Source organism: Macaca nemestrina, chromosome 3 (genome assembly GCF_043159975.1).
Source record: "Macaca nemestrina isolate mMacNem1 chromosome 3, mMacNem.hap1, whole genome shotgun sequence".
Taxonomy (NCBI): domain Eukaryota; kingdom Metazoa; phylum Chordata; class Mammalia; order Primates; family Cercopithecidae; genus Macaca; species Macaca nemestrina.
The window spans coordinates 23,210,756-23,282,844 of record NC_092127.1 but is presented as its reverse complement, the minus strand read 5'-3'; the positions used below and the strand labels follow the sequence as shown (position 1 = coordinate 23,282,844).

At 35.3% G+C, this 72,089-nt stretch overlaps 1 long non-coding RNA gene and 1 other non-coding gene across 3 annotated transcripts; both read right to left on the bottom strand.

The window, feature by feature from the left end:
* Positions 1 to 37,684: 37,684 nt before the first annotated feature.
* LOC139362150 (uncharacterized) lies at positions 37,685 to 64,184 on the bottom strand. 2 transcript variants are annotated; one of them, XR_011620488.1, is made up of 4 exons: positions 64,098 to 64,184; positions 63,376 to 63,514; positions 42,987 to 43,079; positions 37,706 to 37,823 (listed from the first exon to the last, which is right to left on the bottom strand). It is a non-coding gene; the product is annotated as an uncharacterized lncRNA (long non-coding RNA). The 2 variants fall into 2 exon arrangements; XR_011620489.1 differs by lacking the exon at positions 42,987 to 43,079 and having other exon boundaries at positions 37,685 to 37,823.
* A 5,392-nt stretch (positions 64,185 to 69,576) lies between these two features.
* Positions 69,577 to 69,639, bottom strand: LOC139362469 (small nucleolar RNA SNORD109A). Its single transcript, XR_011621582.1, has one exon. It is a non-coding gene; the product is annotated as a small nucleolar RNA SNORD109A (small nucleolar RNA).
* Positions 69,640 to 72,089: the final 2,450 nt, after the last annotated feature.

Sequence of the window (72,089 nt, the reverse complement as noted above, 5' to 3'; positions counted from 1 at the left end):
CAAAGTCCTCCCACTCTTCCCTCCCCTTTCCACTAGCAGAGGGGTCGCTTCCATGGCTACCACTGTCCCAGACCTTCAGCAAGCACCGCCAAGGTACCTTCAATACTCAAGGCTGAAAGGCTCTCCTGTCAGCTTGTGGTAAATGCTGCCAGGTATGGGATTCACCATTCAGGGCAGTGGACTCTGCTCTGGTTCAGGGTGAATCCAAAAATGCTATCTAAAACCCAGACCTAAAATTGGGGACTCCCAGAGTCCATTTGGTGCTATACCCCACTTTGGTCAAACTGGTACCTAAGCTGCAAGAAGGAGTCTCTCCCCACAGCCACTGCAGCTGAGAATGTGCTGGACCACACCTGAAGCCAGCACATCTCTAAGTTTTACCTAAGGCAGACGTAAGTACTACCTGGTTATTCTGGTTGAATACCCAGGTATTCAGGGTCCAAGAACCCCTTTGTCAGCAGGTGATAAATCCTGCCTGGACTGGGTTCTTCCCTTCAAAGCAGCTGGTTCCTTTTTGGCTCCGAGTGTGTGTAGAAATGTCTTCTGGGTCTAGAATGCGGGTCTCAGGACTATGCCTGGTGCCCTATCATACTGTGGCTGAGCTGGTATCCGAGATGCATGACAAAGTCATGCTTACTCATCCCTCTTCTTTTCTAAAGTAGAAAGAAGCCTCTTTTGGAGCTGCAAGCCAGACTGCCTGGGGTTTGGGGAGAGGTGATGCAAGCACTCCCTTAGCTGCCTGGCTGGTTTCTCACTAAGTCATGTGCCCCCTATGCCCACTGGCTTCAAGCCCAGCAGAGCACCAGGTCTTGCCCAAGAATTGCATCCTTTAAAACCTAGACTGCCTTTTAAGTCTATTTTGGACCCTAGAGCTCTTTAACCTCTGGTGGCAGCAAGGATTGCCAGAACTCTGGTTCCAGCCACTGGGATGGATGATTCCCCTCCAGCTAGGGCTCTTCTAAATGCTCCCTCCATGGGTACCCGCTGATTTCTGCCTGGTATTGCTTTTCATTGTCACAGGGCAGCACTGAGTTCCAATGCAAAGCCTCACAATCACTGTGCTCTCCCTCCCCTAAGTACACAGATTCTCTGCCATATGGTCACTACCAGGGGAGTGGGGAGGGGTGGTGTCAGCAATTCAAGACTGTCTTCCTACTCTTTTCAGTGATTCTTTCTGTGATATAAAGTTAAAACCAGATATTTTGATCACTCACCTTTTTGATGGTTCCTATGAAGGTGCTCTTTTAGTGTATATAGTTTTGCTCAATTTGGTGTTACTGTGGGGAGAATGATCAGGGGAAGCTTCTATTTGGATAACTTGCTCTGCTCTCTTCCCCAGTGTAGTCACTCTTATTTAAAAGTTTCCCATTTGTTTATTTAATTAATTGATATGCAATTCGTAAATAAAGTTAACTAAACTGGATGAAAAGCAACTAAATGTTGCAATCAAAATTTTTTAGTTCAAAGTTGATAAAATCATGCGTGTAGTTTGCCCACCCTCCACAAATACACACACACAATTATGTAATCAATTAAATTATACTTAATTTTACCTGGGATGCTAAAAATTTCTCCAGTATTAATGCTAAACATTTTTCCAATATGGCTGAACTTATTTCACCTGGGTAGTTCCCTCTCTGTGAACCCATGAGACTAAAGGACAGGAAATTCTTGCCGAAATGGTTAGTCAGTAACTAACTATAGAAATCAAAACAGTTGGTCAGACTTTTCTAAACCATGACATTAACGAGTCATTTTGTCTGACCTTATCTGACAGCTGTTAACTGTTAATTGCCCATATGTAACTGAATAAAGTTTGAATCTGTAAGTTGCTTAAAAATAGAACAAAAATTGTTTTTAGAAATCTGTTACTGATGCAGTCAGCAACAGACATATATATATATAATTTATTATATAAAAATTATTTTATAATCTTGCATTACTTACAAGATAGAGTTCTGTTTCAGATAAAGGAAACTACAAATTGAACATTGTGAATAATCTGTTGTTAATAATGGACCCATTAGTTAGGCATGTGTGCATTAGTATCAGCTGAATGTGCTCAGTTCCTATCTTATACTTTGCAGAGTAACAGATAAAGGCCAATTGAGAAAAAATAAAGAGGTTATATTCAGTAGAATTTTTTTGTAATCTAAATTCAACTTGAGATAGGGGCTACAGCAAGAACAGGAGTTGACAAACTTTTTCTGTAAAGGGTCAAAGGCAATTATTTTAGGTTTTGTATACCTAAAATATTCTATCAAAACTACTCATTTGTGCTCTGGGTCAAAAAGCCATAGAAAATGCAAAAAGGAATGAGCATAGAAGAATTACAATTAAACTTTATTTTCACAACAGGTGGTCATTTAGATTTAAACTGATACCTTAGTTTGCTGATTCCTCTTCTGGAGAAACAGAAAGGTTGAATTTAGATGTGTTTAGGGTCAAGGGACTGGAGATTTGCGATAGGACAAATCTGTAGAAACACAGTAGGCCATTGTTAAAGAACAAGAATGAGTTTTAATCCAGCATAGTGTCTGCCATTCCAAAGAATTCAAAAACTGGAGAAATGAAATACAGATTCTTCAAAACTGTTCTACACACTGACCATGTTCTTTGGAAATTGCCAGATAGGAGAGAAAAGACATCCATATGCCACTATTTATAATAAAAGGCAGCTGTAATCCCTATACTAAAGTACAGAAGAATCTTTAGAGGTATGGATTTCCTGAGAGATTCTGGATGCTCTGTTTAAAAGCCCACATGCAAGAGAGTATTGAATGAAATTATACATTGCACGTGCTCACCAGAGCAGCCATTTTTGACCTTTCCCTTGGCTTTTGCATTCCTTGAATTCTGGCCTTAGACCGTCCACTATGCTCATACTTGATTCTCTCACAGTTTTGTTCATTTGTTCATAGACCTGATTTCTACTCTTTATATATATATACATTAACTTGATTCATCCTTGTAAAACCATACCCTCCTCAGAATCCCAAAACCCAGGGTTGTAATTTATACCTGATAGAAGGAAGTGACCATCCTGAAATTAACCACCCAGAACCAGAAACCGAAGAATCAAAAGAATGCAGTTTCCTCATAGTACCATGCCAAATGATTCACCAAGAGGAACTACTCAAGAGAAACTGTCAATTCCTAGCAGAGTTTATATGTTTATAATAATATACAAATTTATTTTCTAAATATATTGTTATATATCTATAAACAAATGACAATGTATTTTAAAATATATATTGTTAGCTGTGTAGATTGCTCATCTAATGTTCAGAATTAGTTTCAGTATATATTTTGATTGGCTTGTAAAATATCAAGAAAAAGATATGGCTGGGGAAAAAGAAATGTTGAACCAAGGAGATATCATCTAAAAAAAAAAACTAGCTGTTATTTCCAAAAAGAATATTGCCTCTTTCTGAATGTTTCCTTAGGCATAAATTAGTAAGTTTCTATACCATATACAAACTTTCCTGGCAAATAAGCAACAGGAGTACAAAAAGAACATATGTGTTTCTTAGTTCATTTGTGCTGCTATAACATATCATGCACTGAATAATTTATAAAGAAACAGAAAATTATTTCTCATAGTTATGGAGGCTGGGGAAGTTCAAGATCAAGGTGCTAGCAGGTTTAGTAAGCACCAAATGTTCAAGGCACCATCTTAGAAGTAGCCACTGATTCTAAGATGGTGCCTTGAACATTGCTTCTTCTGAAAGAGAGACACACTATTCTTCACAATAGCAGAACAACAAAAAAGAGCAAATCCACTCCCACAAGCCCTTTTAATAGCAGCATTAATTCATTTGTGAGGGTGGAACCCTCATTACCTAAATATCTGTCATCAGGTCCCACCACCCAACACTGTTGCTTTGGAGGTTAAATATCCAACAGAAGAATTTGAGATTCATTTGTACCATAGCAGTATATTTCTTTTAGCTGCCTAGCCAGCATCATGCATTGTTTGTTTATATGTAAATCCAATAACACTTAGAGCAGGTAATATGCATCAATCACATACTTGGTGCTGGGAATGCAACATGTTGTGGGTGAGGCAAACAATTGTTAATAAATAAGCCAGTATAATATAGCAAAGATAACATAAACTCTTCTAACCCACATAATTCATTTATTCCATTTCCTTAAATGAATACAAATCATTATAAATCCCTTCGAGTGATCTCTTCAAAAAAAATTGAATATCGTAATACCAGGTTGAGTGCTTCATTTATGTTGAGTATCTTAAGTGTCTAGGAGTTAACTTGAGTTTGTAGTTTAGTGGGTGCTATAGACAGAGAAACAGGAAAGTGTAAGCCAGTATGATATTTACTGGGGGATGTGGGAACATAAATTAAGTATGTAACCCAATTTTGGAGCCCAGGAAAGCTGCAAGAGAAGGAAGTAATATCTAAGCTGAGATTTGAATACCAATATATTTGTTCAGGAGAGCAGGGAAAAGGATGGTGAGAAAGAGTAAGTACTAATCAAGGAACTGAATAAACCTTAATATGTATTCCAATCAGAATAAAAGTAGGTCTATTCTCTCTGGTTCCTAATTCAGGCTGTGCTAATATGATTGATGAGCCAACGTTAAATCACTGGGTCTTACGGAGACTGTGCAGAGCTGCACTGCTTACAACACATTTAACTGGATTTCTTGAGGCTGGAGAGTTATTTTTACCATCACAGGCATACTGTTACTCAATTCTCTGCTAGGACAAACAATAACAACAAAAACAACAGAAACGAAACTTCTAAAGGTCACTCTTATGGACAATGTTTACTCTTTGGCAAAAAAAAAAATCGTTTAAGTAAAAGAAACTCATTCACTTATTAGAGAGTTGCTCATAATTATGTGGTGCATCTTTATTTTCTATAAAATATATAAGAGCAACATTATTCTATCTTCATCATCCAACCCTCATCCCTCTCTAACACCCCCCTCAAAAATGGGAACATCCAGAAAAATAATCTACTTTAAAACTGAAATATCTGTGCATGCAATAGAGGTTTTAAGGGCAAGTTCTCAAAAGAACGTATGTTCCACAGTTCATTCGGAGGCAGTTTTTGCTATTTACAAGTAGATGCTGCTCAGTTACTAATGCAAAGAACTATTCTCAGACAAAATCTAAAACATCCTGGGGTTTAATATATTGCAAATACTGTACGGAAATAAACAATTTTGGTGGTCCCCAAATGTTTCTAGAATGCGTTGCCTTATTTCTGCAATTCTCCAGACTAAAACTAGACTTTAATTTTTCTTACTCTAAAGTTTATTATTTGTTCTTATTTAACAGTGAATAGTTAATGCTTATTTGCTGTGAAAACACCCATGGATGTTTCTGAAGCTTTTCCCCAAAGGAGAGTTAGCTTAAAGTTCTTGCATCAGAGTATTTTGTCCTTTATAATGGTTCTGAAACATTGCTTTTATACTGACCTATGGTATTAATTTTAACTGACTTCAGCTCTTTAGGGCATTTCTAAACAATGTTGCTGTTTGAAAGGAAAAGTTGTGTTCTTGAAATTACGTTTTCCACAGGGCCACTGCATATGCATTGGGATATAATAAAGCCATAAACTCATTTATTATTGCAAAGTGCACATTGAATATGTCAGCTATGGTTCTAAACAATTGATTTGTTAAATGGAACAAATCCATTTACACTTTAATAGTTGCTAATTTGTTACATTTTAGACATTTGGAGAATTAATGGAGGCTTTATAATCCACTGACAAATTATCACCAGAGTAGTCATATGCCATAAATAATGTTTCTTTAATATGTGACATAGAATGGGCTCAGAAGAAAGAACTGCATGTAGGTGTGACATATGACTTCTTTTAGAATCAATTCCAGGAATTGTTTATTGAATATAAATTTTATTGATTTTAGTTATTTATTATGAATATATATGAAATCATACTTTCATAAAATGCCATTTGTGAAAATAGTAATGAAAAGTTAGGAGTGTAAGTTCTGTAAATTATTAATTAACATTATTTAGGCTGAAAAATTTGATTATTTTTAAGGGTACTTTGTGGCCTGTTTGCTTATTATATAATTGTTAAATTCTTACTTTTAGAGAAGGAAGTATTTTTCTTAAATTTTCTATTTCTTAGCATATAAAAAGAACTATTTTGTTATACAAGCTGTATGTTTCATGCTTAATCTGATACATCTAACTATTTTGGGGTTTCCATCTAGCTTTCCCCATCAAACTTCAGTTTTGTTTGAAATGGTTTACAAGTATTAAGCTATTTTACAAAAAAGATAACCTAAGGAAATATGTGAAGTATTAAGTTAAGGTTTACCTCAATAAAATAAACACATTTTTTTCCCTTTATTTCTCCAAACCCAGCAGTAAGTAGGATACTTTAATTCTCACCGAACATTATATACTTTACATAACTTAAATGTGAAGAGCCTCCTGTGGGCAGCCTCTGGTAGCAAATGTAAAACTGAGGCTGCACCCTAAAGCAGGATTCAATCTTTTCCTTATTACCACAAGCAAATCTATACCAAAAGAGCATGAAAGAAAAATGTACTGAATATTCTTTAGGATAGACCGGAGGATGATTTACCCACAAAACATACTACATTTTAAATTTTAAATATGAATCTGTAGATGTGTCTTTCCAAGCTTCTCTCAGCTGAAGGATTGCTTTTCTGTGCTATTCAGAATTTCTTTTGAGAAGACATTGCCCCAAAGAAAAATCTTTCTGCAGGTCCGATTGATTCATTTCTCTCAGAACAAGGATACCCACTCAAGAGACTAAAGCTCTGAGTGTGACTAGTCCTACGTTCTCCAGAATTTAGTTTAGAAATTACATGATTTTACTTGAAAGCATGCCTCCTAGAGAATCTCACCTCCCATCCTATGAGCCTTTTGAAAATATGTACCCCCAAAAGTGGAGAAAAAGTTTTTAAGAATAATTCATTTAGTAAATAAGTAATAAAAATATTGAGCGAAGAATGGAGAGAAAAAAAAAACTGTTGTAATTAGTAATTTTTCCATATTTTGATAAAAAATATATGTAGTGGTATATTTTTATTCATTCAGTTTGCAAATGCCATATGGTATCTGATACTATTTCCTTCAGTGTCTGTGTGGGACTTGATATATTGTATCTAAATAATTCTTCCATTGAACTATCAGCTTATTTCTTTGTATTTCAAGAATGTTTTTCAGGGCAGTGTTGAAGAGTGCAAATTTTCAGATAATCAAAAATGTAAAATTGTCAAGTATCTGCTATGTTGCCCTGCTGAAAATGGTAGGAAGAAGATAGTCTGAGTTTACTTTGCTCAATCTGTGGAGAAGGCCATATTCTGTCCTCCTTGTCAAATATTCCAGATAATGTAGACCAAAAAAGGAGAGAGCGTTGTGTCATGATACCAAACAATAACAAACAAACAAAAAAAAGACTTCTGACCAAGTAGACTCAATTATCCAAGAAATTTTTCAACATACATACAACCATTTTACTAGCAGCTTTTGCTAGATATTTTAACATTTAGTTAAATCCCATGTTTCACAAGCAGAGTTTTTAGTCAGATGTATGGTAGGTTTTTTTCAACTTTTGGGTTTGGGGTACATGTGCAAGTTTGTTACAAGGGTAAATTTTGTGTCACTGAGGTCTGATATATGAATGATCCCATCACCCAGGTAGCAAGTACAGTACCTAATAGATTGCTTTACCCTTCCCCTCTCTCCCTCTTCCCCCACTCCACCTTCAAGTAATATGGTAGTTTTCTTTCCCTTCTCTATGGCATACAGCATTTGTATACTCTCATTAAGCAGTCATTATTCTACTGTATTTATTTCCTTTTTTTGCAATGTCTGCACAAAATGCAATTGCATGAATGAACTTCTTGCAGTCTGGGGCCATCATTTTATACTTCTTATTCCAACCACAGTGTACTATTTAAATGTAAAGAGTGCTGATTGACAAAATCATCGCATAAATCACTTCCACTATAATTCAGTATCACCTGATATCTTTGCGTTAAGATAGAAAGTTACTGTCAACAACAACAAGGAAAGTTGAGAGCTTTCCTGGGTGTCACCCTGGATCAGCTCATTATGCAGAACATAGAATGTTTTAGCTATGCCATATATAGAGGCAAATAATTAGCGTTCTATCTATAAACTGTAACTAAAAGGTACATGATGCCCATGACTCTGGAATAGAACTGTCCCAGCCCACACATTATAAACTTCCCAAATCCCAAGGGAATGATAGGAATGGGGAACGTTACAGCACAGTTGAGTTATAGTGACGGGCCTTTAAAGAGGAAAAGATAAGTACAAGAAAAGATGGCAAGAGAAGCTATCCCTATCTATTGAAGCCAGATTACTGCTATTTTTTATGATATATAGTTTATAACTGGAGTAATTTGTCTTTGTAGCTATATCTAACATATAGCTTTTTACACCATACAAATTTTTTTAAAGTGTAATGGTTTTCCACTAAATTGTACATAGTCCTCACACCGAGACAGTTCTCTCAGTGCATGAATGATTCTCCCTGAAACATCTTACTCTACCCGGAAGAACTGCTCAAATTGATAAATAATTTTAGAAAAAGCAAAGCAACATGCATTAACAGTGTACAAATGAACAGGAAATTTTATACAAGCAGTGGAGATTTGTAAAATGATAGAGCATATCTAGCTTTTAAGGTAAGTAACTACGCTTCTGGAATTGGAAAGCATAAAGAAGGTGGGCTACACGACAAACAACCAAAGTGGGAGGGCAGGTATATGGCTGCATTCTCTTTGTTTAAGCCCAGATGTGACACCAGCTAACTCTGGTCTCAAGGCTCCAGCTTTGTCGTTAGTGTTTGTAAGACCCTGTAAAAGTTTGTGAAAGGTAAATAATAACTATAACTCTCATTAGATTATTGCAAAAATTGCATTTTAAAATGTATATTAAACTCTTTGTAATGAACTAAATGTGCAGTAAATGTTAATTAATATTAGTTATGGTTGCATGAAATACAGTAACTTTATTTCCTATACTGTATTTTACATGTTCTTCTCAGTAGTTTGACCTCTTGTGAGAATTGTAAATCTAGTTATCTTTGTGTGGAAATAAAAAAATAAAAAAGTTAAATACCGGATATCTTACCCATATTATCAGAACAATAACACTAAGAGCAATAAGAGGCCCTTAATTGGGCATTATGACAGAACCTGATTAATATTTGAATTCTTCAACCCATCCAATAATATAAGTTCCATAATTACTAAGTGTATGTTTTCCCTGTCTCTACTGTAAAGTTTTCCTCTGTTCTATAGTAAATACTATGAAAGAAATTATAAATGTAATTTATTTTAAAAATAAACTTTAGACACAAATTAAACTCATCACACAGAAAGCCAAGACTGTCAAATGGAACACTACATAACACACAGCAATAATTTTAGACTAGATGTATAATTTTGCAAAATAATTAGCTTATGTAGATGCCTGAACATTTCTATTCCTCCTTTCTTTCATAAGTTGCTAAAATTTTATGGGATTTTCTATAATAGCCTAATCAATAATAAGTGATATAACTAGTGTAGTCCAATATACTTTCATATAAATGTATGGAGGCAAGATAATTTGTTTACACAAAATAAAATATAGCACATATATCAATACAACAGTATGCCAATTTTGAATAAGGGCTTCACAAATGCCATAGGAAAAAAATAATTACAACACTTTAAACTTATCTGGCTTTCAAACTCTTCCCAGTTCATGACTGAAGTTATTATCTTTACATCATAACTTTTACTGTTATGATTCCTCTCTAATTTGGTCTTAAAATCTCTCTCTTGAGAATGGCCATTAAGTCAACATAGCCATACTCTAGGAGAGCCCTGAAGAGGGGAAAGTTATGTTTGTGTGTGTGTCAGGTGAAACACAATGAGGAGATGAAACTAAAATGCATGAAACAGAAGACACTTATTAAGCACAAGCCCCAGAGAGGTTAGGGATGCTGATGGGTGCAGCATCACTACCAGCTGGAAGGGAAAGAGAAAGGGAGTGAGAGCGTGAGAACAAAAGAGAGAGAAAGAGGGACAGTGTGGGATAACGCCTTTAAGTTCATGGGGGTTACCCCTTAGGCTTTCCCAAGGGAGACTGTGGATGGGCTATTTTAAAGAAAACACAAGAGAAGATGGAACTTATTTGCAAGATTCTACCATAGTTAGCAGCTCTGAGATGTGTTAGGTTTGGGGTTAGTAGATAAACAGGTGGGCTATATCACAACCAACCAAACTGGGAGGGCAAGTTTTAACTCAGCCAAAGGTGATGGGGTGCTACTGGGTCTCAGACCACTTATATCAGGCCTAAAAAGAGATCCCAAGGCAGTAGCTACTGTATTCTACAAATTTTGGACACCTTCTTAATCCTCACATAAGCTCTGCAATTTGGCTATTGTTATGGCATTGCTATGAGGTTACCGAGACTCAAAGAGTTAAGTAGTTTCCCAAATTCATACAGCAAGTAAAAGGCAAAGTTCAAATTTCAATCAGTGTCTGTCCGAATCCAAATCCCATGTACCTTTTACTATGTAGGAACTTACTCTGTTTCAAGAGGAATGAACACTTCATGCTTTTTCCTTGATTATCTATAAAGGAAAACTCTGTACTTCTGTGCTTCCTAATTCCACAGAAGTATGGGTAAGAATATGGATAGTATTGATGCATTTATCTTTGATTAAAACTGACTTTTGATTATCTGGATCTGTTTGATCACTTCACTTTTGTTTCACATTAAGTGAAAGCCTTAGAGTGTCGATTACAGGGGCTTTACTATGCCAAAAAGACAGGGATGCTTCATATGTTAAAAAATAGAAATTAAACATTGAGGGAGAATTAAGGAAATTAACAAGTGGTGGGTACAAAACAAAAGAAGTCAGGCATTCCTTAGACAAAATAGAGATACCTGCTCTGTTTTGTTTTGATTTAATACAGTTTTCATAAAGGCTTTAAATGGTTACAACAAAAGGGACACGAAGCCTCTATCAGAATTGCCAGAAATCTTTACTCCCCACTCCAAAGCCAAAGTCAGCTTTAGGTAAAACCCTAGGCTCCTCACCCATCTCTTAAGCATGGAATAATAAGGCAATAGTTTCACGTCACCACTGTGTAGCCTTAACTCTAGAAAATATGGACTATGGGCTAAATTTACCTACATTTTGCTGATTATGTTTTGTTTCTGTTACTTCTTGACACTTCACATCTTTTCACTTGCACTTCTTACTGTTGTCAATCTTGTTAAAACCAATGCAAGGAGTGATAATATAAAAAGGGGAAAACTCTAGTCTCCTAAGGGAACTCAATAATTGCCAGTTTTCCCCTACTCATTTTGAAATTTCTGTTTCCAAATGCCATGACTAATATATAGAAAAACGATTGACTTTTTTTGTAGGATGACATCATATCCTATAACCTTGATAAACTCATTCATTAGAGTTTTTTAATTATTGTTTTCTGTTTGTTTTGTGTTTTTTTTGGTCAATTTATTGGGATTTTCTACACAAACAATTATGTTGGCCACAGATAGGGGTAATTTTATTTCTTCCTTTCAAACCTTTTCAGAGATAAATGCCTTTTATTTTTTTTTAATTTAATGTATTTTATTTTATTTAAGTTAAATGTATTTCATTTCTTTTTAAATTGTATTATATTTTAACTTATTACACAGACTAGGACTCAGTAAGATGTCCAGTTGCAATGATGATAGTGGACATATTTGCTTTGCTCCTAATCCTATGTAGAACTATTCAGTCTTTCTAAAGTATGATGTCAACTGCAGCCTTTTGTAGATGCCCTTTATCAAGTTGAGCAATTTCTTTCTCTATCTAGTATGCCTGGGATTTTTATCACAAGTGAGTGTTGGATTTTGTCAAATACTTTTGTGCCTAAATTGAACAATAATGTGGTTTATTTCTTTAGATCAAGGGTTAGCAATCTTTTCTAGTAAAGAACCAAGTATTTTAGATTTTGTGGGCCATATGGTTTCTGTTGCATCTGACTTTTTTCTTTTAGACAATGTTTAAAAGGTAAACATTATTTTCAGAATGTGATCCACATAAAAATAGTCCACTGGCTACATTTTACCCTGGGACCAGACTTGGACAACTTCTGCTTTAGAGTAGTAGTTGATAGAGGCGTTACATTGATTTTTGAATGTTGAGTCAGCTTTGCCATCCTGTGACTAACCTCATTTGGTTGTAGTGGAGTTTTATTTGTATATATCCCCAGATTTTATTTGCTAATATTTTGTTGAAATTCACTTTTTCACCTCTTTCCATGAAAGATATCAGGTTGTAGTCTTTTTGTTTTACTCTGTTAATTTCAGGTAATTCTGACCTCATAAAATGAGTTTGAATATATTATCTCCTTTATTTTCTGGAGGAGATTCTGGATAATTGGTGTTATGGCTTATTTAAATGTTTCAAAGATTTTCTCAGAGATTTCTTTTACAGTATGTTTTGACCTATGACATAGATTTCTTTAATAGATATAAAGAAGTTTAGCTATTTATTTTACCATGTGTAAGTTTTGGTAGTTTGCAGTTTTCAAGAAAATGGCACATTTCATCTAGGCTTTCATAGTTGTGTGTTTATAATTTTTCATTATATTACTTTACTATCCTTTTCATATCTGCAGGGGATAAAATTATATCTTCATTTGTCCCCAATGCTGGTAATATATATTTTCTTTCCGTCTTTGTAAATATTGCTTGAGGTATATCAATTTTATCATCCTTTTCAAGGAGATTACTTTTGGTTTCCTTGATTGTTCTCTATTGTTTTCCTGTTTTCAATGTCACTGATTTTTTTATTTTACCTTATTGTTTCTTTCTTATCCTTGGTTTGAGTTTATATTGTACTTTCTAGTTTGACTAAGATAAATTTGTATCGTTCATGTGTGGCTTTTTTTTTTTCCTACTTTTTATTTCTTTTAAGTACTGCTTTAGCTGTGTCCCACAAATTTTGTTATACTTCCCTTTTTGTTTAATTCCTAATGTTTCCTAATTTATCTTGAGACTTCTGGTTTGACAATGAATTATTCAAAAGTATGTAGTTTAATTTTCATATTTTGGAGATTTTCTTATCTTTCTTTCTTTGGTTACGAGTTTTATTCCATTATGATCAGAGAATATATTTTTGTAAGATTTAATTATTTTATACTTGTTAAGATTTGTCTTATGAAGGACAAGTTGTTGTAACTATTTTCCCTCACAACCATAAAAGAAGCACAGTATCCTAGTGGGCCTCTTTGGGTTGTGGAGGTATCATATTCTTTATTTGGATGTCACTCTCACCTATTTACTAAGTGATTCAAAAGCCGTTTGCTTTGAGTCAGGGCACAGAACAAATAAAGGTTCTGAAACAAGTTCAGGCTGCTGTGTACACTGGTCTGCAACTTGGGGAATATGATCCAGCAGATCCAATATTTATTGACATGTCAACAGCAGATAGGGATGTTGTTTAAAGCCTTTGGCAGTCTCCTGTAAATGAATACAGTGTAGGCCTTTAGGATTTTGAAGCAAAGCCCTGTCATTCTCTGCAGATAACTTCTCTCATTTTGAGAAACAGGAATGGCTTCCTACTATGGCTTACAGACCATGGTCCACTAAGTTACCATGTGACCTGAGCAGCCCAGCATGCTGGGCTTTATCTGACCCACAAAGCCATAAAATCGCACATACACAGCAAGACTTCATCATCAAATGAACATGGAAAATATGTAATCTGTCCTGAGCAAGTCCTAAATAAATTACGTGAAACAGTCCAAATATCCATAGTCCCCACTCTTGCTATACAGCCCTCTTTCCTCTGTCCTGCACCTCATGGGAGTTTTCTATGGTCATTTGCCAGAGCAAGAGAAGACAAACATGGATTACAGATGGTTCTGTGCTATATGCAGAGATTACCTGCCAGACTACGTGACAACTTTCTGGGATATTTCTACTGCCCCTTTCTGGGATATTTCTATAGGACAGTGGTGAAGGAAATTCTCCCAAGTAGGCAGAATTTAGAACAGGTTTTATTTGCTTGGAAGAATAAATGGTCAGATGTGTGATTATATACTGATTCATGGACTGTGGCCAATGATTTAACTATATGGTCAAATACTTGGAAAGAACATAATTGGAAAATGTGTGACAAGGAAATCTTGGGAAGAGATGTATAGATAAACCTCTATGAATGGACCAAAAAAACCTATGAGAATATTTGTGTCCCATGTGAATGTTCACCTCTAACCAGAGGAGGATTTTACTAATCAAATGTACACGTTGACCCATTCTATGGATATCCATTGGTATCTTTCCTCAGCCACTCCTATTAAGACTCAGTTGGATTGTGAACAAGGTGACCATAGTCACTAGGATGAAGTTATATGTTGAATAAGCAAGTAGATTTCCACTCGCCAAGACTAACCTAGCTATGGCCACCTCTGAATGTCCAATCTGCCAGCATCAGAAACCAATTCTGAGTTTCCAATCTGGCACCATTTCCTGAAGTTATCAGACAGCTACGTGGTTGAAGGTTGATGACAATCGACCACCTCTATCTTATAAGAATAGGATGTTGCTCTTACTGGAAAAGGCACTAACTCCAGATATGGATTCGCTTTCCCTGTATGATGCCATGCTTCTGCCAAGACTACCATCTGTGGACTGACAGAATGCCTTTTCTAATGTCAGGACATTCCACACATAGCATCCGTTCAAGTAGCTCACTTCATAGCAAAAGAAGTGCAGTAATCAGCCCATGCTCATGGAATTTACTGGTCTTATCATGTTCCCCACATCCTAAAGAGGAAATAAGTCATTATTTACAGTGCCAGCTAGGGAGTAATACCTTATAGGACTGGTACAAAATTACCCAGAAGGCTATATATGCTCTGAATCAGCATGCAATGCACAGTGCTGTTCCTCCCACAACCAGGATTCATGAGTCTAGAAACTAAGAATTGGATATGGGAGTAGGACCACTCATTGTTATGCCCAGTGTCTTACTGGCAACATTTTTGATTTCTGCTCCCAAAACTTTTATGTTCTGCTGACCTAGAAGTCACAGTTCCAAAGAGAGAAATCCATCCACCGGGAGACACAACAGCAATTGCATTAAATTTGAAATTAAAACTCTTGCTTAGCCACTTTGAACTCTTTATGTCTCTTACTCAACAGGCAAACAAAGAGTTACTATGGTGACTGGGGTGATTGTTCCTGATTACTGAGTGGAAATTGGGCAACTACTTCACAAGGGAGGTAAAGAAGAGTGTGTTTGGAATATGGGATCTCCCTTAGAGAGTTTCTTTGTGCCACTATGTCCTGTTATTAGGGTCATTGGAAAATGACAACAACCCAATCCAGCAGGACCATGCATGACCCAGATCCTTTAGGAATAAACTTTTGCATCACCCCACTTGGTAGAAACCATGATCAGCTCAGATACCTGCTGAAGGTAAAGAGAATACAGAATGGATAGTGAAAAAAGATAATTATAAATACCAATTACAGGATGTAACCAGTTGCAGAAATGAAGAATGTAACTGACATGAGTGTTCCTCCTTATTTTGTTATGAATATGTTTGTGTGTTTGCATATATATCAAATATCTTTGTATCTCCTATCTCTTATTCCCTTATCATGTAACATAGAATGTATATGGACTTTATATAATAGTATATATAAAAATATATATAATATTAAGTATTGCTTATTTTATATTGTAGTATCTAAGTTACAGCATATCAAGTAGAATAGTAAACATCACTCAAAGTCCCTGTGTTTTGAGGAAGGTGTTAGTGCATTTTCAGTTCTATACAAGATGTTTGCATCATGTTAGGCAGTATTATAACCTTGTTAATGTTTTTCATTTGGAAAGGGCAGTGAATATGGATCTTAAGTTGGAGGATGGGCTTCTGATGCTTAATGCTAATTATGACAGTAAAAGCCCTGTTTCTGGGATACACACAGGAAATTTATATATGTTCTCGGTCAGCTCAGAATGTCTTTTTGAGTAATGAAAGGTCTATTATATGTATCCATGGGTAGTGCCACAGTATGTAAACACTTTTGTTTAGAGTTCTGGAATGTGAAGAATATGTCCTCTCTGGAAAAATGATGGATGTTTTCTCCAAATAATAAATATTGGCTTAATTTTACGAAGTTATTTTGTTTCATTATACTGTGCACATGGGGAGAAAAACAGTTTTATGTTTAAATCAGGCTTCCAGACAACTTAAGATAATGAGTAAAAAGGACACCCAGAAGCCATTTTGACGCTTAAATGAATCCTATATTGAATTTCTAGTCTCAGAATATCAGTGCTTATTCAACTAGCAACAATTACCTTGGTGGATGTTTAAGGACTTTTGGCAAAATCATTTCATAATCAGAGTGGAGTAATGTATTTTTAATGCTTTCTTACGAAAGTAAAAAAAAAAGTAATAGCAATAAAACGAGATGGATAGATAATGAGAAATAAGCAGAAAGACAATTGACAAAGAATAAAAGAAGCAGGTGATGTAACCAGGCTTCTCTTTGGCTGAAATATAGAGACTTAACGATTATTGCTTATTCACCAATCTTTATAGCCACTCTTTGCCATGGTTCAGAGCTCTTTCCGTGATCCTATAACTCCCCACCTGCCCTTTTTTTAGCTCAATACCAGAGATTCTCAACCTTCTCTCTCTACCCTCAGAATCCCAGTTCACCTTCCTTCACTCCAGGACTTGGTATATCAGTTACACATCAGGCGTTAATGATGGATTATTGAATTTACTTTCCCCTGTAGGACTATTTACATTTCAAATGTGAACATGTCCCACATAAATTTTCTTTTTCTTTAGCTTTTCTAAGGTATAACTGGCCAGTAAACATTGTACATATTTGTAGCATATAATGTGATGTTTTGATACATTGTGATGTGATTAAATCACCATAATTCAAATATCATCACTTCACATATTTATCTATTTTGTGGGTTTATTGAGAACATTTAAGATTACTCTCTTAATTTTCATATATACAACACATTCTTATTAACTATAGTCACCATGCTATACATTACATCTCCAAAATTTATCCAGCCTGCCTAACTGAAATTTAACAATCGTCTCTGTATCCTCCAAATGCCCCAGGCTCTACAATCATGGCTGTGACAATCATCATTTTACTTTCTGGTTCTATGAATTTAAATTTTTAGGTTCCACATACAATTGAGGTCACATAATATTTGTCATTCTGTGTCTGGCATATTTCACTTAGCATAATGTCCTCCAGGTTCATCTCTGTAGCTGCAAACGATAAAATTTACTTATTTCTTTAGGGCTGAATAGTATTCCATTGATATATATATATATATATATATATATATATATATATATATATAATCTCACACTCTATCCATTCATCTGTTGATGAGTGTGTGTTGATTCCATAGCTTGCTATCGTGAATAATGTGGCTATTGTGAATAATGCTCAAAAGAACATGAGAGTGCAGATGTATCTTTGCCATACTGACTTCTTTCTTTTTTCTTATAATTTGAACTTTTATTTTAGATTCAAGTGTATATGTGTGGGCTTGTTACCTGGGTATCTTGTGTGATGCTGAGGTTTGGAGTATGATTGATCCTGTCACCCAGGTACAGAACATAATACTCAATAGTTAATTTCTCAACCCTTCCTCCCTTCTTCTTTCCTCTCCTCTAGTAGTTCCCAGTGTCTATTGTTGCTACCTTTATGTCCATTTGTATCCAATGTTTAGCTCTCACTTATAAGTGAGAACATGTGGTATTTGGTTTTCTGTTCCTGTGTTAAATCACTTAGGACAATGTCCTTCAGCTGCAATCATGTTGCTGCAAAGGACATGATTTCATTCCTATTTATGGCTGCATAGTATTTCATGGTGTCTATGTACCACATTTTCTTTATCCAATCCACCATTGATGAGTTCTTTAGCTGAGTTCATGTTTATGCTGTTGTGAATACTGCTGTGATGAACACACTGAACACACAAGTAGAAGTGTCTTTTTGGTAAAATAACCTTTTTTTTTTTTTTTTTTTTTTTTTTTTGCTATATACCCAGTAATGGGATTGGGATTGCTGGCTCAAATGGGGTAGTGCTGTTTTAAGTTCTTTGAAAAATCTCCAAACTGGTTTTGCAGTGGCTTAACTAGTTTACATTCCCTCAGGTAAAAGAGAACACAGTATGTGAGTGTTCTCTTTTATCCACGACCTTGGCAACTGGTGTTTTTTTTTACCTTTTAATAATAGTTCTGACTGGTGCAAGATGGTATCCTATTGTGGTTTTGATTTGCATCTAATGATTAGTGATGTTAATAATTCTTTAATGTTCATTGGCTGCTTGTATGTCTTCCTTTGCAGAATGTCTTTTCATGTTGTTTGTCCTTTTTTTTTTTTTTTTTTGAGACGGAGTGTTGCTCTGTCACCCAGGCTGGAGTGCAGTGGCCAGATCTCAGCTCACTGCAAGCTCCGCCTCCCGGGTTTATGCCATTCTCCTGCCTCAGCCTCCCGAGTAGCTGGGACTACAGGCGCCCACCACCATGCCTGGCTAGTTTTTTGTATTTTTTTTTTTAGTAGAGACGGGATTTCACCGTGTTAGCCAGGATGGTCTCGATCTCCTGACCTCGTGATCCGCCCATTTCGGTCTCCCAAAGTGCTGGGATTGTCCATTTTTAATGGAGTTATTTGCTTTTTACTTGTTGAAAAATTTAAATTCCTTTTAGATTCTGGATATTAGACTTTTGTTGGTTGCACAGTTTGCAAATATTTTCTCCCATTCTGTAGGTTGTGTGTTTACTCTGTGTAGAGTTTATTTGCTGTGCAGAGCTCTTTAATTTAGTTAGGTCCTACTTCTTAGTTTTTGTTTTTGTTGCAATTGTTTTTGAGGGCTTAGTCATACATTCTTTCCCAAGGCAGATGTCCAGAATGTTGTTTCCTAGGTTTTCTTGAAGGACTGTTACAGTTCAAGGTCTTACATTCAAGGCTTTAATTCATCTTGAGTTAATTTTTGTATATAAGTGAAGGTAGGAGTCCAGTTTCATTCTTCTGAATATGGATAGCCAGCTATTCCAGAAACATTTATTGAATAGGGAGTCCTTTCCCCATTGCTTCCTTTTGTTGACTTTGTCAAAGATCAGATGGATGTAGGTGTGCTGCTTTATTTCCTGGGTATTCTGTTCTGTTCCATTGGTCTATATGTCTGTTTTGTACCAGTATCATACTGTCTTGGTTACTGTAGCCTTATAGTATTGTTTGAAGTCAAGTAATGCAATGCATCTAGCTTTGTTCTTTTTGTTTAGGGATCATTTTGGCTATTCAGGTTCTTTGTGGTTTCAATATGAATATTAGAGTATATTTTTCTAACTGTGAAAAATGACATTGGTAACTTGATAGGAATAACATTGAATATGTAGATTGTTTGGGGCAGTAGGGCCATTTTAATGATATTGATTCTTCCAATCCATGAGCATAGAATGTTTTCCCATTTGTTTGTGTCATCTCTGATTTCTTTCAATATCTGATTTCTCAAGATAATTAAAAATATCTTGAGACAAGCAGAAATGGAAACACAACATACTAAAACCTATGAGATGCATCAAAAGCCAAAAGCAGTTCTAAAAGGAAATTTTATAGTGATAGATTCCTACATTTTAAAAAAGAAATATCTCAAATTAACAACCTGACATTATTTTTCAACAGTTTTGTAGCTCTTCTTCTAGAGATCTTTCACCTCCGTGGTTAGAGGTAATCCTTGATATTTTATTTTGTTTTCAAAGCTACTGTAAATGGGGTTACTTTCTTGATTTAGGTCTCAGCTTGAATATTACTGGTGTATAGAAAAGGCTAATAATTTTTGTATATTGATTTTATATTCTGAAACTTTACTGAAATCATTCAGCAGTTCTAGGAGCATTTTGGCAGAGTCTTTAGGATTTTCTCTGTGTAGAATCATATTGTCAGCGAAGATAGATATTTTTTCTTCTTATCCTATTTGGTTGCCCTTTATTTCTTTATCTTGCCTGATTGCATTGGCAAGGACTTCTCAATAATGTTTTGAATAGGAGTGAAGAGAGTGGACACCCTTGTCTTATTCCAGGTTTCAAGATAAATGCTTTCTGGTTTTTCTCATTCAGTATGATGTGGGCTGTGGCTTTGTCATAGATGGTTGTTATTATTTTGAGGTATGTTCCTTTGATACCTAGTTTCTTGAGCATTATTATTATGAAGGATGTTGGACTTTATGAAAAGCTTTTTCTTTCACATACTGATTTTATTCTCTTTGAATATATACCCATCAGTGGGATTGCTGAATCATATACTAGTTCTTTTTTTAATTTTTGAGGAACCTCCATACTGTATTCCATAATGGCTACACTAACTTACATTCCTACAAACAGTGTACAAGTGTTCACTTATCACCACATTCTCACCAACACTTGTTATCTTTTTCTTTTTGATAAAATGTCACTATTACCGAGGTGAAATAACATCACATTGTGGCTCTAGTTTGCATTTTCCTGATGGTTAGCGATGTTAAGTTCCTTTTTATATACCTGTTAGCATTTTGTATGTACTCTTCAGAAATATCTATTCAGGTTCTTTGCCCATATGTTAGTTGGATTGTTGTCTTGGTATTAAGTTGTTTGAGTTCCTTATATATTTTAGATATTAACCTTTTATTAGATGCATGGCTTACAAATATTTTCTTCCAATCTGAGGCACATTCTCCAAAAATGTAGTTCTTCACTCTGTTGATTGATTCCTTGGCTGTGCAGAAGTATTTTAGTTTGATGTAATCCCATTTGTCTATTTTTGTTGCCTGTCCTTTTGGAGCCGTATCAAAAATATCATTGCCTAGACAAATGTCAAGAAGTTTTTAACTCTATATTTTCTTCTAGTACCTTTAAAGTTTCTTACTTATTTAAGTTTTTATTATATTTTGGGTTCATTTATCTCTATGGTGCTAGTAAGGGTCTAATTTCATTCTTCTGCATGTGAATATCCAGTTTTCCGACCACCACTTATTGAAGAGACTGTACCTAAAAGAGATAACTAAAAATGTCTTGAGACAAACAAAAATGGAAATACAGCATACTAAAACCTATGAGATGCACCAAAAACCAAGAGCAGTTCTAAGAGGAAATTTTATAGTGATAGATTTCTACACTAAAAAAAGAAATATCTCAAATAAACAACCTGAAATTATTTTTCGAAGAACTAAAAAAAAAGAAATTCAAAGCCCAAAATTAGCAGAAGAAAGAAAATAACAAAAATTAGAGTGGAAATAAATAAAATAGAGACTAAATAAACAACAGAAAAAAATAAGAGGTTTCTTTGAAATTATAAGCAGCACTGACAAATATTTGGTTTCACTAAGAAAAAAAGAAGGCACAAATAATAAAAGAAGAACTGAAATAAGAAACACTGCGACTGATACCAGAGAAGTAAAAGGATCATAAGAGACTACTATGAGCAATTATATTCTAACATATTGAATAACCTAGAATAAACGGGTAAATTCCTAGTAAGATACAACCTTCCAAGGCTGAATCACAAAGAAATTGTAAAAATCTGAACAACCCAATAACAAGCAAGTAGATTAATTAAGAAAAATATTCCCATCAAAAGGAAAGTGCAAGTTCTGATGGATTTATGCCTGAATTTCACCATCACTGAAAGAACTAATATCAATTCTTCCTCAACTCATCCAAAAAAATTGAACAGTAAGAACACTTCCAAATTCATTTTTTGAGACCAAAATTACCTTGATACCAAAGCTAGCCAAACGCACTATCAGAAAAGAAAATTTGAAGCTAATATCCTTGTTGAACATAGCCACAAAAGCCTCAACAAAATACTAGCAAACCCAAATCCAACACACATTACAAAGATCATTCACCATGGTGAAGTAAGATTTATTCCTGGGATGCAAGGATGATTCAATTTAGGTCAATGAATGAATGAGATATATCACATTAGCAAAGTAAAGAACAAAAAACCTATGATCATACCAATAGATGCAGTAAAAACATTTGACAAAATTCAAAATTCTTTCTTGATAAGACTCTCTGCAAATTAGGTATACAAGGAATTTGCCTCAACAATAATAACCATATATCACAAGCCCACAGCTAATATCCATGACATTCAGTAGTACAAATTTACAAACTTCTAAGATCAGGAACAAAAAGACAAAAGTCACTTGCATTCAATATAGTACTGAAAGTCTTAGTGAGTACAATTAAGCAAGAGAAAGAAATAAAAGACTTCTAAATAATAAAATAAGTTAAAGCAAGCTAACATGGCATGATCTTATAAATAGAAAATTCTAAATGCTCCACCAAAAGACTATTGGAATAAACAAATTTGCTAAAGTAACAGAAGAAAAAATCAATATACAAAAATCAGTAGCATTATTGTACACTAACAAAGAACTATACAAAAAATCAAGAAAATAATCCTACTTATAATAGCATTAAAAAGCAAAATACTTAGGAATAAATTTAATGAATGAGGTAAAAGATCTGTATACTAAAGACTATAAAACATTGATGAAGCCAGGCACAGTGACTCACGCCTGTAATCCCAGAACTTTGAGAGACCAAGGTGGGCGGATCATTTGAGGTCAGGAGTTCCAGACTAGCCTGCCCAACATGGCGAAACCCCATCTCTACTAAAATAAACACAAAAATTATTGGGCATGGTGGTGCATGCCTGTAGTCCCAGCTACTCGGGAGGCTGAGGCAGGAGTATTGTTTGAACCCAGGAGGTTGAGGTTGTAGTGAGCCAAGATTGTGCCACTCCACTCTGGCCTGGGTGACAGAGTGAGACTCCATCTCAAAAGCAAACAAACAAACAAACAAAGCAAACATTGATGAAAGAAATTGGAAAAGAGCCAAATAAATGGAAAGACTTTCCATGTTCTTGGATTGGAAGAATAAATAATGTGAAAATGTCTCAAGGTAATCAGTAGATTCAGTGTAATCTCAATCAAATTCTGCTGATAATTTTCACAGAAATAGAATAAGCAATCTAAAAATTCAACAGAAAAGACCCCAAATAACCAAAGGAATTTTGAGCAAAATGAAGAAAAAAAAGCTGGTGACATTATACTACCTGATTTCAAAATATATTACAGACCTATAGTAATAAAACCTGCATGTTACCACCATAAAAACAGACATATGGACCAATGGAACAGAACCAAGAGCCTATAAATCTATCCACTCATTTATGGTCAGTTTTCTACAATGGTTCCAAAAACACAAATTTTCATCTATGAGATCTACCTATGTAAACAACTGAGAATACTGCCCATATGCTGTATAACAGTCATTCACTTATTGATGAAAATCTCACACAAAGCATTCACCTAGATTGTTTTTTTTCCTCACATAATTTAGTTATCAGCTCAGATAAACCTTCCGTAAAGAGATCCCTCCTTCTAGTTCCTAAAGAGGCTTCAAATCTCTATCATAATATCCCTATGTGCTGTATCATGGCACTTTTGGCAGTCTGAAATTATCTTATTAATTTACTTTTTATTATTAGTTTCATGCCACAGTAATGTAAACTTCATAATACCCTAGATTGTTCTTTGGTGTGTGGTGTGTGTGTTTTATGAGTATGTGGTCACTTAGGAAAGTGGTTAGCACATAGCATTTGTTCTATAAACATATTGAATATAAATATAATTCAACAGCTAAGAAATTTGGCAAAGAATTTTGAGCATACTAATATCTGTCTCAATAATTTCTTTTCTATTTGTTTGTGTAAATAACCTAAAAATTTAGAAAAATGTTTTACAATTATTTGTCCATTTTAATGTTCTTTATGACTTGAAAATATGAAACCTAAATGCTTCAAAATAGCAAAATTGTAACAAATTATTAGGGTGCATGACTTCACTCGAATATTATTCACTTATTACATATTTTATTAACATGAAATTAGAACATACACAGAATATGTTTATTTTTATTTTATTACATTTATTTATACTTCAGTCAATATTTTTTTAATATCAAAAGCTTGTTTCTCATAAAGACCCAAAGATCAGACCCAAAGATCTTTGTCATGTAGTAATAAAACAGAAATAATTTTCCGCAGGTAAGTCTAAGAAATCATTCCATGCTCACCATATGCTCTGCGTGATTAACTTGATGGAATTTGACAGGCCACCTGCTACACAGTCTCCATGAGAACAGAATATAATACTGATTGGACATATCCAAAATTGAATTTTGTATATTCATGACTGAAATATAAAGAAAACATAGTTTCTGCCCATATACTGTGAGGTAGTCAGTCCTACACTTCACAGTCCACTTTTGGGTGCATAGGGTTACATGGCCATTTCTTCACAATGAGTTGTAAATGGGTATGATAGTGATCTGAGAAGAGCATTTAGTTGAGAGTTCCCAGCATTTATTTATCTTCTCTCTGACAGAGCAACAGGCAGTGTTTAACATAGTGATTATTAAACTAGACTGGTGCTTCAAACTACCATACTATCCATTATGCTTCAGCAACTTGCACTGGACAAATTATGTGAGAAAAAAGAAAGAATATTTACTATTTGAAGGCACTTAGATTCAGGGATTTCTTGTTGCTGTGGCATAATCTGGTTTATCCTTATTAATATATTAAGCCTCAAAAACTTGCAGCTTCCTTTACTACATCCATTAGTACAAATTTCTGGAATGGCAAAACAATTGTGTGATATATATTATTTATATTAAACTTCTAAGGAATCTGGATTAATGAGTATGGCTAGCATAATCATTATACACCATTGTGACAACTTTGCTTCTCACATGTGATCCATGCTTCGTATCTATTTAATGCGTCCACAGACTCAAGCTGTAAAATCTTTGACATCCTGCAGCAACCTCCTCCTGAGAAAAATCAAAGAACTTAGAATGATTAGATAATTAATATGTAGAGCATGCGAGAAGCCATCAAGGATTCTAAAAAATCATTAGTATCTATTTATACCTGTGCTTTAGTGAAATACAAAAATTAGCCCATCCATCAAGAGAACCCCTACTTTTACAGTGATTCTGACCTGAAAAGATATAGGGCAGGTCCTCTGAAACCTTTAAATGTGATTCAGCTTTAAATGAGGACTTTTAAAATAGGTCAACATGTAATTTGTCAACATTGTCTACTCAGAGTTTAAGAGAGGTACATGTCTTCTAACAAATTACAGGCTCTTTATTTTTTGGCCTGTGAAAAAGGCTGAAGTCAGTGACAGCTAAAGCATAGAGGTAGGACATTTCCTATAAATCTACCATGTAGGCACATTGTGTTGTAAAGGCTGATGGTAATCATTATTTCAGGATGATACTTCAAGATCCTAAATTAATCTTTCATCCCTTCCAATGAAAAATGGGAATCTGGTAAGGTGCATCCTGGTTGAGAAAGAATTGTTCACATTTCCTTTAGATTCTATAAATGCCACCCATTCAAGAGGAAGCATGACTAAAGTCTCCAATGCATGATTTTCCTCCTAAGTTTCCATTATTTTAAGTAGAAATGAATTATGCAAACAAGTGTGATTGGGAAAGTCAAGATAAAAGAAATATAGAAAAATAGTACATCTTATAAACATACTCAGAAGGAAAATATAATGAAAAAAATATACTTTGGTCATATCATAATTGTTTTTAAAACTGAAGAAAACTATCAGCTGCATAATAAATGTAAAAGCAAGGTATATATGTCATACATTAAATGTATATGTACTAAAAAACTCCCGTTAAAACGCAAAGCTTGACAACATTGCTAAGCAACAAAAACACTTAAAAGGAAAAAAAAATTGAAAAAATATTTAGCACAGAGATTATACACAGACATCAGCTAAAGTCAATAAACATAATACCAACAGATATTAGGTAATAATAAAAGGTATGATAAAACAATAAGTAACCATTATAAATCTACATGTATAAAACACAGCAGCCAAGTACATAAAGTAAAAAACTACTTGATCATAAAGAAACTTGATAAAAGAATTCACATATAGTGGGAGACTTAATATGCCTCTTTAGGAATTGAACATATAAAAATAAACAAAAGATAAAAAGGACACAAGAAAAACTAAATGCTAATCAAGCTGAATTAATAATTTGTTTGTAGAACCAGCCTCATATATCTAAGTAGAACATATATATGTATATATATACACACATACATATATATGTATATATACACATATACTTGGGGCATTAACCAAAAATATGTACCAGGCCATAATTTTTAAAATTAACTAATTCAAAAGTAAACAGCAAGATAAATTATCAGATCAACATATGATAAAATGAAAATATGTAATAACAAATTCACGGAAAAAATAATCGCTTGACAAGAAATTCACACTAGATAAATCTTTGATCAAAGACTTAAAAAGACACTAAGTGCTACTGTCTAGATACTAGAAAGGCAACAATAAGATAGAATGTACTAATACCAAAGTGGTTGTCACCATAAAACTTCTCCAAAGAATACTTACAATTGAAAATATTTTTAAGAAGAAATATAATAAATGATTAAAGTGCTTAGATTAAGAAATAGGAATAAAAATATAAAACACAAAACAAAGGAGAAGTTATTAATAAAGATAAAAGTGATATTATTTAATAAAAAGCAAATAGTAAGAAGCATTAATACATCTAAAACGTTTTAACACCGATAAATGTCACGAAAGCCTGAGTAATTTTTTAAGAGTGAAGAAAAAGCAGACAATATAGGAAAGAGATTAGACTTCGAACCAGAGATTAGAGAAGGTTGAAAATAACTGTAAAAGAATATACCACGGAAAGGTGAACCTTGATAACACATATTTAAACACCCAGAAGAAATACATGATTCCTTACCAAAATAGCAACGCTCAAATTGACTATTTACCTACTAAGAAAGACGAGATTAATGCTTGCTCCACAATGATGCGCTTCACTTTGTCTTCGTGCCTATTTTCCTTACCGCATGCCATACAAATAAGCAGACATTCAAAATAATTTTATAATAATTCCTTTATATTTTCCCCTTCATTTCACTGTCCTTCCACTTTAGATAAGTCCCCTGGCCTGTCTTTATCTCTTCTTCTTATTGTGTCACGCTCCTAGGTTTTACTAATATAGTCGTTACTTAAATTTTGGAGTATTGCTGCAATTACTATTAAATTACTATTAAAGGCCGGGCGCGGTGGCTCACGCCTGTAATCTCAGCACTTTGGGAGGCTGAGGCGGGCGAATCACAAGGTCAGGAGATCCAGACCATCCTGGCTAACACGGTGAAACCCCGTCTCTACTAAACATGCAAAAAAATTAGCCGGGCGTGGTGGCGGGCGCCTGTAGTCCCAGTCACTGGGGAGGCTGAGACAGGAGAATGACGTGAACCCGGGAGGTGGAGCTTGCAGTCAGCCGAGATCTTGCCACTACACTCCAGCCTGAGCAACAGAGCGAGAGTCCTCAAAAAAAAAAAAAAAAAAAAAAATACTATTAAGTTGTTTAATATATTTATTTTTTACTTTTATTACAACTACGTGTTCCCTGCTTCTCTGCTTTATCATCCCCCATTGTGAAAACTCTCCTGGATCAGGAAGTGTTTCAGTGTTCCTCCACACCCACTCCCAGTTATTTTTCTTCTATGATATATGCTGGGATGACATACTCTACATATTTGCTTGTGTATCTATATATTTTTAACCACAACATCTGAATACTGTACAGCAAAATTATAATTTTCTTGGATTTCTTATTTTTGTCTCAATAGTTTGTGTTATTCTTCTGACTTTTAGCTTTCATTGGCATAGATACAAAGATCATTGCCAATCTAGCTTCAAGGATAACTTGATTTTCTTGTTTCAAAATTTATATTAATTTATCTTTATCCATGGAGTTTAATTATCTTATCTAAATACACATTAAGTTTGCATCATAACAATTCATTCTATAATTTATCTTTATTATTTACAGCACTATATGTTTTTTTATGGAAATTCTCTGAACTCATTTTAAAACTTCTAATATTCGTGTGTTAAATATTCTGAATTTAGCAACAGTGTCTTTCTAGGCTTATAATTTCTAAATCCATGTATTTTTATTCTAGTTTTTGTGATAGTTCTGTTATTTTATCTTCCAGAATTAATCTATGTCTCTCCATTTAAGGAATACATTTACCAAAGGTACTAATTTATATATCTTATTTTAGCATTTATGTGATTTTCTTAAATGTCCAAGCTTCTATTGTTATCTTTTTCTGTTTAGGTTCTTTATTGATGATTCCTCGGCTCAGTTATCTTTGATTCACTTCTAGCAGCCTAATCCTTCCAACAAAGTATAACAGCTGGACAAACAACATACGGAAATCATTTGAAGGCATTTGAAAGTGACCACCATTCATAGTTCTTTAAGGGTTATAATCCCCGAGAGATTAAAGGAATCAATAGAATGCATATTTATGACAACATTTCTCCTTTAGGGTATTTTCAGCTTACTGTGTGGGATAGATTCAGAGAAGAAAGCCAAAGTCTCCCTGGGCTGAGGAAACATTGGATTTAAGTACAGTCACAGCAGTTGTGATTTGAGGGGACAAAAATCTCAAGGAATGCATATAACTGAACCCCAAAATCTGTACTCCATTTTTATTTTAGACTTTTTCATCTCTCAAGGTGTACAGGGAAAGCTCTAAGAAGCCCAACCAAAAGTGGGAGTTTAGACTGTGTAAAAGCACTGAACAAGTATTTCAATAGTTAACCGAATTAGTAGGCTTGGTAAATATTCCATGCTCTCAGCTGATACCTGGGACTATATCATAGAAGTATGATACTTACCCTTGAAGTAAGAGAAAAACGGAAAAAACAACAAGAACCAATTTGAATTGAAAGTATTTCAGAAAAAAATTGCATCTGTGCTTAACACGTACAGAGCATTTTTGGGGTCATTATTCCATAAACAATACAGTGCAACAACTATTATATAGCACACACGTTTTATTAGGTATAATAGGCAATCTATACACATATATGCCCTGGAATCTACTTTTTCTAATGCTAGTATAGTCACTCAAGCTACCTTAAGATTAACTTTAGAATGGTACATTCTTTTTCATCCTTTGATTTTTTTAACATACAGTTGTCCCTCCAGTATCCATGGATTATTGGTTTCAGGGTGTGTGTATATATACATATATATACTATGTATTGTCAGGGATAATATGGGTCATTTCATAGGATAGATCAATCCATCAATGTTTAATTGCCTGATAGAACTCCAAAATAAATGAAGCAAAAACTAATAGAATTGCAAGAAGATGTAGACAAATCAACAATATATTCACAGAGTTCAGCACCACTCTTAATAGTTGATAAAACAAGTAGACACAAATTAGTAATTATGCAGAAGACATGAACAATATAGTCTACCAACTTGATCTAAATAACATTCATCGAACACTCCACTGAGGGCAGAGAGTACAAATTCTTTTAAGGTACACACACAAAGAAATCATCAAGATGAAACACATTCTGGGACAAACAAACAAACAAATAAACAAACAATAAAACTCATCCATTTTTTGAGAGTCCAAAACAGGAGGTTTTCTTGAGGCCAGAGGTTTGAGACCAGCCTGGACAACATTGCAAGACCTTGTCTCTACAAAAAAATTAAAAGAAAAAAATTTTCCAGGTGTGGTGGTGTGTGCCTATAGTCCTAGCTACATGGGAAGCTCAATCAGGTGTAGTTTGAGCCCCGGAGTTAAAGATTGCAGTGAGCTATTATCATGCCACAGCATCCAAGCCTGAATGACAGAGCAAGAACCTGTCTTTAAAAACAAAACAAAACAAAACAAAAATCAATGAATTTAAATGCATATCAGTCCTCCAATACTTTGTTAATCTTCTCTTATCACAGTGAAACTAAATTAGAAATAAAAAATAGAATGTTCTCGTGAAAAAAAAAACTTAAAAAAAGAAGAAAAAATATTTTCTTATTTTCTGATATTGAAGAGTTCTTTCAGCACTATAGAATTGAAAGTAATAAATTAAGGTTGAGTATGTCAATTTGATCACTTTTTACAACATTGTATTTTGTACATATCATTTTGTAACCAAGTTACTCAATAAAGAAATGAGCAAGGTAGTTAAGTTCATCACAGTGTGTGAACTCCAAAAGTGTCCAATAAAAATGTCTTAATTTTTATTTGGAAATGGTTTTTCTCCTGTAATACTGGAGACTATTTTATCTCCTCTTAAGTCTAAGCTGATTTAGTGACTTGTTTGCCCAATAGAAGGGGAAAGAATCATACAATGCCATTTTCCAGATCAAGCTTGAAGAAGTCTGACAGTTACCTTATTATACTCTCAGAGCCCTGAGCCACCATGCTCTGATGAAGTCCAACCTAAAGCCATGTAGAGATGCTATGTAGAAGGCAATCAAGGCAACTTGGTCAAAAACCCCAGACAAACACTAGCTCAGTACAGATGCAAGTGACCCAGATGAGATGAGACCAGCTGAAGAACTGTCCAGTCAATCCACTATATTATAAGAAACAAATTGTTAAGTCTTTAAATTTTGGACTGTTTTGATATACAACAACAGTAAATGATGCATTATAATTTCAATTATAGTTCAGGGAAACAATCTATGGAAAATACATGATTGAGTGAGAAATTGTTTTATGGACATCTTATTTTAATGTTACAACAAAATTCTAGAAAATAATAACATGCTCAATATATACAACAATACAGATATTAATATGATATATGTATTGTTTATTATATGTAATATAGATTGAGGATTATATGTTTTATTGTTCTAATTAAGTCACTTATCTGTGAAATTGAAAACTCCATTATTTTCATAATGTTGTATTTGATAAATTTTATTTCTTTTAGAAAACTTGTACTCTTCTTCGTTGATGTTGTTTGGCTGTGTCCCCACCCAAATCTCATCCTGAATTCTCATGTGCTGTGGGAGTGACCTGGTGGGAGGTAATTGAATCATAGAGACGAGTCTTTCTTATGCTGTTCTTGTGATAGTGAATAAGTCTCATGAGATCTGATGGCTTTAAAAATGAGAGTTTCCTGCACAAGTCCACTCTCTTTACCTGCTTCCATCCATGTAAGACATGAAGTGCTCCTCCTTGCCTACTGCCATGATTGTGAGGCCTCCCCAGCCACATGGAACTGTAAGTCCATTAGACCTCTTTCTTTTGTAAGTTGCCCGGTCTTGGGTATGTCTTTATCAGCAGCATGAAAACAGACTAATACAGTAAATGGGTACCAGTAGAGTAGGGCACTGCTGAAGAGATATCTGAGAATGTGGAAGTGACTTTGAAACTAGGTAACAGGCAGAGGTTGGAACAGTTTGGAGGGCTCAGAAAAAGAAAAGAAAATGTGGGAAAGTTTGGAACTTCCTAGAGACTTGTTGAATGTCTTTGCTCAAAATGCTGATAGTGATATGGACAATGAAATCCCCGTTGAGGTGATCTCAGATGGAGATGAGGGTACTTGTTGGGAACTGGAGCAAAGATGACTTTTGTTATGTTTTAGCAAAGACACTGGCAATATTTTGCCCCTGCCCTAGAGATTTGTAGAACTTTGAATTTGACAGAGAAGATTTAGGGTATGTGCTAGAAGAAATTTCTAAGCAACAAAGCATTCAAGAGGTGATTTGGGTGCTGTTAAAAGCATTCAGTTTTATATGGGAAGCAGAGTACAAAAATTTGGAAAATTTACAGCCTGACAATGCGATAAAAAAGAAAATCCCATTTTCTGAGGAGAAATTCAAGCTGACTGCAGAAATTTGCATAAGCAGTGATGAGCCAAATGTTAATCCCCAAGAGAAAGGAGGGCAAAACGTCTCCAGGGCATGTCAGAGGTCTTCACAGCAGTCTCTCCCATCACAGGCCCAGAGGCCTAGGAAAAAATAGTGGTTTTGTGGGCTAGGTCCAGGGTCCATGTGCTATGTGCAGCCTAGAGACTTGGAGCCTTGCATCCCGGCCACTACAGCCATGGCTGAAATGGGCCAACATAGCACTTAAGCCATGGCTTCAAAGGGTGTAAGCCCCAACCCTTGGCAGCTTCTATGTGGTGGTGAGCCTGCAAGTGCACAGAAGTCAAAAACTGAGGTTTGGGAACTTCTGCCTCGATTACAGAAGATATATGGAAATGCCTGGCTGCCCAGGCAGAAGTTTGCTCTAGGGGCAGGGTCCTCATGGAGAATCTCTGCTAAGGAAGTGCAGAAGGGAAATGTGGGGTTGGAGCCCCCAAACAGAATCTCTACTGGGACACTGCCTAGTGGAACTGTGAGAAGAGGACCACCATCCTCCAGACCCCAGAATGACAGATACACCAACAGCTTGCACCGTGCACCTGGAAAAGCCACAGACACTCAACACTTGCTCATGAAAGCAGCCAGGAGGGAGGCTGGACCCTGCAAAGTCACAGAGTCAGAGTGGCCCAAGACCATGGGAATCCACCTCTTGCATCAGCATAACCTGGATGTGAGACATGGAGTCAAAAAAGATCATTTTGGAATTTTAAGATTTGACTGTCCTGCTAGATTTTAGACTTGCATGGGTCCTGTAGCCCCTTTGTTTTGGCCAGTTTCTCCCATTTGGAATGACTGTGTTTACCCAATGCCTGTACCCTCATAGTATCTAGGAATAAACTAGCTTGCTTTTGATTTTACAGAATCATAGGCATAAGCAACTTTCCTTGTCTCAGATGAGACTTTGGACTGTGGACTTTTAAGTTAATGCTGAAATGAGTTAAGACTTTAGGAGACTGTTGGAAAGGCATGATTGGTTTTGAAATGTAAGGACATGAGATTTGGGAGGGGCCGGGCAAGGAATGATATGGTTTGGCTGTGTCCCCACCTAAATCTCATCCTGAATTCCCTCATGTTGTGGGAGGGACCTGGTGGGAGGTAATTGAATCATGGGGGTGGTTCTTTCCCATGCTGTTCTCAGGATAGTGAATAAGTCTCATGAGATCTGAAGGTTTTAAAAACAAGAGTTTCCTGTACAAGCTGTCTCTCTTTGCCTGCTGCCATCCATGTAAGACATGACTTGCTCCTCCTTGCTTTCTGCCATGATTGTGAGGCCTCCCCACCCACGTGGAACTGTAAGTCCATTAAACATTTTTCTTTTGTAAATTGCCCAGTATGTCTTTATCAGAAGTATGAAAATGGACAAATACACTTGTTAAATTTCATTTCCCATAAGCATAGATAATTTTAGAAACTTACTTGAGTATGGTATTTGTGTTAATAGTCAACAAAGGTTAAACCTAAACAATCATTAGAAGCATGGATATCTAGGAGAGAAACTCTGCTGGACAAAGAAGATAAACAATAGACACACAAATATAGTCAATCATAATCTGATTCCAGCATACTTTTTCATGTTTATACAAACTATTTTTTTGGTTTAAATTTATGCACATAGAGAAATTATTTCAAATATTTGAATAAATCATGCTGCCTCAACCTGTATATCTTAATACACGTACTGCTGCTTGCCTTTACAAGGCTTACTTTTACAGGCATAGCCGAAATACCCCTCGTTCAAAAAAGCCTTCAACTCTCCCTTCTCAAAAACAGAATTGGTAATTTCCCCCATTTTGTCATAGTTGTAAATTTTACATATTTTAATCCCTTAACACATGTTATGAAAATATTTTGCATTTCAGAATCTGTTATTAAACTATGTTTTTTGAGGGTAGGATCCATGATATGTTTATTAATGCCTCTTACTGGGGCCAGAGTGTAGTAGGTAACCAGTAGAAATATGATGAATGAATTAAATGATAGCAGAAAACCAACAGAGCTAAATAATTAACTACTGAAATGAAGAGCTAAATAATTAACTACTGAAATGAATATGTTCAAGTAATACATGTAACTTTGGAAGAAGTTGGTAAAAATATTCAAACATGAAAAGTAGTTGGTTTTTACCACGTTTTTAGCAAAATAAGAAAAGGGTTTCCAATACAGCACAAAATGTTACTGTGTACGCAAAGTCAGATGATATGCAAATGTAGCTTTTTAGCATATATGTCTAATACAAACAATAGAGTAAGCTGTAGGGAAACCAATTTTGGGCCATCCTAATATGTTCAGGTAAGCTTACATTACAAGTGACATGTAAAGATATCAATGCACTGCTTATTTTTAAAAAATAATTTGAGGTAGATAAAATAATCTCCAGATAGTCCTAAATGTTACTGTATTGTAGAGAAAACTTTCTGAAATGAATATATTGAGAAAAAACTTCATGCAACCATAATTTTTATATCATATAAAAGTCATATACACTTAAGCTTGATATCCATTCTGAGAATGAGCAGAGACACACTTTTCCTAAAATCAGTGTGGATGAGAAATTCCTTTGTGTCGTTTTTAAAAAACCAGTTAACGCTAAAATAAACCCCCTGGGAATTTCTTTAATGACAAATAACCTGAGTGAAAAAAGAATGAAAATAACCACTGGCTTTGGGCAACCATTCATTATACCCACACTGTGGCATCAACTTCAAGTAGAGAAGACGTCTTTTGTCTAAATAATGCATTAATCCTCTTTTCTTTGTTGTTTCCAAAGCATCCTTGATTGATTTTATTCCTTGCTGAAATAAAACTTATCAGACCCAATCATTTCAGCACCTGATTTCTTTGCTGTACTTAAGAAGAAAAGGGCATTTGGGGGCATTGCTCTATTTATATTGAAGCAGCAGAAGAATCATATTATATAAAACAGTGAGTTTTCCAATAATAAATATTCTGACCTGCAAAAATTGACCTCCTGTTTAAAGTCAAAGCAGCTATTACTGCCATTCGTTGTGATTTATTTCCCTCACGACTGTGACTGCATTAATTCAGATAATTTGCTTGCTTTGTAGTCTTAAAGGATAAGAAAAGTGGGTTATGAAGTCTGTGGTTTTGAATAATGACTGTCAAAAGGGACATATAGGTAAAGATACTTCCTAGGTATGAACAGCCATATTTTTGGCATTCTGAATACAGAAATCAGAGTTACCATAAATATTCTTATTTCAAGTACTTTTTGCAGATCTTTCACATACCAAAGTTTTGCTGCATTTGACTCACATCAGGCCCACATTTCAGGCTATCTAGAGAAGCTATTATAAATATTACATCAGAAAATTAGAATTTCACTAGTAATGGGTAGGACATGTATTAGAATCAAAACTGAATTTGTGGAAACATGGCAAAAATTATACTAGTTAACGCTAATGTCAAAATTTTAATACAGATGTATAAATGCAGACATAAATCACTGCCATACTGACAAACCCTCATTCCAAGATGTCAAAAACTAAAATCTTAGAAAATAAATGTTAAATTTTAGATTTGTTATTTATGAAAAGATACAAGCAAGAAGTAATATTACTATATATAATTAATCCATTATTTTATTTCATTAGATACAATTTTATCACTCATTTCCAGTGGTTATGATTTGGATGTTCTTAAGTCTTTCTCACCTTAAAGTTTAATTTATTTCCAAAACAGCTTCAGTTTACCTTGACTTAATTGAAGTATGTCAAAATTAGGGTATTGGAATTCAGAAGCCATAATCAGAAACACCAAAAATACATATCTTATTCATTTTAATACTGGCCAAGTGTCTTTCACAGAGCCTATACATTTAGGGCCTCCATCACGACTCCAGAGGACTTCCTATTTTTCTTTCTCCTGTGCTCTACAAGTTCTTCAAACTTATCTGTTTTATACCATCAATTATTTCACTCTGATACCATGGCTTTAAGATTAAGAGCAAAGTGTGCACCAGAAGTGATTCCCATTGCTTTCTGAGAAAGAGAGCGGTTAAAAGCAAAGTATCTAATGGTATGTGTGAAATGTACAATCTCCATCCCCGAACTTCTTTTTCTATTTTTTCTCAGAATATGAAATTTGTCATAAAAATAAACAAAATAAAAGAAATTGTTTGGTTCACTTCCCTGCAATGTTTAGGTTAGCAAGGGCAACTTAGAGAAAACTGCAATGGAAGGATATTGCAGGCAATGGAAATGGAAGCTTTTCTCTCCTAGCTGTTTTGTGTTTCCTTTGTCTTTTGTTTTGAGATTTCTGATCTTTCCTTCATCCTGCCGCTCCCTGCCATTTGTGGCCTTAGCTAATATATGCAGCAGATTATGACTACACGTTGGTAAAACACACAAAGGTTTTTGAGATTTAGAAGGCTAACTCTTGAGGGAACTCAGAGTATGGAAAGGCTTGATGAGTCAGAGTAAAGTTTCTCTCAGCCATGATCAGGTAGGTTCCCAGGACTAGAGGGATGACAGGGGAGATAGCACTGAGGTTTGGCTTAGATGGCTACTAAGTATCTACTAGGCATCCAATAGCATATCTATTTGGCAGAACTAGGTCAGAAAAATAGAAGTCATCTATTCCCCACCAGACTGGGGATTCACCCCTGGGACCTGCACCTCAGAGCCATGTCAATGCCCAACCTGTTTGGTGTCCTTTCCTCTGTGCATCTGCTAAGTCCAGAAGCCATGTTAGCTGTCCTTGGTGTGACCCAGTGACATCCTCTCTTTTAGAGCAGTCAGCACATCATTGCTTATTAGCCATCCAACAGGAATGGCACCCACCTAAGTTCCAAGAACCTGCTTGGTCTCCAAGTATCTTACATTGTGAATGTCAATATGTCCTATAACATAAATAACTTGGTTTTAAACGTCTAGGACACTTGAAAACCCAAAGAAAGTCATAATTCCTAGAAATGTGAGAATGCAGGAAAAGAGACACGATACCTGTCCTTATGTATTTTTTTGTGTCAGACTGGGACCAGGTCAGCCTCTATCCCAAATCAGTACTGTAGACACATACCCTTATAATCTTTACTTTCATTTATTTATGTCTTATCTTCAGAGAGCATGCATTTTAAGTTGAATAGATACAACTAATTCTGGTTCACCTGCATTACATTCCTCTCTATGGTAAGAAATTGAAAACAAAAATCACGATGGAACTGCTTAATGTTGGTTTATTACCCATCTCGAGTACCATTTACATAACTGTCCACATGTTAAAGGGATAGTCTCTATTTGCCAGCGTTAGCCATCCTCCCATGGGGAGCTTAAATATCATCTTCCAAGGGGAGCTTAAATACCACATTCCTCTGAAACTGTCCACTGTTCTCAGAAACCTGCTATCTCTCCTTCATTTTCTGAAATTTCACTGCACTTGGGCATCCTTGAGTTTACTATCAGGTGTATACATATGTGTCTCCCTAACTCCACTCTCAGTTTTTAATATCGGGTATGGTGGTGTTTGTGTCCATCTTGTATTTATTTTTGTGTTTCCTACACAACCTGCAATAAAGTCTTAAATTAAATAAAGGAGTCATTGAAAGGACATAGTAGTAGACCAGGTATTTTAGTAAATTCCAACTGATTATTTATTACTGCATTCAACTTTCTTTAGATTGAAATTAATATTTTATATAATATCATATGCTCCCTACATGCAGTTCATATTGTTGAAATTATCGAAGTCCTAAGAAAAGTGTGCATATGATTATGAGTTATATCTTTTATATGGTACCTGTCTGGGCATAGCGTGTTTAGCAGAAATTTTCTATTCAATATCATCTTTAAAAAAAGAAGCAAAGCCCTTCTGCAGTATTCCAAATGTATATTTCATTGCCAGGCTTTTATGTCATGAAATTCATAATCCAAAATGATCTTCAATGAAAGTAAAACCAGAGGTTCTTACATTGTATCTGTAACGCAGAGAAAATGCTCATTGTTACAATCTGTATTAACTGAATATAAAAAGCAACTTCACAAAGGAATAGAAATCTAGCTCAGAGCTTACACATACAGACACATATATTTGTATTCTCCAAGAGATTCTAACATATTCCTTGTCATACCTCATGATCCTTTCTTCACATCTGAACTGTATGGCTTTACTTACACCAGCAACATGGAGTGGAAATACAGAGCATTTCATTCCTGGCAAATATGATCAAGTTAGGCACTGAGTCTGGATCATTGAGACTAAAATACAAGGTATTTTTCTTCCTTTTGACATCAAAATATCTTGTTTTCCCTCTTCAGCTTTCCATTTAATAATAATAGCATATTTGGATGGTGTTTTAGGATTTTTAAAAGCAAACGTAAGTGGTGGTTAGAGCAATTGGCATGAAGTCTATTCAACAGGAATGAAGAATAAAGAGTGTCTAGTGATTGCAAAAAACCAGAGCCAGTAAATAGCCAAAGAGAACCTAAGGGGCAGACATCCTGATTTCTAGTTCATTGCTTTTTTTTTTTCTTTTTTTCCTTTGAATATAATGCCTCTCACATGGTTATAAAGAAAGGAAGATAAATAACATTTATGTCTACTAAGAATTATGTTCTGGGTGTAAAATTATTTGAAATATTCTAAATAATCTTTATGAAGTCTCGATTTTAGTGGAGTGACTTCATGTATGTTAAATGAAATTACCTGACATCAGCAAGTTATAGGGTAGTCCAGATCTCCACTACTCAGTAGCTTCCTTTGAAAGAGAATTATTAATGACTTTTTCTGTTCTGTTTTTAAGTATTAATTTTCCAAAACTTTATTTGCTTGTTGTTCTCCAACTAGATTATGAGTCATTAAACTTATGAATCATATCTTCAACTTCTGTGTTTGCCTAAGATTCCCAGTGCCATGTTCTGCCAGTGAGGCACATACTTACCTGACTGTTAAATTTCTGACTATAAAGTTTTTGCCAATAAGTGAAAATTTCTAAATTTTTTATTTCTATTTATTTTATTTGAATTAAATCATATTAAAATATGTGGCCTTATCTATAGAACAGGTTTAACTCTCAAGTGCTTGTTAGCAGGAGAAGTGAATAGTATTCTACATTTTACTGATTCTCTTTGTAAGTCATTTCTAGGTATATATTTTTATTACATTGTTTCATATGACAATAGACTTCAAGACCTTAACTAAAATAATTTGAAGTTTAGAGATGCTTATAGGGTTTTATTCAGTCTCATTGATTTGAGCGTTTTAACACAGGATAAATCAAGTGAAATACCAATGGCTTCTTTTCAAACTCTAGAAATTAACAAAAGGCAGCTCATAAAGGGAAGAGAAACCTTATCCATGAAGGTTTGTTATTGAGAAGAATAGGATAAAGAATGATTTTTTTTGGTCATTTTTTTCTAGCAGAAGCTTGCAGCACCGATAGGCTTCCTAAGTCATCACTATGTGGCAGCATCCTCAAGTGCACCCAGGCCACAGTACAGTTTCTCACTTCACTGCGTCTCAGAGATGACCTCAGGTTATACTTTGCCTCATACTTAAACAAACAAAGAAATGGTACAAGAACTAAATAAAAGCTATAGTATGCAGTAGGCTTTTATTTTTTCTACTATAAAGGTAGATTCTGTAATAGACTCAAGGTAAGGTTAAGATACAGGCTTGCTTAGCTATATAATTGTTTATACCAATTCCCCAAATTACTACAATTTCAGAAATTTAGCATCCTCCTCTGGAATCAGACTCTCAATTGTAAAAATGAGAACAACACGTCACTGTCAGGAATGTGTGGTTTATTTATTATAAAAACAAAACAAGACAAAAATCCTCTCCTTCATTATAGCCTACATTTCAAGATTCGCCATTCATATGGTTTACTGAATTCAATACTTATCAGAATCCCTTGGGGAAATATTTAGAAATACAATTGGCAGAACCTATTCTATACCTACTATGTCAGGCAGTCTAGGCCTAAAATCTTGGAAATCGATATACTTTGGACCTCTTCAAATCACTTTATGTAATCCATGTCCTGCATTTGGAAAAACTTACATTTCATTAAAACTAATTTCTAGTATTCAGGCTTTCAACCTTAGAAACAATTCTGTGTAAGTGAACTGGCAAGATCTGTTAAATAAATTATAATTTGAAACACTGGATGAACTCCTTTATTTGTTTCAAAAAGAAATTCACAGACAATGGATAATACTTGTCCTGAATCAGGATAGAAAAGGTATGATCTTTACTTGTGACTTCTTATCTGTTTTTCTTTTCTTTAATCATTATTATTTTTTAATACAAACAGGATTTCACCATTTTGCGCAGGCTGGTCTGAAACTCCTGAGCTAAAGCATTCTGCCCACTTCGGCCTCCCAAAGTGCTGGGACTACAGGCCTGAGCAACGCCCAGTTGTTTTTCTATTCACAAGCTTCCCCGTCACCAGTAGCTGCAGCACAGTGTACTGGGAAAAGCACAGGGCTTGAGGCTCACGGTTGTGAAGCTAGTCATGTTAATACACCTCAGTTTGTCCTGATGGTAAAATCTGGATTATAAATACTTATCCACAGATTTGCTGCTAATTTAAAATTATATAATGTTGTTAGTTACAAACCAGATAATGCTTTGAGAATACACTGTTTTAGAGAAATGTTAATTTCTTGCAATACAAGAGGCATTGTCTTAAATTTTGTGTACTTGAATTTTAATCCTTCTCTAACCACTGCTATTTATAAAGTATGATATCCCAGGAAGAGAACTATAATCCCAGGGCATAAAATTTAGTAATATGAAGAAAGTTTAAAATTTGTGGAGTCAAATTTGTGGAGTCTACTGCATAGACTCCCAACCCTGTCAGCAGAAAATAACTGTAAAAGGTGGATATAGTAAACAAGCCACTACATGAAGGCACTAAAGACAGAACTAATGCAATTAAAGACTTATAGGGAGTTTGCATCACCATCAGTGGAGGAGGGGTACACAGAAAGAAATAACAAGCATGGAAATTGTAAATATTAGGTAAATATGAAAAAGTATTTCGTCATCTTCTTCTTAATTACTATGTAATTCATAAATTTGTTTAAAGCTAAGTTTGTAGCATTATTTTGTAGGGTTACAGAACATATAAATAAAATACTAAAACTAGCACATAAAATATAGGGTAGGGGCAATGATCTCATGGCTGCAAAGTTTCTATATTTAATTTGTAGTAGTATCATAATAACAGCAACAATTGGGAAAACTAAGGATGTATATTGTAATCCCCTGAAGAAACACAAACAATGAATCATAAAAGTATGAGTTTTTAGTACAGTAAAATACTCAAAAAAGAAGAAATATTAAAGAAAAAAAAGTGGGACAAATGAAACCTAATAACAAAATAGTAACTTAACTCAACTTTATTAATAATTACACTAAATGTGCAATTAAATAGAAAGGATTTGTCAGATTGGATTAAATAAGCAAGATCTACTTATTTGCTGTCTTCAAGATACGTACTATAAACATAAATGTTTGAAAGAAAATTCATGGAAAATGTTACACTACACAAATAGCAGAAAAGGGATGAGATGACTAAATCAGTATCAGAAAAATATTTTATTAAAGATAATCTATCATTAAAGATAAAAATAGTGTTTAATTTTTTTAAGGGGTCAACTTATCAGAAAGAAAAAATAATTACAAAAAATGTTTTGCCTAATAGCAGGGCTTCAAAATACATTTAAAAAATACACAATTATGAAGACACATTTAGTGATTTTAACATCATTTCTTAGCAATTGTCAAAATAAATTGACAAAAAATTTTACCAAATATACAGAAAATCTGAACAATACTATGAACTGTGTTGACCTAGTTGATATGTATAGAACACATTTTCTTCAAATATTCATATGAATACTTGAAATTATCCACTAGAATAGACCATTTACTGGGCCAAAAAATTTTCCTTAAATTTAAAAATTGTAATCAAACAGAGTTTATGTATCAGAAAATTTTGAATTACATTAAAAATTAGCAAGTATAAGACAACTAGGTAAAACAAATATTTAAATTTAACATAAAATACAATTTTAAACAATATAATTTTACATAGCACTATTCAAAAGTGAAATCACTAGGTAAATAGAAAATATTGCCAACTAAATAAAATAAAACATATCAATATACGAGAAAAGTAAGTAAAGCAATGCTTACTAAAAATTCATAGCTTTTAATGCATACATTAGAAATATAGAAAGATCTAAAATCAATGTTTCCAACTTAAGAAACTAGTAATCGAAAAATAAACCCAAAGCAGATAGAGATAAATGCCTAAGAGCAAAAGTTGATTATACATAAAATAAGCAGAGGAGTAGTCAATAAAATCAAATGCTAATTCTTTGAAAAAAATCTACAAAATTGGTACACAAACAGATAAAGAAATAGAGAAATTGCAAATGACCAATATCAAGATAGAAAGAGGAGACGTCACTAAAGGCCCTACGGACATTAACAGGATAATAATAGAATAGAATTAATAATTTTATGCAATAAATTTGGCAACTTAGATGAAGTGGACAAATTTACTGAAGTATAAAAATGCTACAACTGTCTGAGAAAATGTAGAAAACTTGAAAAGACCTATATTAAATAAAGGAATTGAATTTATAATTGAAAACCTTACCTTCAAAGAAAAGCTAAAGCTCAAATGTTCTCACTGCTGAATTATTTCAAATATTCTAGAAAGACATTTTAATGATCTCTTATAAATTATGTCAGAAAATAAAGTGGGGAGGGATAATATTTCAACTGAATTTAGGATTCCAGTATTGCACTGACCTCAATATTTTTTCCAAATATTGTGGAAATCACAAGAAGAGAGAACCACAGAGTAATTAACAAAATTTTAGCAAATTGAATTCAGTCATTTATCAAAAGGATCATGCATCATGAATAAGTGGAAGTTATCATGGAAATGTAATACAATTTTAACGTCTGAAAATCCACTACTGTAAATTAATCATGTTAATACTAAAAGGAAGAAAAATTATGTAAAGAGTACCTAATTAGGATATCAAAAAAGATCTTCAAAAAAATTTAACATCGATTCATGTTAAAAATTTTCAGGGCCCAGCATGGTGACTCTCACCTGCAATTCCAGTGTTTTGGGAGGCCAAGGAAGGAGGATTACTTGAGACCAGGAGTTTGAGACCAGCCTGGGCAACATAGCAGGACCCTGTCCCTTTAAAATAAATGACATAAAATGTTAACCAGGTATGGTGGTGCATACCTGTAGTCCTAGCTAGTTGGGAGGCTAAGGTGAGAGGATCTTGAGCTCAAGAGTTTGAAGTTAGAGCGAGCTATGATCCTGCCACAGCATTCCGGCCTGGGTGACACAGCAAGAGCCTGTCTCTAATAATAATTATAATAAGTAATAGTAGTAGTAATTTTTTAAAATTTCAGCAAGCTATAAATAGAAATGAATTCCCCCCAGTGTAATAGAATGTATCTAAGAAAAACTCACAGCTAATATAAAATAAATGATAAAAGTCTCAAGGCTTTCTACTTAAGATCAGGACAAAATAAGGGTATCTCTCACAAATTCTATGTAACTCTTTACTGGAAAGTCTAGTCAGTGCATTAAGGCTGGAAAAATAAATAACAGTAATGTATACTGGAGTAAAACATGTAACATTGTATTTATTTACATGCATCATAATTATGTAAAAGAAAATCCTAAAGTCAATGTAATATCTATTAGAATCCTAGAAAATATGTTTGGAAAGAAGAAAAACAAGTCCAAAGATTATTTGAAAATGAAAATCATCGAGAATAGTGTATTGAATTTTGAAAAAGAACAAGAGTAGATAACTCATACTGCTTTATTCAAATGTTTACTATAGTAACTACAATAATCAAGAGAGGCTAACATTTTATAGATACATGATTAATGGGACCAAATATAGATTCCAAACACCTATTTGTTCCATTGATTTTTTTTGCAAAGATGCCAGGGTAATTCAATAACGAATAATAATATTTTCAATAAGTGGTATTAAAAAGACTGAATATTTGTATGAAAATAAAATGAAATAAACCTGTGCCTCACATAAAATGTATCAAAATGTACCTTTCTATCTCTTTATCATTCTCTGAGCTAAAATTCTACAATTTCTATAAGAAAACAAAGAGGGAAACCTTTGTGACGTTGAGTTAGGAAAAGATTCCTTAAACAAGACAAAAAACTGAAACATACAAAAAAATCGGTAAAGCAGACTTCAAAAAGTTAGAGTCTTTTGTAATTATTTTCTTCATAAGAAAATGAGAAAGTTAAGCCACAGACTGGAGGACAAATTACAAAATGTGTATCTGACAAAACTCTCCCAAAAAATTTTTTTCAGAATAAACCCAAACTTGGAAAAACACAAATGTTTTTCATCTGATAAATGGATAAACAATTGTAGTACAAAATATTGTTACAGTAAAACAACCTAGATGAATCTCAAAACATTAGTCTAATATGGAGACTATAGTGTAATATTTATACTTTTATTGACATGAAATTCTAGAAAATGAGACCCACAGTTTAAAAAAAAAAAAATTAATGGTTTCAGAGAGCCAGAGAAAGACATGAATTGTAAATATTTGAACCTATATCTTGATTGTGGTGATGGCAAAGAGTTTATGGAAACATATACCAAAAATGGAAGAATTCTGTTGTATTCTAGAATATATTGTTAAACAAATGCAGAGAAAAATCAATAAGTCAGACATGCTAAATTTTAGGTGATGAGAATGCTGTTGTGGTATAACTATGATAGAATTGAATTATCTTAGTTTGACTTGTGTGTTGAAGGCTAGTAGACGTAACTTAATCTTAACTTCTGATTTTCAACACTACCAGAAAAGCTAAATTAACAGAGAAAAATAAAGAATAATTTTGAGAGAGTCTTGAACCTCAGTTTCAAGACTTAATTATCTAGTCTGTCTGACCTACCACTCCTTCCTCACTGATTATAGGAAGATCTTCCTTCTCTCAATATCAGTTTCCTTTCATAAAATTATATCAGGTTTCAGTATTCCTCAAGAAAAGTATATTTGCCACATTTATGGATCATGTTACCTAGAGTTGTCCATCAAAAAAAAAAAAAAAACAAAAAAAACCAGCTCAAACGAAAAAATAAATACTTACACCTCTTAGCATTTTTCTTTTCTATTTGGAGCTTTTATTTTAAATTCATCATTCGTTTCCTTAACCATAGTCTTCTTTACTATTATATTAACCAGATTATAAAATTTCTCAAATACAAAGCTCTATTTAGGAGTTGTAGTAATATGGAGCATTTCCCTTGCTACTAAAAATTGGTAGAAAATGTAATGCATTAAGTAAAGCAGAGAAAGACAGATTGCAAACTGCCAGTGATTTACATGATAGAATTAAAGAATATACATAGGTATATAAAAACACATTCTGCCAAACTTAGAAATTAGAAGAACCACAACTACCAGCAAAACTATACATTTATGAAAATAAGTTATTTGTTATCTGTTGAGCAAATTAATAAAGTAGATAACATAAATAGACGTTATTTTAATAGCAGTATCTAAAGTTTTGCTTCTACTCCTTAAAATTCTCAAAAGCTACCTTCTGGCTTTCTGTTACTTTAGTTTTACCTTATCCCTTCTCCAAAATGCAGAAAAATAGTATATACCAATGGTGGATGAATTCTTGTGTGTTGGAGGCTGACAGAGGTAATATACTCTCTAAAGTGGTATAGAGCTAGACAGAAGGTAAAATGAATGTTCACAGTGACAGCACTTGTTAATCATGAGAAGGTGGCAGGTTCAATCTGTGACCTGAGATACCGGGAATAATCAAGGCCTTAAAAGAAAGTAACTAGTAAGTAAAAATACTATAGCTAAAACCTATATCCAAAGTGAGAAGACAAAATAAAAACTAGAAGATAATGCAATGACCAAGAAACACATGAGAAGTCATCCTGAGAGGTCTGATTCTGTTGTTCTTACGTGAATCTGTTTAGAACAAGATGGCCTATTTAAGAACCAGTGTTTGCCATACAGCACTCAAAGGTACATGTTAATTGTCTGATGGGATTTGACATTTGCCAATCTGTAAAACATTCAACACTTGTCCAGATTAAACTAATTTTCCTCATTCAGTCTAATTTAATGTAGGCTATCCTACACTTGAAAGGGTATAGGTAAAAATACCAGCACAATTGCACAATGAGAGAAAAAGCATTGTATGTGACAATTATCTGCAAATTCAAAAGCAGGGAAATAGTTCACCATTTGCTCCAAAGACCTCATAATTTGAACTATCTATTCTGGTATTACACTTAGATTCCCCATTCAGGGAAATTCTCACACTATATGAGCAAGAAAACGTGTAGCTCACACAGGGGAAATTTCTAAATGTGGACAAAAATATCAATTGATTGTCTGAAAGCAAATCTTAGCTTGTTAGGCTTCAATATGTGTTGTATAAAATATTTCTACTGATTATTACTTCAACATAGTACCTAAGTAGATATTTGAATGAGATTTATTTAGCAGATTGATTTTTCTCAATGTGAGAATACCTCCTAGGAAGTATTAAGTTGGAAATAAATTATGAAAGTTAATTTTTTTGTGGCATTATAAAACTTATTTTTTTCAAAAATGTGAGATGATTTAGTTATATATTCATACTGAAACTGATCATTGCAGAGTCTGGCCAGCAAACTTTAATAAATATTTGAAAAGTTTTGTTTATAACCTTCCTGACATTGGACTGAGTATAATAGGTACTTTTAATTTATTTTAAAAACTCAGGGGGGGCGGAGCAAGATGGCCGAATAGGAGCAGCTCCAGTCTCCAACTCCCAGCGCGAGCGACACAGAAGACCGGTGATTTCTGCATTTTCAACTGAGGTACTGGGTTCATCTCACTGGGGAGTGCCGGACGGTCGGTGCTGGTCAGCTGCTGCAGCCCGACCAGCGAGAGCTGAAGCAGGGCGAGGCATTGCCTCACCTGGGAAGCACAAGGGGGAAGGGAGTCCCTTTTCCTAGCCAGGGGAACTGAGACACACAACACCTGGAAAATCGGGTAACTCCCACCCCAATACTGCGCTTTAAGCAAAGAGGCACACCAGGAGATCATATCCCACACCTGGCCGGGAGGGTCCCACACCCACGGAGCCTCCCTCATTGCTAGCGCAGCAGTCTGTGATCTACCAGCAAGGCAGCAGCCAGGCTGGGGGAGGGGCGCCCGCCATTGCTGAGGCTTAAGTAGGTAAACAAAGCTGCTGGGAAGCTCGAACTGGGTGGAGCTCACAGCAGCTCAAGGAAACCTGCCTGTCTCTGTAGACTCCACCTCTGGGGACAGGGCACAGTAAACTGTAAACACAGTAAACAAACGCAGCAGACACCTCTGCAGACGCAAACGACTCTGTCTGACAGCTTTGAAGAGAGCAGTGGATCTCCCAACACGGAGGTTGAGATCTGAGAAGGGACAGACTCCTTGCTCAAGTGGGTCCCTGACCCCTGAGTAGCCTAACTGGGAGACATCCCCCACTAGGGGCAGTCTGACACTCCACACCTCACAGAGAGGAGTACACCCCTGAGAGGAAGCTTCCAAAGCAAAAATCAGACAGGTACACTCGCTGTTCAGAAATATTCTATCTTCTGCAGCCTCTGCTGCTGATACCCAGGCAAACAGGGTCTGGAGTGGACCTCAAGCAATCTCCAACAGACCTACAGCTGAGGGTCCTGACTGTTAGAAGGAAAACTATCAAACAGGAAGGACACCTACACCAAAACCCCATCAGTACATCACCATCATCAAAGACCAGAGGCAGATAAAACCACAAAGATGGGGAAAAAGCAGGGCAGAAAAGCTGGAAATTCAAAAAATAAGAGCGCATCTCCCCCGGCAAAGGAGCGCAGCTCATCGCCAGCAACGGATCAAAGCTGGACGGAGAATGACTTTGACGAGATGAGAGAAGAAGGCTTCAGTCCATCAAATTTCTCAGAGCTGAAGGAGGAATTACGTACCCAGCACAAAGAAACTAAAAATCTTGAAAAAAAAGTGGAAGAATTGATGGCTAGAGTAATTAATGCAGAGAAGGTCATAAACAAAATGAAAGAGATGAAAACCATGACACGAGAAATACGTGACAAATGCACAAGCTTCAGTAACCGACTTGATCAACTGGAAGAAAGAGTATCAGCGATTGAGGATCAAATGAATGAAATGAAGCGAGAAGAGAAACCAAAAGAAAAAAGAAGAAAAAGAAATGAACAAAGCCTGCAAGAAGTATGGGATTATGTAAAAAGACCACATCTACGTCTGATTGGGGTGCCTGAAAGTGAGGGGGAAAATGGAACCAAGTTGGAAAACACTCTTCAGGATATCATCCAGGAGAACTTCCCCAACCTAGTAGGGCAGGCCAACATTCAAATCCAGGAAATACAGAGAACGCCACAAAGATACTCCTCGAGAAGAGCAACTCCAAGACACATAATTGCCAGATTCACCAAAGTTGAAATGAAGGAAAAAATCTTAAGGGCAGCCAGAGAGAAAGGTCGGGTTACCCACAAAGGGAAGCCCATCAGACTAACAGCAGATCTCTCGGCAGAAACTCTCCAAGCCAGAAGAGAGTGGGGGGCCAATATTCAACATTCTTAAAGAAAAGAATTTTAAACCCAGAATTTCATATCCAGCCAAACTAAGTTTCATAAGTGAAGGAGAAATAAAATCCTTTACAGATAAGCAAATGCTTAGAGATTTTGTCACCACTAGGCCTGCCTTACAAGAGACCCTGAAGGAAGCACTAAACATGGAAAGGAACAACCGGTACCAGCCATTGCAAAAACATGCCAAAATGTAAAGACCATCGAGGCTAGGAAGAAACTGCATCAACTAACGAGCAAAATAACCAGTTAATATCATAATGGCAGGATCAAGTTCACACATAACAATCTTAACCTTAAATGTAAATGGACTAAATGCTCCAATTAAAAGACACAGACTGGCAAACTGGATAAAGAGTCAAGACCCATCAGTCTGCTGTATTCAGGAGACCCATCTCACACGCAGAGACATACATAGGCTCAAAATAAAGGGATGGAGGAAGATTTACCAAGCAAATGGAGAACAAAAAAAAGCAGGGGTTGCAATCCTAGTCTCTGATAAAACAGACTTTAAACCATCAAAGATCAAAAGAGACAAAGAAGGCCATTACATAATGGTAAAGGGATCAATTCAACAGGAAGAGCTAACTATCCTAAATATATATGCACCCAATACAGGAGCACCCAGATTCATCAAGCAAGTCCTTAGAGACTTACAAAGAGACTTAGACTCCCATACAATAATAATGGGAGACTTCAACACTCCACTGTCAACATTAGACAGATCAACGAGACAGAAAGTTAACAAGGATATCCAGGAATTGAACTCATCTCTGCAGCAAGCAGACCTAATAGACATCTATAGAACTCTCCACCCCAAACCAACAGAATATACATTCTTCTCAGCACCACATCATACTTACTCCAAAATTGACCACGTAATTGGAAGTAAAGCACTCCTCAGCAAATGTACAAGAACAGAAATTATAACAAACTGTCTCTCAGACCACAGTGCCATCAAACTAGAACTCAGGACTAAGAAACTCAATCAAAACCGCTCAACTACATGGAAACTGAACAACCTGCTCCTGAATGACTACTGGGTACATAACGAAATGAAGGCAGAAATAAAGATGTTCTTTGAAACCAATGAGAACAAAGATACAACATACCAGAATCTCTGGGACACATTTAAAGCAGTGTGTAGAGGGAAATTTATAGCACTAAATGCCCACAAGAGAAAGCAGGAAAGATCTAAAATTGACACTCTAACATCAATAGAGAAGCAAGAGCAAACACATTCGAAAGCTAGCAGAAGGCAAGAAATAACTAAGATCAGAGCAGAACTGAAGGAGATAGAGACACAAAAAACCCTCCAAAAAATCAATGAATCCAGGAGTTGGTTTTTTGAAAAGATCAACAAAATTGACAGACCACTAGCCAGACTAATAAAGAAGAAAAGAGAGAAGAATCAAATCGACGCAATTAAAAATGATAAAGGGGATATTACCACCGACCCCACAGAAATACAAACTACCATCAGAGAATACTATAAACACCTCTACACAAATAAACTGGAAAATCTAGAAGAAATGGATAATTTCCTGGACACTTACACTCTTCCAAGACTAAACCAGGAAGAAGTTGAACCCCTGAATAGACCAATAGCAGGTTCTGAAATTGACGCAACAATTAATAGCCTACCAACCAAAAAAAGTCCAGGACCAGATGGATTCACAGCTGAATACTACCAGAGGTACAAGGAGGAGTTGGTACCATTCCTTCTGAAACTATTCCAATCAATAGAAAAAGAGGGAATCCTCCCTAACTCATTTTATGAGGCCAACATCATCCTGATACCAAAGCCTGGCAGAGACACAACAAAAAAAGAGAATTTTAGACCAATATCCCTGATGAACATCGATGCAAAAATCCTCAATAAAATACTGGCAAACCGGATTCAGCAACACATCAAAAAACTTATCCACCATGATCAAGTGGGCTTCATCCCTGGGATGCAAGGCTGGTTCAACATTCGCAAGTCAATAAACATAATCCAGCACATAAACAGAACCAAAGACAAGAACCACATGATTATCTCAATTGATGCAGAAAAGGCTTTTGACAAAATTCAACAGCCCTTCATGCTAAAAACGCTCAATAAATTTGGTATTGATGGAACGTACCTCAAAATAATAAGAGCTATTTATGACAAACCCACAGCCAATATCATACTGAATGGGCAAAAACTGGAAAAATTCCCTTTGAAAACTGGCACAAGACAGGGATGCCCTCTCTCACCACTCCTATTCAACATAGTGTTGGAAGTTCTGGCTAGGGCAATCAGGCAAGAGAAAGAAATCAAGGGTATTCAGTTAGGAAAAGAAGAAGTCAAATTGTCCCTGTTTGCAGATGACATGATTGTATATTTAGAAAACCCCATTGTCTCAGCCCAAAATCTCCTTAAGCTGATAAGCAACTTCAGCAAAGTCTCAGGATACAAAATTAATGTGCAAAAATCACAAGCATTCTTATACACCAGTAACAGACAAACAGAGAGCCAAATCAGGAATGAACTTCCATTCACAATTGCTTCAAAGAGAATCAAATACCTAGGAATCCAACTTACAAAGGATGTAAAGGACCTCTTCAAGGAGAACTACAAACCACTGCTCAGTGAAATCAAAGAGGACACAAACAAATGGAAGAACATACCATGCTCATGGATAGGAAGAATCAATATCGTGAAAATGGCCATACTGCCCAAGGTAATTTATAGATTCAATGCCATCCCCATCAAGCTACCAATGAGTTTCTTCACAGAATTGGAAAAAACTCCTTTAAAGTTCATATGGAACCAAAAAAGAGCCCGCATCTCCAAGACAATCCTAAGTCAAAAGAACGAAGCTGGAGGCATCACGCTACCTGACTTCAAACTATACTACAAGGCTACAGTAACCAAAACAGCATGGCACTGGTACCAAAACAGAGACATAGACCAATGGAACAGAACAGAGTCCTCAGAAATAATACCACACATCTACAGCCATTTGATCTTTGACAAACCTGAGAGAAACAAGAAATGGGGAAAGGATTCCCTGTTTAATAAATGGTGCTGGGAAAATTGGCTAGCCATAAGTAGAAAGCTGAAACTGGATCCTTTCCTTACTCCTTATACGAAAATTAATTCAAGATGGATTAGAGACTTAAATGTTAGACCTAATACCATAAAAATCCTAGAGGAAAACCTAGGTAGTACCATTCAGGACATAGGCATGGGCAAAGACTTCATGTCTAAAACACCAAAAGCAACGGCAGCAAAAACCAAAATTGACAAATGGGATCTCATTAAACTAAAGAGCTTCTGCACAGCAAAAGAAACTACCATCAGAGTGAACAGGCAACCTACAGAATGGGAGAAAATTTTTGCAATCTACTCATCTGACAAAGGGCTAATATCCAGAACCTACAAAGAACTCAAACAAATTTACAAGAAAAACACAAACAACCCCATCAAAAAGTGGGCAAAGGATATGAACAGACATTTCTCAAAAGAAGACATTCATACAGCCAACAGACACATGAAAAAATGCTCATCATCACTGGCCATCAGAGAAATGCAAATCAAAACCACAATGAGATACCATCTCACACCAGTTAGAATGGCAATCATTAAAAAGTCAGGAAACAACAGGTGCTGGAGAGGATGTGGAGAAATAGGAACACTTTTACACTGTTGGTGGGATTGTCAACTAGTTCAACCATTATGGAAAACAGTATGGCGATTCCTCAAGGATCTAGAACTAGAAATACCATATCACCCAGCCATCCCATTACTGGGTATATACCCAAAGGATTATAAATCATGCTGCTATAAAGACACATGCACACGTATGTTTATTGCAGCACTATTCACAATAGCAAAGACTTGGAATCAACCCAAATGTCCATCAGTGACAGATTGGATTAAGAAAATGTGGCACATATACACCATGGAATACTATGCAGCCATAAAAAAGGATGAGTTTGAGTCCTTTGTAGGGACTTGGATGCAGCTGGAAGCCATCATTCTTAGCAAACTATCACAAGAACAGAAAACCAAACACCGCATGTTCTCACTCATAGGTGGGAACTGGACAATGAGATCACTTGGACTCAGGAAGGGGAACATCACACACCGGGGCCTATCATGGGGAGGGGGGAGGGGGGAGGGATTGCATTGGGAGTTATACCTGATGTAAATGACGAGTTGATGGGTGCAGCACAGCAACATGGCACAAGTATACATATGTAACAAACCTGCACGTTATGCACATGTACCCTACAACTTAAAGTATAATAATAATAAATAAATTATAAAAAAATAAAATAAAAAAATAAAATAAAATGTAGACATCAAAAAAAAAAAAACAGAGATATTTTTCAATAATATTATGCTATGGTATAGTATCTGATTGAGATGCATATATTTTAATGCTAAAAATTCCCCTAAAGTAGCCTGTAATCTGATGCCTAATGTTCATATCAACACTTTGTAAGCAAAATGTTTGAGTTTGATATTGTTGTAAAACTCCTCTAATCCTTAATAAAATGTATGAAGCAAGATGAAATATTTTTCAAGTATAAAATTAATTGCAAATGCATGCAGACTTGATGCAGATAACTCCCTAAAAGAATAGAACTATTTGTGAATGAACAAACATGATGAACCATGATGAACAAAGAATAATTGCTTATACTTACACTGCACTTTAAGTGGCCTACAAAATACTGTCAAATAAATTATCTAATTTAGTCCTTACAGTTAGCTATTGCTAACTTTATTAGTTAATAGTTACTTGTATAAGTAGCTTATACTTAAAATACTTGTATAGCAAGTATTGTTTCCTTTTCATGTAAAATCATGAAGAAATGTGACTCAGAAAAATAAGTAACTCATTTTATAAGCAAGCAGTTGGTACAGGTACAACTGGATTAAAATCCAAAAATTCCATTACAAGTCATGTCATTTTCCAGGATATTGTACCACCTCTGTCAATAAAACAGAAAATTTTCTTCATCACCTTTTCAGATAAGTCAAAGTATAAAGCACAGAAGTGTAGATCACAGAGAGTTTGTGTTTGACAATTGTGTTTATTTTTCATTTCAACATCATTTCAGTCAATGAGTTACAGTTACAGTTTTATAAGAGCACTTAACTCTTATAAAATATACAATAAAATGATTTATTCTGTTTATTTTATTGAGCTATGAAAACTTCTTCAACTAAATGCAAAAATGAAAATGTGATTTATAGTTATATCTATAAATATAAATACATTAAAAAATAAAATATTAAATTTCACCCAAAGGGAAAATCTTGAATATTTTAAAGAAGAAATCTAATAAAATGATATACTATGATGAAAAAATACTTAAGTAATAGAGAAAATACAAATATTAAATATACAAATATTCTCATTTAATATTGTCTTTCTCAATGTGCAGTTTCCAATGAGAAGTTGTAAGGTATGCAAAAAAAAAAAAAAAAAAAAAGCCATTTATGACCCATAGGAAGAAAAAGAAATAGTCTTAAGGAAGTCTAGACACAAGATTTACTAGACAAAGACTTTAAATCAGCCTTTACAAACATGTTTAACTAAATAAAGGAAACCATGTCTAAACAATTAAAGAAGTGTAAAAAATAAATCTTATCAAATAGAATATATTAATAAAGAAATAGTAACTATTTTTAAAAAGAGAACCAAATGGAAATTCTGGAGATGAAAAATACAGTAACTGAAATTTTAAAAACTCAGCAACATTTTGAACTGGTACAATTAAGAAACAATGAACTTGAATATAGGTCAAATGATATCTAGTCTGAGGAACAAAAAGGAAAAAAATAATAACAAGAAATTAACAGATATTTAGCAACTTGTGGAGCATCATCAAGTACCAGTATATGCACAATGGGAGTTCCAGAAAGAAAGGAGAGCAATGAGGGAGAAGAAAGAATATTGAAAAAAAAAACAATGGCTAACAACTTGCCAAATTTGATGACAAACTTGAATGCACATTTCCAAGGAGGTCAATTAAATCTAAGTAGGATAAACTAAAAAGTTATACTTGCAAGCACAATATAATCACGTAATTTAAAGCAAAAGACAAAAAGAGATTATTAAAAGGAGCAAGTGAATAGCAATTTATTATATACAGAAAACTTCAGTAAGACTAACATTTAAATTCTTGTCAGAACCTATGGAGGCCAGAAGGCAACAGAATACAAAATTCAAAGTGCAGGAAAAAAAGATTTTCAAGCAAAAATTCTACATCTAGCAATACTTTTTAAAAAAGCAGAAAAGTTCTCTGTGTAGTTATTTAATGCATGTGTCAGATATACTATAAAAAGAGGACACAGTGCAATAAAATGAGAGCAATTATATACAAATATATATCAAAAAAGATGAATCAAGATATTCCTTGATAAACAAAAACTGAGAGAATTTGTTACTAGAAGAACTGCCATACACAAAATACATCTTCCTGAAGGAAGAACTTCAGGGTTAAACGGAAGGATACTAATTATTATGAAAATAAATGAAGAACATCAGTAAAGTTAACTAATAGGTAATGTGGAAGACAGTATGAAGAGATTTCTATTCATAACTTCTTTATTTTTCTATCTGATATAAAATAAAATGACTAAAAGAAATAACTATTTATTTATTTATCTATTTATTTTTTGAGATGGAGTCTCACTCTGTCACCCAGGGTGGCACGATCTCGGCTCACTGCAACCTCTGCCTCCTGGGTTCAAGCAATTCTCATGCCTCAGCCTTTCAAACAGCTGGGATTACAGGCACCCACCCCTACATCCAGTTAAATTTTGTACTTTCAGTAGAGTTGTGGTTTTGCCATGTTGGCTAGGCTTGTCTTGAACTCCTGACCTCCAAAGCTGAGGTTTCCCTGAAGAATAAGTCTACCTCAAGACTACAACTTTAACTACTGCCCAAGGGTTTCCTGCCTGTTGACCCACCCTACAGATTTTAGACTTTCCAAGCCCCACAATCAAGTACCCAGTTCCTTGAAATAAACCTCTTCGATCACCAGACTTCCAAGATTGTCTACCCTCCTAGTCACCACCTTCCCTGCTGGAACCAATGTCTTCTCAAGACTAAATCTCAGATCTATGAAGTATAATTTTCAAAATATTAAAACCATAATTAGAATATAAATATGAAATGATCCCATATCAATGTTTGTTTACCACATTAACAGAAGGAAACCAATAGTATTATAGGATAACAAAGAAGATATAAATACTTATGTGTGTATATATGTGTGTGTATGTTCAATGAAACACACATACCAATAAATGCTGAAATAAATTGAATAGTTTAATAAAAACATGCTAAACATCTTACATGACAATAACTTCATATATTTTAATTATAAAATTAATTGTATCTTTTTTGCCTTATTATCAAATTTTGGATAAATTCTTATGCATTCCCTGTAAGAGTGCTTTCATCTATCAGGTGTCAGAAATGTTCTCGGTATTTCTCCCTTGGTGTAGAACTTTCTTGGATGTTGATGTTACACTGGCTTATTGGTTTTAAGCCTTCCACTTCCCTCTCTGAACAGTCATATGATATCAGCTTGATGGTTATTTCTCTATTTACAAACAAATTTGTGTTCATGGTACTCTGTTTTCTAATTATGCTAAAGGACTAAGTTATATGTGTTTTTATTTGCTCTCCTTCATTGATTTCAGGCTTTTTTTTTTTTAAGACACAAGAAAGAATTCCAGTTTTCTAAGGCAACCGGGAATTTATTCTAAGGCAACCCAGGAACTTACATTATGTTATATATATTTCTGTATATATTTATTCTATTCTAAGGCAACCCAGGAATTCATATTATGTTTTTATTTATATATATATATATATATATATATATATATATATATATATATATGTCTGTATATATTTACTGATGTTAAACAAATCTATTTGATGTGAAATACATGATTTTTGTCTTCTCTACTCTGAACCTTATCTTTCTATGTTTCTATGTACCTATATTTCCCTCATATAGTCTTATTGCATTATCTCTTTCTTTCTACTCAGACAGGATTAATTTTCAAGAAAGATTTAAGACACTTAAAAGTGTTTACAATCACTGTGCTTTTTCTTCTATGGCTAGGCTATTATCATTTAATCTTTTATGTTTTAATTATAGAAGTAAAATCAATGGCCTGTGTTAAAATAATTTCAAGGGTCAGCAAGTAAATGAAGAAAGTATAATTTGAGGCATGTGAGGTTTCCTGAAACTCCTGCAGGGTATCAAGCAGCAGCCTACTCGTAAGTCTAAACTAGAAGCAAAGACTGAGACAATCCATTTGGAATGTCTAGAAAAGAGATTATTGTGTCTTCATCTACTTCTCCCTATTCTCCAGTCTCCCAGAAAACTTACTCACTTGGGGTTGTAAAAGAACTTGGAATGAGTTTTCCTATGATATGACTGCTAAAGAATATTTCTTGAATGTTCTGAGATAGGGGAGAAAATTTCCAGATGAAAAAGAATCTTGGAATTCTAATCAGAAATAGATTTCATAATTTTCTCTGTTTGTCTTTTATTAGCTTTTTCTCTGATGCCACTTTGATGTTTAGTGTCTACCTATAATTTCAAATACAGGTATTTTACTTTCGCCAAGAGTCTGGCTTAAAGTCTGTCTGAAGTCTTCCTGTTTTCATTATATTCTTTCTGTCATCTATGATCAGTAAGGAGATGATTACATGAAGATCCTGGGCAGACACCACCCTTGTCCTCAGTCCTGCGTAGATTTGTGAGGCATTACTTCTACTACCTCATGGTTTGTGGCATTCCGGGCACCTGAAGTGAATTGTTCAGATGGGGGTAGCGGTGTAAGGTGAGGACTGACAATAGGAACAGAACATGTTAAACAAGAACCTTCACATGAAAGTTATGAGAAAGGACACAGGAGGAAATAAATGGAGCATCCTGTTCATTTTGACTGTTAGGAATCCATTTGTCTATTAGCATGATTTTAGGTATGTTCTAACTGTACTTATAATAATTTACAAAAAGCAGTTACTGATGAAATACTACTTATAGATGGTAAAATAAACCAATAAAGATGAAAACCAAGCATTTATTTAAATTATTTAAGTTTACAGATTTAAATTAAGCATTAAACATATAATACTTGGGTTCATATTTGTGGAATCAGAATTTAAGAAAATTCACTCTGCCTAATTAATGTTCTATACAGTAATCATTAAGAATCCCTTGCCTATGTATCAGCTTGGCTCTTTTGTAAATTTTATTTAATTATAATAATAAATGCAATAGTTACATCTTTAACTTTTGCAATTTACAGCTTTTGTCTTACCCCTGCTTAAAAAATAAAGTGTTCATTATGATATGTCTTACATGCTTTCACAATGTTTCTATAAATAAATATTTCAAACTTATGCCTAACCATGTCATCACTACCTCAGTTGGTTAGATTTTTCCTACCTAGAATTGTCAAAAATATATGTTTAAAAAAGCAATTGAGATTGTGTATTACACAGACTGCCATCTTGAAGCAAGTCACTGTCTATGTTTAATCACCCGGCTTCAGTCACCTCTATCCTTTTTTCTTAATTTTATTCTTTAGACCTTTTTTTGTTTTTTTGTTTTGTTTTGCTTTTAAAGGAGGTTGGCAGGATTCTGTTTTACATACACAGGGAATCCTGTATCCTGTTGACAATAAAGAAAGCCCCATGGTTCAGTTAGTTTTATGGTTGTATAAGTCAAAAACTCTTTAAAAACTTTTCGAACATGTTGAATGGTCACGAACAGTTCAAACAAATAATTTAAAAAATATATAACCATTACAATTTGATTTCTAGAAGTCCACTTTGATAGATACCTGCATTGTTTAATAAGAACAAACAATTATTTATTTTTTTTAGTATTAGTGAGTTACATTTGACAAATGTATATTTTAAATCTCAAAACAATTTTGTTAAATAGTTATTATTATTAAGTCTATTTTGTAGCTGGGATATTTGAGGTTTACAAGGGTTAAGCAACGTTTTCCAAGAAACATAACTAGCATGTGGTGAAGAGGACTCATGCCTAGCCAGTCCAACTCTGAAATCCATTCTCTTAACTATGACTCCAGCAGTATCAAACCATAACCTGAAGGTCTCTGGAGACCCCTTTAGGAGTCTCCAGAGGCCCTTTTAAAGGATTTTTTGGATAAAACTATTTTCCTAATAATACTAAGATGATATTTCTCTTTTTCAAGTGTATATAGTGATGTTTTCTGGAAGCTACCTCACGGGTGATATCACAACAGACTGAACGTAGAATCAGATATAGTAATCTAGATCTCTTCTATTGAGCCAGATATTAACATATTTGATAAGTTAAACACAATGTCACTTCTCTCTCATCTTTGTTTTTGGCAAAACATAACTATATTTTTTAAATATTGTTTATGTTACATAACAGATTATTTTTATTACTAAATACATAAATATTTTAAGCATCTCTTTTAGTTTCTAATGCATTTAATAATATAGTGCACATGTATGAACAAAAAGTCCTTTTCATTCCCAAAATATTTTAATAGTTCAGTCACAATCTGAGACCAACTGGTTTGAAAACCATTAGGCTAATCTGTACTATTTATCACTTTTGATTATACATTTCAACATATGATAGAATGGTATCCTCTAAGAGTGTTTTAATAGCAATATTACTAAGATTCATAGTTCAACTATTTTTAATTCACTATATTTTATTTTAAAGATTCTATTCTCCACTTTTACCAGGTGGTCATTCTATTCCACAAGGATTTTGCATTTTTTAAATTAAGTTGCAGGACTTTAGTAAAACCAATTGTCACCCTAAATGTGTTGGTTCTTCTTCCTCATTTCATCTAAATACTCATATCAAGTACCATTGGCGACTTAACATTCTCAGTTTTCTCTACAACTAATAGGCAGTTTTGCAGTATGAAGCTACAGCAGAAGACCCATCAATCAAATGAATGGAACCTTGACTCACAGAGAAGTAAATTCTTGGTAACTATCGGGATGTAAACCAAAAATAAAATTCTAAGCACCTCCCCTCAATCATCTGAATGGACTTACTGCTCACTCAGGACTCTTAAAATTTAACCTGTGGGACTGCTTCAGGCCATGATGGGAAGTGGAGGTCAGACATGCCTCCTTATACCTCTCAGGCATTAACATGGACAGGGACTTCAAGTCTGATAAAAAACATTTTACAACCTATTCTCTCTGAAGCCTATTACCTTAGGGCTTCCTGTGCAAATAAGAAATTTGGTCTCTACAATCCTCTATCTTAACCCAGAGATTCCATTCTGTTGATCCCAGGTCTTTAAATAAACTCAACCAATTGTCAACCAGAAAGTTTTAAAATCTACCCATAAGCTTGAAGCCCCCACTTTCTGGACCAAACCAATGTATTTCTTAAGTGTACTTGATTGATGTCTCGTGCCTCCCTAAAATGTGTAAAACCAAGCTGCACCCAGACTACGTTGGCCACATGTTCTCAGGACCTCCTAATGGCTGTGTCAGAGGTCATGGTCACTCATATTTGGCTCAGAATAAAGCTCTTCAAATATTTTACACAGTTTGACAGTTTGACAGGGAAAAGGCAATAAAATAAAGATTCTGTTACCCTTTTTATCTTGGCATTTGTTCTCATTAACACACTCCTAATTAATGGTCCCTGTCATAGGAGAACAAGGTCAGATGGAAAACAGTATGCAAGAGGTGAACAAAGAGTTTTTAGGTTAGTCTATGATGAAACTATAAAACTAGTAGAAAACGAGAGAAGACAAGATGAAAATTTTCAAGACTATCCAAATAGAGTCATGATAGATCCTTGGGAAAAACCATGAGCTGATGTTCACTGACTTTGTAAGAGATTCTTATGGCTATTGTTTAAACTCGTTTAAGCCATGCCGGATGTCAGCTCTATCCAAAAATGATGGATTTATAAAGTTCATTTGTGAGTGAGACTAAATATCTGTTTTTCTCAAAGCATAATTTCGAAGTGTTAAATGAATTCTACATAGAACTGACAAGAAATGTTTGACCTCAACGGGATGCCATTACAAGTTTAGTAAAATCATTAATGAGGAAAAGATTAAGCATTGATCACAGTATTAGCTAAATACTTAGCTAACTCAGCAATGACATTTACCAAGCTCATTTTCTTATTTTAAGAAGATTACACAAAATGTAAACATTAAACTCTTCTTCTCTAAGACAGCTAATGGTTCATTGGAGCTGCAACGGTTTCCTATAAAGATAAGAGGCAAACAAGCTCTTTTTCAATTATTATACTGTGATAAACTATATCTAAAAAATTAATATTGATAATAAAAGGAATAATGCATTATGTTGTATACTGGAGAGGTAGAAAGGAACCTCATACACAAAGAGGAAGTATCAATAGGTAAGATCTTTTTTATGAGAAGTGAGTTTTTGCAACTTTATTTTACTTGTTTCCAGAAAAAAAGATATAAATTGTAATTAATATCTAAAGTTTTGTATTTATTCTTCTGAACTTGAATTTTATTTAATGTACAGAATAAATAATTTCTACAAAGACAAAAGTGTTGGTATGTTGTTGAAGGCATGTCTTGCATTTAATTTTGCTCTGTAGTTCATCTTGGCCAAATGGAGCTAAAGTACTGACAGCTCTTAGTCACGTGTATTCTTAGTGAACTATTCTCTTCTTAGTGAACTACCCCCAGTCTCTAGGATTGTCCCTCTCAACCCCCTTTACTCCACTCTTTCTTTCTTCAACTAAATTCTTCTGCCTAAAGCATGTTGGAGCTGGGATTTCAGGAACAATGAATGTTTAAGTATTAACATGCAGAGTATTTGTAATATGAATTATAATATATCTATTCACACTATGTGTTCTTTCAGAAATAATTAATAGTACCTAAAAGATAAATTTACCTTGAATTTAATCAGCTTCTTTCTTTATCAATTCATAGTAGACCACAACACATAAATGTGTAAGAGATGAACTAGATATTGCAGAAGGTGGAAGAACAGCGTTTGATGTAAGAAAGAGAATATCTTTGCATATATTATTTTAATAGGTAGTATGATGTAGATTATTTCATACACTGATTAACACCTTCCCTGATGCATCTATATGAATCTAAATGAATGGTTTACTTCTGAGTATGTAAAGGCAGTAATGAAACGGGTTTGGTCCAGGAAGAGCTAAGAAAGCAGTGCACTTTGGGAGTTGCAGTACTTCTTTCAGTGCTTCTGGCTGTAGAAAAATGTCGTCGATATTCTGGAATAAATCTCTTTCTCATAAGAAAATAATCAAGGACTGTTACTTTCAATCAATCATCCAGTTAAAATCTGAAATGATAACAATAAAAAAACCTCTAGAATTGGTCTGACACAATTTTGAATTTAAGGGATGAAAGATCTCTGGAACACGGGGGAAGAAAATATAAGGTATCCTGTAAAACAAGGAAAGTCATTCTTTACTCAGGAACAATGAGTACTGAAATTTTAGAACAATGGCAGATATTTTTAGGGAAAAATGTTGTGATTCAATATAACATACTCTTTATGATATTGTATTTCATATGTTTATGAAACAGAAGAACTTGCTTTGATATATAATAACTCAGATATACACACATCTCTATAATATATAAAGTGAAATTTGGTCAATGGAATTTGAGAGAGGAATCAAGTAAATAATTTATGATTAGGGATGTTATTATAAAAGTAGAAGCAGTGAATATTGAAATTAAATAAGAAAAACTTCACTCTAAATAAATATTATGAATATGGATACAAATATGACTACAAATAAAAATATAAGTATCTATAAAGAGTTATAAAATACTTCTCAGTAATCTCAGTAATCACTGAGGTATCCAAATCATTCGATTATGAATATTGTCATTGCTCCTAAGTATGCTATCCTGTATGGGTTACTTTCTTCCATGAGGCATTTGTATTTGATGTCTGCAGGCTCTACATACCGGGGAACACTTTGCAATAAACATCTATCCACTTGATGTTTTTGGATACTACCCAGGTAGGTCCCAAATACATACAGTGTCACAACTTTACAGAAAGCTTTTATCCGTTTTCAGGTGAGATAGAATTTTTCCCAACACCTAGTGCCTCGCTGGCTCTTCTGCTAACTTTCTAATGTGATCTCTCCAAGAGAACACTGAACTTTTCCCTTGATTCCCACGTACTTCATAGACATTAAAACAGAAGCTCAAAGTCAGCAAAGGCATGGGCTTTCAGAGACTCACAGGATTTTGAGTTTTCTACCTCTATGGATTTCTGCTTTCATTCATATATTTGGCATATAGTAATTTTCTTTACATTCCTTTTAGCTCAGGAACACGTTGAAAAATATACTTTTTATGACGTTTCCCTTATGCAGAATAAATAAGTTCTGGAGATTTAATGTAAAGCATGGTGACTGTAGTTTAGAATATTGTATTATATATTTGTAATTTGCTGAAAAAGATCTTAAATATTCTCACCTTACACACAAAATATGGTAACTCTGTGAAGTGATGGATTTAATAACTAACTTGATTGTGGTACATTTGACAATATATACATATGTCAAAACATCATGTCATATACCTTAAATATAGGCAATTTCTATTTTCAAATCATAGCTCAATGAAGCTGGAAAGAAATCTATAGATTTACTTTTATTATTATATATAGAATTAAATTTACTTTGCAACAAATTCATTTTACTTCATTGGTATTGTTTTCCCTAGAAATGTTAACCTTCTTCTTCTTAGGAATGTATAATAAAATGTTAGAATTGGCATATTTTCTACATTGTTCAACTTACATTATTTTTTGATTTGTATCATATGCATCCTCTCTAAACAACAGTGGCTGGGCTATAGGTAGCACATATGGACTAAAGGAAAGCTGAGGACCTCTCTGGCCTATGATGCAGATAGGATCAGCCAATCTTATTCTTTGCCCTGGAAGCATAAAATAAGAAACACAAAAATAATTAGGCAATAATTGTTAGAAGCTACAGTTAAGAGATCATTGCTAGTGTTCAGACTGCATAGTCATCCTTGGGAGACTGACCTAAAAATGAGATAAAGAAGCTAAATAGTGGTAAGCAAGAAAATTTGGGTGTGCAAAGTAGAAGTGAGAGCCAGGATCCAAGATATTTTTAGCTCCCAGATATGTCTTACATATAGAACCACTCGCAAAACTCCATCTCAAAGAAGCGCTATTTCATTAAAATAAAAAATTAACACTTACTGCAAATGAATCCTGTGTCAGGTAGTATTCCAAATGGTTCACAAGGATTAACTCGTTTTATCTTCCCAACTACTTTAAGAGGTTGGGACTACAGTTATTACCACTCTACATATGGGAACACCAAGGCAGAGATAAGTTAAATAACTTTTTCTTAAGGCCATAGAGTGAGCAAATGATGCCTCCCAAAGACTAATCTTTGCAGTCTCCTTTGAAAGCCTGAACCCTGAACCCTGGCTATAATGTATTGACATCCATTTACCATTCCTGTATTTGCATTTCAGGATCCCTTACCATGTCACGTGTATCTTTATAGTAAATATGCCTTTGCTTGTGCTAGTTTAAGTGTGCTTTTCTTCTCACGAACAAGTCTGCCTGAACATATTCCTGTGTGTTTCTATAACAACCTGAATTTTCTCCAGGCAAATGTTTATTACATAAGTACTCTACTGTTACATTGCTTTTCTGTAGCCAACAGATCTCTGTGGCAACAAAGCCCTGCTTGAGTCAGGGTTTATCATCATATCCAAATGTCTAACAAAATATACGGCACACAGTATGCCTTTGTAAACATTGTTGAAAGAAATAAAAGTGAATGAATGCTGCTGACTCATTAAAGAACACATACAAGAAAAAGAGAAGAAAATAAATATTTCAGTTTACTAAAGATGTTTGAAGTGTTTCCCCAGAAGTTTTATTAATAACTTAATTCAACAATTGTTTATCGAGTACCTACCACAAACCAAACATTTTTTTTGCAATTTTAACAGCAAAAATAAATTTTGATTTAATTTAATATATCGCTAGTTGTAGGAGACATAACTCTTAGCAAGACAAGTATGGTTCCTTTCTCTACGGAACTTAGAGTCCAGCAGTGGAGAGACAGATAGTGAAAGAAATAGTTACAATAAATCATGCCAAGTGTCTGATAAGCAAAGTTCAGTATCCTGATGAAGGCATAAAAATAATCATAATGGCCAAGGGGAAGGTTACACAAGGAAGAGAATTTTCATCTAAAGCCTAAAATGTAAGTAGGGTTTAGTGGATAGGGAAGTGGGTAGAAGACTGTTAAAGGTAAGAAGCACTCTGGGTAGAAGCTCCAAGACTGTCATGCTCATGAAATCAGATACAAATTTAATCAATGTATATTTTATGGATAATCAGGATATATACAACATCTACACAATATTCATTCCACACACTGTAACTGTAGCTTCTATGATCACAGAACCCAATAGGAAACAGAATCCTAAGAGAAATGATTATCATCATAGCAGCTTCCACACCATGGGAGTTAGCAGTATCCCAAATGAAACCCCATTCATAGGAATAGTTTCACAAAGATTCTGTGAGCATGAAAATTTTATCCAAAATCACTTCTCATCTCCCATCCCTCTCCATCACTTACTGCAATCCCTTCCCTCTATTTGACATAGAAGATAAGGCTGAAGTGATTGCTTTTAGGGAGGCTTACAATCTTTTTTTTTTTGTCTTGTGTGGTCTCCAATTCCCTCTTTTTGAGAAAGAAAAAAATAGCCTTGAGAGTTTTCATTTGTTATGACATTAAGAGCTAGGCCATAGCTTTTTTCTTTTAAATGCACACAATTTCAGGAAAAATGACATCTGAGGAGGCACTCTGTGATCGTGATGCAAGCTGACACCTTTCTAACTTTCACTGGGTACAGATAAAAACAAGAAACTGTGCAAACCACAAATGTGACCGATTTCCCTCCCTCCCGTCTCGCCTCAGTGAATGCTGCTTCTTTACCAATCATGGCTCCAACTGTTACTCCTCCTTTCTCAATGAAAACAACAACAACAAAACCGAAAAATCCAAGATACCCAATTATAGAATTATTACCTCTTTCTGAGAACACCCAGTTCAGAGAAAACCTCTGCTTCCTACAGCCCTTGAAAAAATCATTCATAACAAGCCATAATCCTTTAACAATTCCCACTTAATTCTGTTTGCAGAGGCCTTCATTGTTGCACTGTGGATATGTTCCTGGTGGTCTATAGCCAGACATTTTATTTGTTTACTCCATGCTGTGGGGAAAAGAGAGATCAGACTGTTACTGTGTCTATGTAGAAAGAAGTAGACATAAGAGACTCCATTTTGTTCTGTACTAAGAGAAATTCTTCTGCCTTGAGATGCTGTTAATCTGTAACCCTAGCCCCAACCCTGTGCTCCCAGAGACATGTGCTGTGTTGACTCAAGGTTTAATGGATTTAGGGCTATGCAGGATGTGCTTTGTTTAAAAAGTGCTTGAAGGGCAGTATGCTTGTTAAAAGTCATCTTCATTCTCTAAGCACCCAGGGAGACAATACACTGTGGCTGCAGGGACCTCTGCCTAGGAAAGCCGGGTATTGTCCAAGGTTTCTCCCCATGTGATAGCCTGAGATATGACCTGGAGGGAAGGGAAAGACCTGACCATCCCCCAGCCTGACACCTGTAAAGGGTCTGTGCTGAGGAGGGTTAGTGAAAGAGGAAGGCCTCTTTGCAGTTGAGATAAGAGGAAGGCATCTGTTTCCTGCTCCTCCCTGGGCAATGGAATGTCTCAGTGTAAAACCCGATTGTATGTTCTATTTACTGAGATAGGAGATAGGAGAAAACCGCCTGAAGGCTGGAGGTGAGACGTGCTAGCGGCAATGCTGCTCTTTAATGCACTGAGATGTTTGTATATGTGCACATTAAGGCACAGCACCTTTCCTTAAACTTGTTTATGACACAGAGACCTTTGTTCGCATGTCTTCCTGCTGACCCTCTCCACATTATTACCCTATTGTCCCGCCACATCCCCCTCTCTGAGATGGTAGAATTAATGATCAATAAATACTGAGGGAACTCAGAGACTAGTGCCAGCGCAGGTCCTCCCTATGCTGAGCGCGGGTCCCCTGGGACCACTTTTCTTTCTCTATACTTTGTCTCTGTGTCTTATTTCTTTTCTCAGTCTCTCGTCCCACCTGACGAGAAACACCCACAGGTGTGGAGGGACAGGCCACCCCCTCACATGCATTTTTTGAACTTCAGCTGTCTTTCATAAACACTGAAACTTTGACAGCACGTATCTTTAAGCAAAACATCAAAATCTTGCAATTAATAGTTTTTTCCACAACCTTATTTGCAGAGCTGACAAATAATTCTGCAGACACACTTCTTTAAAGAAATTTTTGAATTTATTTTTTTTTACTCAATAATCAGGGAAGGAAAAAAGAGGAGCCATTCAAACCATTGTAGGCAAAAGACAAAGGGATGAAGTCTGCTTTAGATATTGGTCATCTCTATAATGAAGAATGTAATTAAACATGTTGAAATGTAGTAGATGGGGGGGAGCGGCAGTGGTGGTGAAGCCTGAAGCAAGCAGGGATCATCTCATGAGATGCCTTGGAGACCACGCTATCGTTTTTACACATTAGTCCACACAGAATGCCAAATAGCTGAAAATTGTTAAGCTGGGGAAAGACACAATGAGGTGTGAATTTTGAAAGCGTCTCTTTGGGACTAGCATCCATAATGGAATGATATTGGAGAGATGAAGGTCATTAGGAGGCAGCTGAGTTGAGGAATGCTTGTGTTTATGCAGGGACAGTGGAGAAGGAAGGGAGTGTATACACCTAATATTAAGAGGTAGAAATGCCAGGGCTGTAGGGGTGTTTTTGAATGGGAGAGGTGGAGGAATAAAGAATCACATCAAAGGTTATATATTCGGGAATAGAGAAGATGATACAAAGATGATACTACTCTGGAAAGCTATTAAGGGAAGTACATTTGGAGACAAAGAGAAGTTCAGTTTTAGATGCAGAAGCAGCAGTGCCGGCGGCATTTGAGAGGAGGGTCTCAGAGTCAGTTGAATATATGGGTCAAGAGCTCCGCAGAGATGTCCCTGCTGAGGGTAGAGATTTGGGAATGGGCAACATGTAGGTAATAACTCAAGTCGAAAGAGTAACGGTGGTTGCCCAGGGAGAGTGTACATAGGCACCTTGAACTCTAATGCTGCCGGACCCAGGAAAAAAAATACAGACATGTAAACTCATTCCCCATATGAATGCATAGGGAGTGGAAGAAAAAACAAAGAGTTCATGCCCTTCCAAGAGATTGCTAAGAAAAATAAATATGAATTGCATATGATCTGGAAAAAGACTCCCCAAAAAAGGAACCAAGGGGAAAGGACAGGATAGTTTTTAGGGCACCACTCTGAAGAACGTTCACACTTTCATAATAGGTTGATAAAATGGAACATAAAAAGTGGGTAAGAATTAGAAGGAGAAAACCATGAGAGCGTGGTGCCACAGAAACGATGAAGGATGGTATTTTAAGGAAGCAGAAATGCCAGTAGTGCCCAATGCTGGGATCCTCTTAAATAAGTTATGGCTTTGAAAGGTCACGTTAGCCTTAGTGATGACAATGTGGTTTGGGCTGACTGGCATGAGGAGCTTCTGAGAAGCAGCGTTTTTAGAATCTGTTTTTAGGTTGAGGATTTAAAGGGATAAAGGGACAAAAGACAAAGTCAGCAATTGTAGCCAATCTATTCGATGTTCTTTGGAATAACAGTATATAACATAGAATAATATACCGAGATATTGAAAAATAAACTATGTTCACAAACTGTTTGATACCCTTTCTTTGCAGAAATAGAATCTAATTCCTCTCCTCGTTTTCGCTTATGCGCCTTCTACTGCAGTCCAATAGGTGGCGCTTAAGAGCCATAGCCGGCTCACCCTCAGGTAGGCTGATGACTAGTGAAGCATACTAGGTGATGCAGGAAATGGCAGGATAAGATTCTGTTGGGGTGTGCACTGAGGCCTCGGGGGAAGGGGAGCTTAAGGGGTAGCACCCGTTCCTCATCCTGAGCTGGCAGGAACACGGTCGGCTTCCGTATAATGCCCCTGTTGCAGGACTCATGACCCTCAGTTCCTAAAGACTTTGTCCTTTGTTTCCCCGTCACAGTGCTGATAGGTCCAGACTCTGCGACTTGTCTGTCCTGCATTGCTGCTGCTCTGTGTGGGAAGGGGAAGTTGGGCTCAAACCTTTATATAAAGGCTCGCTTTCAGCGGGCATGGTGCAGCTACGAAAAGTGGAGAACTCTCTGGGTGCATATGCGCCAGACCCCAGGATAAAGAACCACTGCTGCAACCACAACAGAGGATGGGGGTGGGGCAGGAGAGCACCCTTTCTCCACCTCTGTTCCCAGGCATCAGTGCTGCCCCCTTCAGTGACTGGCGCTGCACCCACGTTTTCTTTGTCCCAAGAGGGATTCTCTCAGGCTTTGTTCCCTTCTCCCTGAGGGGTGGTCCACACCCAGGATTGTATTACTCAGTGACCCGCTAGTCTCCTGTGCATGCCAAAGGCAGACTGAGTTGTGCGGTGTGTTTGGGAGGGATCTGGTGGTGAGGTGACTCAAGGGCAGAAGAACCCCGTGCAGAGCAGTGGCCCACCATGAATGCACCACCAGTATCGCGTCTGTCATCCGGGTTCAGGCCTTGTGGGGAGTACAGCATGCCCGCATGAGCTGGCCACGTGGTTCTGCATCTCCCAGGAGTTCCCAAATCGTCACAGATAACATTGCCTTGGGTTATGAGGGCAGAGGGGCTTCCCCACAGTGTAGCAGTCAGCAGATTGTCGCAGAGGTGAGGGGAGCAGCAGAGAGGCACTCCTACCAACTCTTTCCACGGGGCTCTGAGTTCCTTGGGAGTCAATCTCTGCAGACTCCTGCAGCTTTCCTTTTCTGCATCCCAGCTTTTCCCATAGGCACTCCAACAGGCCCTGGCTTTCTTCCCTCAGTTTTCCATTTGGAATGTGTCCTTCACCACTAACATTTATCTTCTTCATGGAGACAACTGTCAATCCATGGGTCTAGTCAGACATCTTGAAAAACAATCTTCTATGTTGTTGGAATTTTATGGTCTCACAATGTGAATGGGTACAGGAGTCGTGTTAAGTATTCTGGACTGGTGATGTCCATTATGAATGCCATGTCTTTTGTCAGGTCTGAAAAATGTTCACTCAGTATTTCTTTGAAAGTTCTCTGTACCCTTTGTTTTTATTCTTTCTATAACTTATATTGCATATACACTGGACATTATTATTCTATTCTCCATCTCTCAATCCATTTTTTCCATTTTCCATATATTCCATTTTGATCACACTCTGCATTTCATTCTCAGCAAAGAATCAGTTCTAGGGGACATTTATTCTTTTCTTTGCCTTACCTAAACTGTTATTTAAACCATCCACTTATGTTATCATTTCAATGGCTGTTGTTAGTATCAAGATTTTATTTTTCAAATCTGTCCTTTTAAAAATACTGTCATCCTCTCCTTTAATCTTCCATTTTTACAATTTTGTTTTTATCATCATAAATATCATTATTTTCTAATGTTCATTTAATTTTTCTGTTACCTGAAATTTAGATTAGTTCATTATATGTGATGCATTTTGTTTACGGGAGATTATTTTTAGTTTGTTTTTTTTTATTTCAAATCATCCTGTTTTTGAATCTTATGTGACCTGGACTGAGGGTGTAACTGTCCACACCAATTTGGCATTTGCTTTGCCAAGTGTCCAAGGCTCTCTCTGCCTTAGGACTGCCTAATGTGTTATTTATTCAGTGTAGGACCCTGAGCTACTCAATAACATGCATTTACATCACAGACTGATTGAGGGCATAACTGTGATTCTGAAATGTTAAGGATCCCAAGTCAAGAAAGACATATTTCCATTACATCTACCTCTTCTAAGACACTTATTTATTTATTTGTTTATTTATTTTTCTGGAACAACTGTTACTGAGGAGGTATCCAGTTTTATATAGAAGACTCATTTGCAATTTCACACAGACATGACTTTGCAGTTGATTTCTTGAGATTTATCTTATTTTATTCTAAACTCATCTATACATTTAAAGACATAGTAATTTTTCGAGTATTTTAAAGTATTTTTTAGTGAGAGGGTTTTTGGGTTATGTAGTCTATGGAATGTAGTTCATGGAACAAACAGAAATTTCATGACTTAATTGTTGAAGTAATCTTTCGTTGAATACTTGCAATTTGGAAAAAATCTATGTTGCATGATCAGTTTAGTGTTCTACACTTTGTTTATTGAGCTTCCTTCGGTGATTTACGTTTCTTTACTTATTCATGGTTTTGTGTTCCTCTCAAACCTCTACAGATAAAGCTATTAGACTCTCTAGAATAGAGGCAGACAAGAACAAGTAGAACATACTAAATTTTCTGATATTGAAACCTGCTGTAGAAGAATTGACGATCCATTAACTTTGTACTGAAGAATACAGAGGATTTCTTTCTGCCTCTAGGACTTACTGTGTGAGTTATCGTCCTTTCTTCTCCTCAGGTACTAAAATGAAACTAACTCCACCATTGAAATTTTCCTTTAGGCCCAGCAGGATTTTAAGTTTGGGGCAACTTCTGATAATCACAAGCAAAATGTAGAAAATGAGGTTCTTCTCAACATGATTTACACACCAGGTTATGGAATTTATTTTTAGGAAAGGAGACGTAAACCAAGCCAGGGCTGCTCAAGATGCCAATACTACAGAACTTGAACATTTTTTCACAGTAAGAAAATAATGGAATTTGTTTATCTTTTGGCTTTAACATATAGCGATTCTCAAAACCAATGACCACTACAGAGTAAGGTGTCATCTACAAATAGGAATGAACGAATGGCAAACTAAGACATTAAATAATTTGGCTGGGCGTGGTGGCTCACACCTATAATACCAGCACTTTGAGAGACTGAGGAGGGTGGATTACCTGAGGTCAGGAGTTCCAGAGCAGCCTGGCCAACATGGTGAAACCCTGTCTCTACTAAAAATACAAAAATTAGCTGGGCAAGGCGGCAGACACCTGTGATCCTGGATACTCAGGAGCGTGAGGCAGGAGAATCTCGTGAACCTGGGAGCCAGAGGTTGCAGTGAGCTGAGATGGCACCATTGCACTCCAGCCTGGGTGACAGAGTGAAACTCCATCTCAATAAATAAATAAATAAATAAATAAATAAATAAATAAATAAATAAATTTGAAATATAATCTTGCAAATGTTAACAAATATAAAAACAATTACTTCTTTCAACAAATAAAAAGGGTAACACAATTTTGACGCTACTGAGGATTTCCATTGATTTCTGTTTATGAGTATTCCTTCTTTCTTGCTTTCCACTCCATTTATTCAGTTAGAAAAGGCAAGTCTGCTTATTTTCAAAATCTTCATTTCCCTATGGTAAATTGAAAACCAAGAAAACAATTATGGAAGAAGTGGCAGAGTGA